This window comes from Chelon labrosus (assembly GCF_963514085.1).
Source record: "Chelon labrosus genome assembly, chromosome: 4".
In the NCBI taxonomy this organism is placed as follows: domain Eukaryota; kingdom Metazoa; phylum Chordata; class Actinopteri; order Mugiliformes; family Mugilidae; genus Chelon; species Chelon labrosus.
In genome coordinates, this window is record NC_140340.1 from 23,065,085 (window position 1) to 23,137,173 (window position 72,089).

Below are 72,089 nucleotides of genomic sequence, written 5' to 3' on the forward strand. Positions count from 1 at the left end.
TAACCCAGAAGTCTTGGTTTCAGGAACCTTTGTCGCTCTTTCTTCTGTCACTCTCCGCTGAATAACCATCAAAAAACTATTAAATAGATGAGCTACACTGAAGCACATCTGATGTGAAAAGAGGTAAAACGCACAAGATGAGAGGGAAAAAGAGAAGGACGCGCAGCAGCTCAGATGAAATCCAGGGATTAAAGATGACATTGTGAGTCAGATAAGCAGATGACCCTTGTGATATAGTGAAGGAGAACCTCCACGAGCTTCAGTCTGCACCCTCAACAAATTGGCATGACAAAACCAGGCTCCTCGATGAGCAGTCATTTCTTTGTGAAATAATGCTTTCCACCAGTTTTAAAATGCGCCACCTGGGTCATGCAGTGACAATAATTTCATTCTGAGGCACAGAAATCTCTCATCCGTGGGGATAGGGCTAATCTCAGTTTGGCAAAAGAAACCACATACCTCTGCAGGAAATACTCGTGGCAATAAAGACGAGAAAAACTTGTCGGCACAAATGTGTTTGAGATTCAAAAATATGACTCGAAAGGGTTGAAAAGGGCCATGGATCGTGAAACAAATCAACAAAATGGTACTTGCTCTTTCTACAAGACGTTCTGATGCGGGCAGCTCAGTCAGAGGAGAGCCTCAGAAAGCAATCAGTGCTGAACAAGCACAACAGACTTTAATCAAGAATGAGGCAGGAAGACAGACAGGAGGTCAGTAGTACAGTTACATCAACTGAGCAGGAATGTGTAGGACTGCAAGGTGAAAAACAAGGATTCTAAGTCACGCCAACAGATGCTGTGAGACACTGCAAGAAAAGCTCTGTTAGCATCACAGAGCAGCATCAGAATTCAGGCATGTTTAAACAGGTAATTGACTCATCTTTATATAACCGTCCCTGATGGTACCAGAGGAAGAAGAAGTAATTGTTTGTGACTGAGTCGGTTAAAATGTGATTTAACCAATGCAGTGTTCTGTTTGGTAAGAATAGAAGACGCAATGGCTGACCTACGACCTACAGGCTGGTTTACGGCCTCTCAAACAACAGACACATTTCGGATTTGCTCACCAACATCTCTTTGGAAACCAGGTTGAACTCAACGAGAAGTGTTCTTTTTATTGTTGTGCACAAGTTTCACTGCAGAATTTGCCACATGGCTAAGAATATTCTTGCGGATGGCGCAGCGTGTCTCCGAAGTGCCTGCAAAGATGCAGTAAGAGGGATAAGCCAATGTTCGCTAAACGTGTCACGGGTAGGCTATTAGCGGACGTTTCCCATACAAAGTCAATAATATGGCAGCCCACCAGGGTCTAATTCACTCCGCCGTGGTCTCATAACAAATCGGAAATATTCTTGCATGTTTCAAACGACATTGTGCTTGCGTTGTTTTTCCTATTGCTCCCACCCCCCACACCCTCCACAAACACCGTTCGCTCACCTGCCCTGTACTCAATGTAACCTGACGGAGAAAAGGGGACTAGTAGCATGTGAAGCTATTTTCGTTGTTCACCGCCACTTTTTAAAACCCAGTGTTTGTGCTCTTGATTTTTTAGACAACGGCGAGATAATTTAAAAAGACTTGTTCAAAACCCGGAGACGTAACATGAACTAGCTTAACATTAGCGCTAGTTAGCAAAGTTAGATTGAAAGTCAACTGTTTACTATGAATTAGATTTATTTGCTGATACTTTATTTAATCTTACATACATTTGTCCATAGAATGCCACGTCTCAACAGCATTTTGTTTATAATCCAAATATATAAATCCAATATCCACGTTATTACAGTAATGACGGACTAATTAAAAAAAACACATGACCTTATTTTATGTGCATTATACTGTATAAATAGTTTTTAATAGTTGGGATAGCATCATACTTAGGGGCTTTCATTAAGACAGTAGGGAACACCCCCCCCAGTGGGAAACACTGGTAGACAGTTAACTTAGACAGACTTTATTTATTTGTCATTTAGATTTTCATCAAAATGAAATTTTGGTGCAATGGCTCAGAGTACAGCAGGAATTATTGACAGAAATGGTATATACAATTTACAGGAATGGTATTGCCAAAACAGAATAAATATATATATATATATATATATAAAAACTTAAAAACAGAGATAAATATTATTGCACATTTTTATTTGCAGGGTAATAGGAGTGGGTGGATGAGGAGGGGGAAACTATTTATAATGCGTTAAGCAGTCTTAAGGCATATGGGATGAAAGTGTTTTTGAACCTGGCTGTTCTGCTCTGTAGGCTGCGAAACCTCCTTCCAGAGGCCAGCAGTGAGAACAGTCCATGTTGGGGGTGTGAGGGGTCTGAGGTGATGTTTTTGGCCCTTGTCAGACAGCGTTTCTTTGCAATGTCCTGGATGGGAGGAAGTGAAGTCCTGATGATTTTCTCCGCTGTCCTCACCACCCTCTGTAGGGACTTCCAGTCAGAGGCACTACAAGCCCCTGACCAGACAGAGATGCAGCTGGTCACTATGCTCTCTATAGTACCTCTGTAGAAGGTGGTGAGAATGGGAGGGGGTAGGTTTACTCTCGTTATCCGACGCAGAAAGTGCATGCGCTGCTGAGCCCTCTTTACAAGGGTTCCAGTTTGTTCAGACCAGCTCAGAGAGTCTGTTATCTGCACCCCCAGGAACCTGGTGCTGCTGACGATCTCCACTGCTGAGTTGTTGACTACAGGAATGTGTAGACACACCGGCATTTAGATACTCTTCAGCAATCAACAAAGTGAAAGATTTGCACAGAAAAAAAAAATATCCTTCAAAGTAGAGGTCTACAGTCTGCACCCATAAAGAAAAAAGAATGATGAGCTGTGCTCTTGAAGATATTAAGCCCCAAGATCTGGCTCTGTTCAAAGAGCCGTAATTTATTATTTGTCAGTAATTCACGTACTTGATGTCTGTTTGTCCGAGTCGAAGAAATAAAATAACCAATGAAAACTTTGTCAGCTAGATTTACAATGGGGAGGTAATACTACAGTCCAAGATAAATAAAAACAACATAAGTCAATAGGACTGCTGTAGCTGTCATACAGAGGTTTACAATTTGAATTTTCCAGGTGAAGACCTACTATACTCTTACTGTTGATGTGCGGAATGCAGCATGCAAGCACGGGAGGGTGAATAAATAAAAAAAGTAGGCCTGTCTCAAATACATCAGCTTGCTGCAAATAAGGTTTGTGTGAGTATCTACACATTTGTTGACCAAAGTCTGTTTGGGGAGGAAAATTATTATTTGGTTGAGGTCGCAGAATAGAAGGAAAAGGGCAAAGTGGACATGAGATGACACAGGGTGAGGACGGGAAAGGAATAGAAAAGTAAAAGCAAAACAAAGGAAGCAAAAAGGGAAGAATATAACTGTAAAGGCAGGGATCAAAAGAAAGGTATATAAGAAGAAGAAGAGAGGGAGGAAAAAGAAGCTGCCACAGGAGAGGAAAGCTGCAAATATGTGGGAAGATGAGAGAAGACATGAGGAAGATGAGAAGAGAAAAGGAAGAAAAGCTAGCGTATAAGATGCAAAAGGGGAATGATGCATGATTAGATAAAAACAGAAAAAAAAACAGAGATGAGGAGGTGGAAAGATGATAGAAGAAAGAGCACAGGAAAGGGGAAGAATGAAATCTAGGGATACTGGGAAAAGAAAGGAGAAAAGAGAGACTGAAATGAGACGGTGAAGAAGAGATGAGAGGAGGGCAGAGAAGAGCGTTTGTTGTTTTTGCTGTGCATGAGTCATCGTCAGATCCTATTATGACTGAAGCAGCGTTACCGCTCTCGCCCACTGCTAACCTACGGCTACATGCCTTCTACACGCAACGCAACACACACACACACACATGCAACACACACACACGTAACACACACACACACACAGGTTGCCACTGTTATTTCAGTGACGTCGTCACAGAATGCCAAGGTAATGGCTTTTCTTTCAGGGTCCACAGCAACACATTGACAAGATTACAGTTTACACACACATTGACTACAAATAAGATTAGGCCTCAAAATACACTGCACTGGTTAACGTTTGACGCTGAAACATCCCCCCATCACTGTCTTTTGTTTGCCATTTGTTTTCTGACCTTTAAATCCCGCAATTCAACCGCCACCTTGACCTGAAGAGTGACATTCGGCAAGAAAAAAAAAAAACACTGCAAAATCCAATACAGAAATGGGAATTTTGCAGCTACAGTGCAAACTAGTGAAGGACTAGTGAAGGACTAGTGAAGGATGTCAGCATTACAGCATACTTGCGGTGTTAATACTGCACTTGCACCAATTGTACATATAAAATTGCTTTAATTATATTGTAATCTAAATGTGTTTTATGGTTTACAATTGATGATTGACTTGATTCCCAATGGTTCGGAGAAGTAATCTGCCTCCTCTACATCACTGAACAGAAACATCAGACATCCTGCCTCAAAGACCAGAAACTGGAAATTTCAAATGGAAAGCCGATCCACGACGGCTCAAGCTGCATTGTGGTAACTGTGGAATCCAAAGTTTTTGCAGGTTCAAGCTATAATAGGGCCTAAAAGTCAGGATTGCTCAGCCTCTTGTGCACTGATTTTATTTATTTATGTATTTATTTCTTCTTTATCTCTCCTTTGCAAGTCCACAAACTATACAATGCAAAATTGCTTACACGTTAAAGATGGTAATGTCTGCACTTTTATGGCTCTTTATTAAACTCGGTGGTACAAAGCGGCCTCGTTTCTCCTTCACCTTCACACACAACAATGGCGGCTGTGCTGCAATGCAAGTCTCCGCCGACCATCAGGAGCCACCTGGCTTTCAGTGTTTTGCCCAAGGACACTTCAGCCTGTGGAGGAGCCAGGGACAGAACCGCCATCTTATCTAGCATAGCTGGAATAAAAGGCTCCATCGCCTGAGTCAACGTTGTATTTTTGTTTTTGTCAAGCTGAAAACGGTCCGGTCTTTCTTCTCTGATCATGAAAGGAATAAGTAGTACAATTGTGCCAAACCCTCTTACTTACTTTCTAAGTTGAATAGTTTTAGTTGTAAAAATATAATTAGTCCTTAACCTTAGAAGTGACAGATCAGAAAAAGTCATTCTGATCACTTTAGAAGGCACTCGTAAACAACCTATTTGACAATTAGTGTGATTGATGGAGCAGTTTGTCACTGGCACAGAAAGGAGAATTTAGTCAGCATTGAGCCCATTAATAACACATTTTAGCTTATCCACTTATCGTCTGCCCTTTTACCCTTCCTTTAAATGACACTGTCTTTGTCACAGACTAATTATGCATCTGCAAAGGCCTTTCCCGTGCCGACATTCAGAAAAAGCATGGACAAAAGATGGTCTACAAATGCAGTCTCACTAAAGCAGCATGACAGGGAAAAACATGATGGTACCATGAGCCTGAGGCTACAACTACATGAGGTTCTGAACTGCGCTCTCTGTTGGTTTGGGGGCAGAGTCGGTGCAGAGAACTCAGCTCAAGGCCCATACGTCAACGTATAACCCCTAAACAAGAAGTGACACATATCTGCTAAAGAAAGGCCACTACACTATACACACTAGATCCCTATACTACTATATCCCCGGAAATCGGATTTCGTTTTTTGAGCGTCTCTACACCCTGAACACCCTGCAAAAGGTAAGCGGAGCGGTTTTAAAGGATGAGTGTTTTGCAGTATCCACGATAGTTCATCTACAAGGTTTAGGCATCATCTTCCCTCTCTACCTCGAATCACCTCTATTCATATTATGGCATCTGCATATTGGCACAAGAGTAAATACCATTTGATTCTCCTTTGTGCAAGTGTTCTAAAGAATGAAAATAAGCCATCACACAAACAAACGCCTCCGAGATAGCCTCTGTCTACTCTCGGCTGCTTGAGGATCTTCCATCACTGACAGATTCTTCAGATAAAAACTTGAAGCCTTCTGAGTATCACTGCAACACAGCGCTCTCTCAAAGTCAAGTGCTCTTCTGTCCCAATAGAATAGAACATTTTGTGTATGTTTGTACTGCAGTGTTTCAAATCCCAGTTGTCAAGCCATTCTTAGCTGCTGAAATAACTTCACTGATTGTATGTTCTGCCATTAGTTAATTTAAAGGAAAGTACATATGAGCTAGGGGTTGCACAACTTGAGATTTTATTACAGTTGACTGTTATGTGATGAAAGCCACGTCCACACAGATGTTGATGACGTCACTAATAAAAACACAGTAGAAAGTAATCCTCTGCAACAATGAAGTCTATATTCTTGACCTGAATACATACGCTGAGAACAGACAGCTCATGTGCTACATACTGTGTGCTGCAGATATGTATAGCCTGTATAAAAACAGGCTGCAGCTCAGCACCATCAATAGCATTTAATAGTACTCCACAGTGTGTTGTAAGATGGGATATTGTAGATTTAAAAAAAAAAAAAAAAAAAAATGCAGTATTTCTCTGAAGCCTTCTCCATGTACTGCAGCTAAATGTCTAATAACTTTGACAATGAAATTCACCAGCAAATTGATTTGCAGCCTCCTTCTCTCTGTCACCACGGGGCGTTTGGTGAAGTTATTTGACTGCTGTCCAGAGGATTTGGACTGTTCCTCCTCTAGCGTTAGCGGATGCCTGTTCAGATGAGTGTGCATTGCAGTAGTGCTTGTGTTGCATTTCAGGACTCATTTACATATTCTGCATGTCACGGTAGTATGGGCTTCATCTTCAGGGAAGTGATTCCACACGTTTGATGAACCGCTGTTGGTTTGCTGCAATGACCCACTGGGCTCCTCACCTGTCTTCTCGGAGGCGTCCGTGTTGTTATTGTCACTTGATCGGCAACTCGTCGACATGATGCTGAAAGTGCCATGGCGTAGCAGTGAAGTTAATAAACTGACTAGCTGACTAGTCTGTACAACCCCTACTATTAACAATCTTGCATGCATGCAAAGTGATTTCTGTCTTACTGCACAACCCAACCATCGTCAGACATACAGTGACTGCTGCAAGGATCAGTGAATGACATTTATAGTGAAAGGTGTCATTTGAATATCTGAAGGATTGTATTTACAGACTTATCTTTTGGGAAATTGGCTGACATATGCGGAGGTATGATAACTGCAAACACAGGAGATTTTGTTTAACACTTCTGGTAGAGTAGTTAATTGGGAGCGATTATATCTGCCAAACCAGGTTCCTGTTCAGTCTGATTTTAAATACGTAGGTGACAGAAGCTCAGCACTTGCGGGGCCCGAATGGGGAATTCATCTCACGCTTTCACACAACAAACTGCTGCACAGATGAAGAGTGAGAGGTCAAACACAACCTTAGGAGAGTCAACTGTGTTCCGTGTGTTAATTCGGAACTAAGAAAATCTCATCAACAAAGCACCTGCTAACCTTGATGCAAAACGCAGCTTAAAGCTCAAGGCTGACTTTTAAAACCATCAACCTTCAGATTCTGGTTGTAAACTACGACGCGCATGCTAAAACTCAAAATTCACACCGATGGAGGGCATATGCTCCTCACGAATAGCCACTGACCCAGAGGAGCACTGACATATATACTGCAGCTATTGAGACTGCTTGTTTTTGTCCAAACAATAGTTCAAACCTAAATGCATTCATCTCAAAAACTGAGGAAAGCAGCGATTACTCACACGTAAGAAATGTCAACAAGACAGTGGCATTTCTGCTTGATAAATTACTTACAGAAAATGATTAAGCAGTTATTGATGTTGATTAACTTTCTGTTCATCAAGATAAAGATTAATTGCCTGCTCAAGAGATTCAGATGAGAAAACTGAGTCCCCTGAATCCTGTTAACATTTTCATTAGTCATTTGCATTTATCCTCTGGCAAGGAAGCAGTTTCTCTACTTTGAAATTTTCCAAGCGCTCACATCCTCTCAGAGCATGGCTCAGTACAGCTACTTTTCTAAAGCTTGGCTTATACTGACACAGCAGATCTACACAGAGGCTATGTTTTAGGTAGCCTGGTGTAGCTGGACTGTTCTTATCAGAATACGAGTCTGGGATCGCACCATTTGAATTTCCTTGTGGGGCATGTTTCAACCGATATAGAGGAAATAAATACTCCTGCACACAACTGGATCGCCCTTTGACCAATCTAAATAAACTCCAATGGTGCTCAGATTGCATACCTATATCGCTGCTACTCTGCTTTCCATCGCCAGATCTGATGCCCAGCAGATCATCAGGCATAATGAATTCCAGGGTGATTCCACAATGACAATTCCCTGACAAAAATGTTACGAGCTTGGAGGATTTCAGGCTTGCTTCTGGGCTACTACGCAGGTGGCCTACGGCGCTGATAACATTTAATCCTGTGCGCTGGTGTCTTGCCATCTTTCTGTAATAACGCAGCAAATGCCTTAAAGTCCTATTTGCAGAGGATTTTTTTAACATCAAACATTTTATACCTCTACACTTTCTGACAGCTTTGGATATTTTGCAAATTCGGATTAACAATAAAACATATTTTTATATCGCCATCTTCAGCGATTTTGTTCATCTGATGGTTTTGAGCTTTTTTCTATGAATGGGTCAGCGTCACCTTGACGTTGTCTGTTTATGACTCTTAAATGAAAAGAGGCAGGAAAAAAAAGCAGCGAATCAAAAAACTAAAAACACACTCCCAAATCAAAGAGATGCTGAATCTCACTGGATTAGTTTTATCCGAGGACCTCTGCATTAGGAGAAATAAGGTAGGTAATTTGCAGTGTCATTTTTACTTTACAAATTATGGACATGGCTGATTTGGGACCATGGGACCACAGATGACCTCTGACATTATTATCAAAAATTACTAGAGGTCCCCAGGTAAAACTAGTCCATTTAGGACCAATCACAGCTGTTATGATCTTTGTCCCTGCAACATGTCGTTGCTGAGTAGCTGCACGTCAGACACCAGCGTAGGCTACGATGTAGGGAACAGAGCAGTTTGGGCTTTTCTTCCTATAGTGTTAGACTGGCAATTATATTAAAGCCTATAAATAAACACACTAAATGCGTAATGTAGCACTTTCACTGCTCTGACTCATGTCAGTCCTCTCCCTCTTCTCCATCCTCCAACCTCCTATGACCTCCTCCTCTCCTCCTTTTCCTGCCTCCTCCCTCCCCTCCCCATCCATCAGCGATAACACAACTAAGCCTTATTAAAAGAGGTTTTTGGGGTTGGAGCTCAACCACACACTCGCAGTTTATTACACTCTGGCACATCCGTACAGTCTCAGGCTTGCTCTCCGCTAACCACCACATTATTTGATCTTCTAGTCTCCTGATTAATGGGATCTCCTCCTTTAACTGATAAGGACTACAAACCAGCTTTCTATCTTTCTCCTTCACACTCTCCTCCATTTTTATCGTTTTCCCTCTTGTGACTTTGTCAGATCTCTCTCTCAGTCTCTCTTTTCATTTCCCTTTTTGCCCCTCTCATTCTCTCCCCCCCCCCCCCCCCCCATCTTTTATGCTGATCACGGAGGCCATTATTATTTGTAACCTTAAATTTCTTCCCATCCTCTGCATGATGGATGAGTGTTGCACGCGCAAACATTCTCCCTCTCTGGCGCGCACACACACACACATACTCTCGCTCTCTTTCTCTCTTACTGCGTTGCTTATCCATAATCTGTCCTTCAACAGGGGAATGAGATGTTGTGATCAAACTATTGTTAAAGGGTGCTGGCGAAGCTACTTATAAATGCATTACATACTGGTCATTTCCTTTTAATTGCACACACTTGTGCACTCATAACCTTACAAACCCACACACAGACACAGTGCAACACAGTGTTTCACGCTGGAAAAGAAGTTACCGGCTCCTTTCTATCTTAACATCAATACTTGCATTATTCCTCTCTCTGTTTACTGTATCTGCTAGCCTTTTCATGACTGACTGACTTTGCCTCAGGTGCGGCTTAGGGGTTAAGCTGGAGAACATGATTCTCTACATATCTGGTTCCTGATGTTATAGTCTTGGATCTAAACAGGGAGGCAGCAAACATAGTTTTCCAAATTTCTACTATAAACTGATGATAAACTGACTTTCCTTTTCTTTTTTTTGAAGTTGCAGTTGGAATTGCAATGAATGCATGATGGTGATTGGTTCACCAGTATTGGAAATGGTACCAGATGTGAATGAAATGAACCGAAATGTGCCAGTTAATGTGAGGAAATAGCAACCTTTAGCAATTCTGGGACCTTTTACTAATCCAGAGTCTCTGTATGCAACGTCGTCTATCGCCAATCTCAGTAAAACTCTGTTACTTGGAAATTTTGGCTGGTTTGCTTGTTTGATGTCTTAAGACTGATTTAAAGTACTGCAGGACATAGACGGTGTAACCTACGCACGTATCCTACGCTGGTGCGAGATATTTATACTGTGCGCTCGTCAGTCTGGCTCGCTCTGTAAAAACGCCACCCAAACACTAGTCAGCGCTCTGTCTTTTTTACCATTCGGGTTAATTTTTGTTTCTGCTTCCCTGCTTCACTTTCAACAATGGCGACTGAAACTTCAAATGTTTGCATCTCTGAACCCCATCAGTTAACCTTTCCTCGATGTGTTCCATGTTTATTGATCCCAAACAATTAGTTCAAAAATTGTGGAGATGGAGAGGCAGCCGGCAATACTAAAGCAGAAATACGCTACTACCAAGCGGTCCAATCACAGCTTTTGTGGTTTGCGTCGCCATGACGTGTACATACGGCGTCAAATTGACGTAGAGGTATAAACCGTGCATTACTTGTATAAGTGTAGCGCAGGGGTTGCATGCATGGTAGATATTCACAACCTTGCAAGTTGAAGTCCCAGAGTTGTGACATGTTTGCGGTTTTCAGAAATGGTGGTAATTTGGAAAAAGTTTTCTTTTTAGTATTTTTAAGTCTGACGTAATATAGATATGTTGATATATTGATATTGTCAACAGCTTCATCCTTTCTTTATGCCTTCACATTTTCTACATTAAGTTACTCAGTCATTAGCTTGCTAAACTGTTAGCCTCTGTGGTTTCTAGAGGCCAACATTTACCTAGCAATGGTGTTCTCATGCCTTATGGGCGATGTTACCACTGGAACATCAATCATGTTGTGGAATAGAGGGTGACAATTTTTCGGAACTCCGGTACGGGAGTCAATTTCACTGTTGGCAACGTGATAGGGACGGGATAGAGCACATAATCAACGGGAGCGGGCGGGAGCGGGACGGAGCTGGAGATTAAATTAAAAAATGACGCATGTATAGCCTAAGTGTAGCCTAAAGTTCCGAGGCAACCTCAGTGATTTGACCGTGATTAACCAAACATGCTACAGGGGGGCAAGTTGGGAAACAGAGTCTGATAACTTTAGACAACAACACAGGGAGCGGGACAGGATTTGGGAGTCTTTCTAGTCTTTCTCTCGGGATTTTGCGGGACAGGATTTTTTGGGGGGACAGTCACGTGATCGGGATATGACGGGAGTATTTTTGTGGGCTCGGGATGGGATGGGAGCGACAGTTGATTCCCGTGTCACCCTCTATTGTGGACACAACCAGCTCATGGGTTCTATCTGAAGGCAGGAGCAGTCTCTTACTTTGGTTTTCCATCCATTTATTCATCCATTCATGCGCTTAACTTAAGTAAGGTTGCAGTGGCAACAGCCTATGCATGGTGAGCGTTTTTTTCTGTCTTTTTTCATATATGTTTCTTATCGAACTGAATGTGAGGTTTAGTGATATATTAATAAAATATAGTAATATCTGGTGAGTTAATATTACACTGTCATGTACCAACATTGTGTACTGTCCTAACCTTGGACAAGTGTGTACTCTCCTGTTCCGCTGTTGCTTCAGTGCCTTGCTCAAGAGCAGCCACAGGGTACTTAATAAAGCAGAGGATGCACTCATCTTTTTCACACACATTTTAGGTTGCCACTATAAGAATGAAAGCCCAGAACAATATAGGGCCTCCAACAGCCATTCATGGGTCCATAAGGCAGTTATCACCAGACAGCAGGGTCACTGTGTATCCAGCATACTAATGCAAAAGCTGCATCTCTCGCTCACACACGTACACACCATGGGCAAACACCATTCTCGTGCCATCTCTCCCCATGCCTCACACCTTTCTCTCTCTTCATTTCTCACTCACACAAACGCATCACTCTTGCTCTGTGCCGCTCTCTCTCTCACACTCATCTTGAGCAAAACCCCTTTTTTAACTTAGTCACACACACATAGATATTACAGCCAACACAAACACATGCACACACACCCAAATACTCTCTGGCATTCTTCCTGCGTATCCATTCTCACTTAGCCATCCACTGCGCCTCTTTCTCGCACTCACACATATGGATTAAGTAAACAAGTGGAGGATTTTTAATCACAAGGTAAATATGTGCGCAGGGTTAGAGGGTGCATGGTCTGCTGGAACAGATGACGCACTTTCACACTTTCTGCAACAGCGATGGAATAAATTAATTCGAACATTCCAGTAAAGACGCCAGCTTCTGTCATTCACACGAATGTTACCTTGCAGGCTGTGTGTGTGTGTTTGGACATCCAGAAACAGTGGGCATCGGTGTGCGGTGGGAGGCTGTCCAGCAGATTCTGGAACCCTGGACTTGCTCTCGTTCAGCCAACAGGCTATTAGTGAGGTCAGCCGATGCAGATGGCAATTAAATTCATCCCAATGTGTTTCCATTTGTAAATGGACCTGACTGATCTCTCATGTTTGAAAAAAAGAGACACTTCTACAAACTGCTGCAAGGAAACAGCCCAGAAAAAGAGCATATCTTTGGACACCGCTGTCACATGTTACCTATTGGACAGCCCTGTCATATGTATGCATCTAATAATGTAATAATTGACGGCTTTGGTTTTGGAATGAGGCTTCGTTTTAACAGATTCTTATTCAGGCTTTCAGTCCATGTTACACACTAGATAGATAGATAGACAACTGTATTGATCCCTTTGGGAGGTTCCCGCACTCTCAGGTTATTTCCTGCAGCAGGAAGACGTTAATTAGTCCACTCTTATTAACTCAATCCAAAAAAAAAAAAAAAAAGTTTAGGCAAGTAAAAAAGGTGGAGAACGAAAAATGAATCCGTTAAAGCACAGGCTGTTTTCAATACTGATTCTTTAACTGATTTTGAACAGATATATTGGAAGATCTAATGACTACTGGGACTAACTTTAAAAACTAATAAACATGTATAAAAGTTTTAAGGTAACCTTGAGCAGATACGTCTAACTTCAACCCACTGTTCACACACGACCTTAAGATACAGAAACAAGTGCAAAACCCAAGGTATTGATGCAGAAAGAAACCCCCACTGTATCATGCCACCGTCAACACCATTTTGTCTCAGTGTCACATGCCACATAGGCTACTCTCTCATCTGCACACATTCAGATTATGCGCACTATCACGCACGCACGCACACACTGTAGCTGACCATCATCATCACTGTCTGCTTCCTCCTGTGTTCATGCTGCAGGACCAACACGCAGCCTCTCTCTCTCTCACACACACACACACACACACACACACACACACACACACACACACACACAAATACGCACCCTGACCTGCCAGCATCAGTAGCCTCGCGCAATCTCTGCTGAAACGGCGGAACAAACCCGTGGTGACACGTGTGCGCACAGCGCGCCGCTCCAACAGACCAAGCGTGTCCATGTGCGCGCACGCACACACAAACGCGCAATTACCAAAGCTGCAGGTGTTTCTCAATCAGCCCACAAAACGCACGCGCAAACAACGGCAGCGCGCGCGCACACACACACACACAACCACACACGCGCGCGGACTCGTACACTTCCAGTGATCCAGAAAACTCTAAAACAGGCGAAGCGGAAAGCGCAAACAGTCAAAGTGTCTCCGGAAACAAGCTGCTCACATTTCAGCCCGCATTTAACAAGCAAAAGAATCCACGTTGCCCTCGCGCGCACAGACACACACACACGCGCGCGCGCGCGCAAACACAAGCGCACGTTCATTTGTTTTGCCTTCCTACCTTCCTCGTGCATCCGCTGCAGACAGAAAGTGAGGTTCCGCCGCCAACCCGGCATGGTGATGGGGAAGAGGGGGAGAGGTCTTGGTAATGATGAGGGTGGTGGTGGCGATGAAGAGGAGTAATGAAGATGAGGGGCAGTAGATCCTGTCCGGTGGATGTGATGGCTCGAGGCTAGAGAGCAGCCACTGCAAATACAACGATTCCTTATGTTAGTTCTCCTCTTTCTTCCTCTGCTACTTTCTGGTTTGTCAATCGGAAATCGGCGAGTAGCTGCTGCTCTCTCCGGCTACGACCCCGCTGACAGTCCGTGTGACAGTCGGTCCCGCTGCGGCACCAATGCTCCCTCTCTCACTCTCTCTCTCTCTCTCCCTCCGACTCTCACTGTTAACAGAGTCCAGACACTTCTCCGTCGCTTTCTCTCTTATATTATTTCTGTGTGTGTGTGTTACCCCTGCTGTCCCTCCTCCCCTCGCTTCCTTCTAATTTACTCAGTCTCTACTTGTCTCTTAGTATTTGGTCCCCCTGGCTGCCCTCGCACCACCCAGCCATGTTCCGTCCACTGGGTTCGTTTTCAGTTCAAATGTTCCGCGTATAGTTATCCGGACAGAACATTTTATTTCCACAGCAGACTACATAAAACGCACTCTGGCGGCTTTTAACAATGTTTATCATGTGGTTCTGAATCTATGAGCGCGCAGACAGTGGTGATTTGATCCTGCATTAAGTCTGTTGTGAACGACTCACATATCTAGTCTTCTATTAACCCTTTAAAAAACAGCAGCTGCCGGTGAACCGTTCATTAACTCCATCTGTGCTGTCACATTTTAAACCCACAGATCAGCTATCTCTATTTCTAGAGGAGGTTCCGCGTGAAATGTGCGCAAACCTTCTAACATATTGCTCCGGTGAAAGCTGTAACAAAGTGATATAATTAAGGGCCATAATCCACTATATTTTAAGAATTTGCTGCGGGCCAATTAAAAATGAACCACTGGCAGCAGTTACCCCCCACTTCTAATTAGAAGTTGGAGAGGGGGTGGAGCCACGCAGGTAAATATGTGAGGTGACCAGACTTAACGCTATAGTAATAAAGCAAGTCCAAACAGATCTGACAGTGGGTCAGCTATCTTTCAGCACCTCTTTCTTTAGACACGCAAACCTTTCTCGGAATTACTCAGGCAAAAACAAGAACACACCTGCGTGGCTCACGTGACTGTGCATTAGCCCAGTGGTTCCTGGTCTTGTTTATTTTTTACTCTTAATTAGAACCCGCTTTACTTGTAGACCTATCCATGAAAACTCCCCCTCACCTCGCTCTCAAACAAACCTGCACTCAGATTGTGCTCAAACCAGATTACGCACAAATACTATAGAGAGGGTCTTTGCATCAGGCTGCTTCTCTCCACAAAAAGCACCTTCTATGCTAGTCGGGTGCTTCCTTCAATAAAACTAAAACTTAGGGTAACTCTTGAGATGCAACCTTACTTTCTCTTGTGACGCCGATGAGCAATGCGCATCTTTCTCGGCCATGTTTCATCCATGAAACGAGGAAGGGAAAGAGAGGGTGACACGGGACGAGCTTGTCAACTGATTTGACGGAACAGATTGACAGCCGGGTCACACAGGTTGAGAGTTTTTTTTAAATTTTTAAATTTAAATTTTTTATTTTTGGTAATTCAGTTACAATTTAAATTCATTCAATAATAATAATAATAATAATAATAATAATAATAATAGCTGAAAAATACAAAAAAAAAAAAACTCTGAAGGGTCCGATGATTTCAGATGCACATTCTTGAAAAGGAAGCCCGAAATGTATATAATAATCTGATTTATATGAATTTAAACACAAAATAGTCTTTGATCAATTTATCAGTTTTGTATGAAAAATTGAATGGGCGGCAGTTCTGGACTTTCAAAGAACGTATGGCACTTTAAAAGTACTGAATCCAAAACTAGATTTAGACAATACCTTGCAGTTACCCTGACATGAAGAGAGAATAAACATCAGTGGTCAGATTTTCTGATATCTAAAGCAAAGAACATCTGAAAGTAATTCAAAAGTAAGTTTAAGATAGGATAAAATAAGATAATCCTATCACACCACCCAACATTAACATGTAGGCTGACTACCAGAGGTGTCAGGTGGTGTCAGTATTCTTCAAACTAAGTTGAACAGCATTTGAAACTTCCATACCTTCTCAACATCAGAAGAAGAGGCGAAGTGTCTTAGTTTTCTGAACTTTCTGAGACTGACAGAAAGATAAGCACATCGACTTCATGCAGCGCCTGGCCAGGAATACAGGGGTCACTACATAGGCTGGATTTGATCATTTCTTTTCTTAACTACTTTCCCAGATCTTATTCTGTCACTTTTGTGAAATAGGGACAGGACCAAAATACCATGTGAAATACCACATATCCCTAAGAGAAGAAGCTTCTCATCCCTTTAAGACAAAATGCAAGAAGCATTTCGGTCAGGGCCTGATGTACCGGACAGAGACATCCAGAAACAAAACAAGACACCATCTGGCAAGACTCCAATCTATGCAGTGCACATACACCGATCAGCAATAGCATTATGACAACCTGTCTAATATTGTGTAGGTCCCCACTTTTGACACACGGGCTCTGAAGGTGTGCTGTGGTATCACTGGAACCAAGACATTTGTAGCAGATCTGCCGAGTCCTGCAAGTTGCGCTTTGGGACCTCCTCAATCAGACTTGTTTGTCCGGCAAATGCTCGAGTGGATTGAGATCTGGAGGATCTGGAGGCCAAGTCAACACCTTGAACTCCTCGTTGATAGACGTCATTGCCATCAGGTAATAAATACAATGTCCACGAAAAGCCCGGAACTGGTCTTCGGTTCCACAGCCCCATACCAAAGTGAGTTGTAACACATTTCATCAGAATCAGCATTAGTTTTATTAAAAGATATTTCTTGAGCTGCAGTGGCTCATCCGTTGTGTCAGACCACATGGGCCAGCCTTCACTCCATCACAAAATATTCACCTGCTGCCAGATGTATCCCACCCTCTGTTTGGGGATATAATAGCAAGGTAGACAGTGTTATTAACGCCACTTGTCCGTGGTCAACAGTGTCAACACTCCAAGTTACTCTTTTCACTTTACGTTTGGTCATATGCTCTGGGGTCCAATCTGATTTGGTTCGCGATGTGTAATCTTTCCACTGCCGCTCATTTTTCACACCAGAAATGTGATCTCTGTGGCCCTTCAGAGTGACATCACTCATGAGGGGGTGGAACATATGCATCACCTTTGTTTGGCGATAGAGAGCGTTCACAGGAACAAACTGAACTGCCTTGAGGTGCAAGGAGAGCAAATCTGAATGCATACTTTCCTTCCAGCTTCTTCATCTGTGGCACACACTTGCAAACACACACACAATCCCACATATTGTGGATGTCCTTGAACATATTGCATCTCTCTCTCGCTCGCTCTCTCAAATTCAAATTCAAATTCAAATTCAAATTCAAAATGGGCTTTATTGGCTAGAAAGTTTCTTAAAAAACAATATTGCCAAAGCAAAGCATCAAAGTACAATACAATAAATCAAAGCTATATACATTATGAACATTATATTAGTTATATACAGTGTGTGTGTGTGTGTGTGTGTGTGCCTCGATCACTCACTGTCCCTCAGGGTGTGGCATGTTAACACATACTGGGCAGCAATTACTTCTCCGAGGAGTATTTTTAATTTGGAGAGGTCGTCCAGCTCTTTGAAACCTGGTACCAAAGAGCTGAAATTGTTCCAATAAATTTTTCTCGTATCATTTAATTTTGTACATTGTAGGAGAAAGTGCATCTCCGTCTCAACCTCACCTGTCGAACAGTGACCACATTTTCTGTTTTCTTTTGGTTGCCATGATTTTTTGTGTCTTCCTGTTTGGATTGCCAGTTTGTGGTCACTGAGCCTGTACTTGGTTAGGATCTGTCTCTGCTTTCTATCTCTGACAGTAGAGAGATATTCTGCTCATTCATAATCTCTTTTAAGGGCAAGATAACATTCCAATCTACAATGTGACATCAATAAAGCAACCAGCAAATATATACAGACAGGGGGTGTGTCTGTCTCACTGTAACTGACATCATTCAATTTACCTTCCTGCCATGAACATGAAGCATCCAATTCACTAACCACTCTACTTGTGATCTTTTGTTGTTGTTGACAGAGCTCACATCCTCTGCGCTGAGGCCATTACTTATCACACTTGAAACAGAAAGAGTATCCAATTGCAAAAAAAACAAACAGGGATAAATGCTTCTACAGTTATAGTCCCTTAAAAAAGGAAGTGATTTTAACTGTCACACACATACACACACACACCGTTTGCACAATATCTGCACAATCCGCAACATCACTCAGTGTGTGAAACTGATTGTCGTTTAGCAGAGGAGTGTGACCTCTTGTGGTTAGTCAGTGGAGGTGCAGTGACATCAGTGCAAGTTGCCCTCCTCTGCAATATACTGGAACTACGTTCACTGATCCACGGACTACCTGCATTACAAAGTGCTGACTTAATCAAATGAACACACATATATTTGTGCACCTTCTCCATGCTGCATTGATGCAGTGTTGTCACAGTCCACGTCTCTATATTTGTGAGGACCTTCCATTCACAGAGCACATTCCCTAGCCCCTTACCCAAAACCTAACCTGGACCACAACCACAACTGTGCATTTTAACCTTAACATGTTTTAAACCGCAAAAACTTGTGCGACCCAGCAAAAAGGGCAGTGTTAGTGTTCTATGAACAACTGGGTCCCACAACTTGATGAAAATAACACACACACACACACACACACACACACACACACACACACACACACACACACACACACTTCAGCTCTCTCTGTCCTAGCGCTGCAATGACCCGATGTTCCCCAAAGTACAAATTGAAAGTACACGAGCTCTTTGCTGTGTCACACACATTCAGAGCAGTGGTGTTTACACCAGCAGGACGTTATCTCAGTGTTCTCACAGAGAACGGAAAAACAGCGGGCATAGTTAGAGATGTTAGCACAATACCTCTAATAAATGACATAAGCAGGGTGCTTTTGTTGGCCAGATTTGCAGTTCAGCAGAAGTTGACTGCAGAAATGCAGTGTTGGTAATAAGAATCACAAAGAAGTAATAAGTAGTGAACAGAATGTAGGTTTCGGAGTTTGGTTCTGCCGCTCACAGATCCAGGGCTGTGGTGAGATGGAGCAGAGCAGAATGATTTTATGTGGTGAAGGTTTTCGTAAGGAGTGTACATTCTCATGTGTGATGTGCCCTCCACATTAGTGAATGTCTGGGTGGTTCATGAATACACCTATCTACTCCCACTTGTCAGTTCATTAGGTACACTAGAGGAAAAAAAAACACACTCTCATGTAACAGTCCTGCATTATATCATCCTTCATGACTCAGTGAGAAGGGTGCTAATTCAACTGGATGATCGTTTTGGAGGATGTGGTTTGCGGTGCTGTTAAACTAGATTGAATTAAACTCTGAAGTGTTTCTGTTGTTTAGCCTAGTCCACTGACTAAGATGGGGTTGTTACCATGGGCAACGTGAGATCGCTGCCATATAAGACGTTCGAACTGACTCTGCAGGTTCTGTGGTGGCGTCAGCCATCCTGTGTGGAGTGGTCTGCTGGAGCAGTGGCATAGCAGAGAGGGAGAGGAAGAAGTTGGATAAGATCATCAGGAAGTCCAGCTCTGTCCTGGGCTGCCCCTTGGGCTCGGTGGGTGACGGGGGAGTTCTGGCTGAACTGTCCTCCATGCTGGACGATGAGTCCAGCCCCCCTCCATGGTGACCTGACGGGACTGAGGAGCAGCTTCAGTGACAGACTGCTTCACCCTCAATGTGTGAAGGAAAGATACAGAAGGTTTTTCCTTCCTGCTGCTGTTAGGCTCCACAACGAGCACTCCTAATATGTGCACTATTGTTACACCTTATGGTGTAATAACACCAGTCTGTGCAATATGTCTATTATCTGTTCTATCTCTTTCTGCATGCTGTTGCAAACTGCAATTTCCCCATTGTGGGACAATTAAAGGTTTTCTTATTCTTGTTCTTATTCTTATAATAGTACGACATAATATCTGTCAGTACAGCAGTTCAAAAACTCTACAAAACAAAGCCTCCAAAATGACAACATAGTATATTCATCAGCTCCCTAAGTTATTTTAAACTAATGCTGAATAGCATAACCTTCGTGGAGCTTGGATTTAGTACAGAACACTGGAGTGCATTTGTTTACACTACTGTTAAAACAATCAGACAGTCATTATTTCTGTGCAGTTAAGACTACTTCCGCTTCAGTTGTTATTTCACAGCAGGATAACAGGAGAAGGACACGCCCAGTAGTGATAATCTAGGGATCTGGAAAATTCTACCAGAGCTGTACCTGTGTCGCCAGGAAGGAGTCTGATCTGCTGTGGATCTGGCTGATCTACTTTACACGATATTGTACATCTTATATTACCACATAACTTCATATCCATATTTATTGCATTATACACACCGATCAGGTATAATATTATGACCACCGTCCTAATATTGTGTAGGTCTCCCTTGTGCCTTCAAAACAGTTGTGACTCATCAGAGAACGGACATGGGCCTTCTGAGGGTGTCCTGTGGTGTCTGGCAACAGAATGTTGTTAGTGGGGGGCCTTTGGGTCCTATGGGTTGAGGGGAGGGTCCTCTGTGGATCATCCCACAGATACTTGATCAGTTTGGGATCTGGTGAATTTGGAGGCCAGGTCAACACCTTGTGCTGTTTTTCATGTTTTTTCGAGTTGTTCCTACAATGTTTTTGGGTGTGTGCCTGTGTCAGGCTGCATCCTGCAAGGTGGAGTGTCATTGCTATGGGGTGGGGGTGCCTGGTCTGGTCTAGGTGGGTGGTACATGTCTAAATAACATCCACACGAATGCCAGGTCCAAAAGTTTCCCAGCAGAACATTGAATTGTCACAAGATGGTCAATGTTATTCACTTTTCCTGTCAGTGGTTTTAATGCTGTGGCTGATCAGTGTATACAGTATATTGTACAGTTATATATATTATATTATTATATTTTATATATTTTGTTAATATTTTACCTCATTATATTCTTATTTTTTACTTGGACTCTTTTTTGATGACTGTAATTCATCTTGTCTCTGGGATAGATAAAGCATCTATCTATCTACCTGATGTATTTCTATGAAGTGAAAAGGAGGAGGCTTCTCTAGCTGATCTGGATCTGAGGAAGGGGAGTTCCACACGTGACTGAGTCGACGCTCTTATACAGAAGCCTGGACGGAGGTAGAACAAGAGCTCAGCCAGAGAGGACTCAGAGCATCACCACCCGGCGGACTGCGATAACGACCCTGTCCTTCTCCCTTGGCGTTTCACTTTTTATTTTACAGACAAATCTGAGTGATTGTCGCAACTCTTCCTCCTCGACCCGCGCACCCAGCCGTCGTCCCTCGTCTCCAGCGGTCCTGCGTCTGTCATCCCGGTGCTTTGAATGTCTCGCCCGGCCGCAGCGGTGTTCGCGGTGCTGACCGCCTGCCTCTGGTGCGCACTGCCTCTGTGCGCGGCGGCGGCGGTGGTGAGGAGCCAGCAGCTCAATGACCGTCCGATCATCGGTAAGAATCGGCCGCATACACCCCACGCCTCAGTGTCTCCCATGTGCAGACGCCGGCTGTAGGCTTCCCTTGGGATTATGATAGCTCTTATGTAATTCCCATCCAGAATGTTCGAGAGAAGGTGTGTGCGTGTGTTTTGTGTGGTTTGTGCGGACATGTATTATTTGCCAGCAGTGGTTATAATAAACCTACAGCCTACAGAATATTTTAGCTGTCTTCTCAAGATACCTCCTTTATGGTTAGAGTGTCTCCGGTTCTTTTAAAGATAATCAGTTTCGCCCAAGTCATCAGTAGGCTACCTATTTCCATCAATTTCTACCTGTAATTTTTAAGTGTTACTCTATCAATTCAAGGAAGCACACTTCACATATGTGTATAAAGGGTGCGTATGCTGTTGATTAACATCCAGTTACAGTACTTTCTGTTTATGTTGACATACCTGTCATCTGCACCGGTGTTATTTGTTTGTCTGCAGATGGCAGAGGGAAACCACCCTTTACTCACATATCTATTATTTAAACAGCCTTCCTTTTTTTGTTTGTCCCTAATAGGTGGCGACTCAGAGATGAATTGTGACAGTGCACTCGGTTGTCCTGAAAGAAACTGCAGTCTTTGTGGTCGGTCATCTGTGACCATGACTCATGATGTGCGGTTTTGAGTAAAGAAGGAAGTGCGGTACTGCTCCTTCAAGAGCCTTAGCAGCTCGTTCTTTAGTTCTAACCACATAGCGTGAGTTATAGCAAGGATACACACAGTGTGTCACCTCATCCAGGTGTGTGCCTGCTCGATTGGTGTCAGATTTTAAGTTTCTGAACTTCTTCCCTGATAATTCTACTCAGCGTTTTATGCAATTCTCTGGTGAATGGAAACTGTTATGTACTTTCAGTTTTAAAGGTTAACCATGAGGATGAGAGACAAAACTTGGGTAATGTCTCGTACAAGGAAGTTTAATCCCAGCCTACATTCCCGTCCTACGTGTGCTGTGTGCTTTTTCTTTCGTTTTCACCAGCAGAATTAAACATCCCCTCGTTTTTGTATCTTTGGATTCAGGAGTAGACTGCTGATGACAACACCTGATCCCATTGCTTTGCCGCGTGATACATCATCAGGACATAGCCAAAGATTGATGTAACATGATGTGAGGCACCGCGGGTGGTTTCTTGAACTACTTTAGATTAAACTTGGTATTGCACATGTTTAAGTGACGAAATGCAGTTAGTATCCAAGTGCAGAAGGAGTAAGTGCAGAGTATGTACATATGTAGAGATATACATGTGGATTTAAATTAAAACAGACAGTGTTCCAGTGTACACAATGACTGTTGACAGCAGGACATGTACAGATATTGCAGCAGGATATTTATGATATAAAACTGGCGATTACAGCAGGATATATACAAAATGTGTGGCTAATATTGGGGCTGTGGCTCTCTAGCATATGACTAGCTTGACTGTCATTCGTGGGGGTTTGAGTCTCAGCTGTGTTCTCACAGGTTTGGGTGTGTCAGAGAACCTCATCTTGAGGTCACACAAGGAGTGCACACACACTGCTGTGAGTATGCTGTGGCAGAGTTACCATTGTATCAACGTTGTCGCACTGTTACTGGTGTGATTGTGACCTTGTGCACCGACTCGATATGACTGAAGGGTGACACGGGGAGTTATATTTTGCCCATGATTATATCTTCCTTGATAGAGGTCTTATGACTCTTTGCAGGGTGGATAATGAATTTAGTTCCAGTGAATCACTTTAAGTTCCCTGGACTGGGCCTTTGCAATCTTGTGATAAGACCAAATAGTTCAACGTCATGCAAAGTCGCAAATGTCGCAATTGCGCATTTGTGCTGCGCCTTCATGCGAGGAAATGACTTTCCTCAACAGAAGGTGGAAGTACTCTATATATGTTATTCAAAAGTGGAGAGCAGAATAGTTAGGACTAGCTTGGTAGCTCGAAAGAGCTACAAACTCTACTGAATGATATGATTTGTATCAGTTTGTCCTGAACTGAGATAAAATCTACAGGTTTCTATAAGACAATGCAACACAACAGGTTCAGGTGCATTGCATTTGCTGGTGGAGTTTGTGAGGCAGTGTTGTTGGTAAAAAGCCAAAAGGAACCATAATTTGAGTTTCACAAAAATAGCAAAAATTTACTAAAAGTTAAAATTTTAGTTCCCTGTTGCTTAACTTTACATCTATGTACTAGCAGCGCAATGTAATCAATCTTCTGTCATGCCAGGTGTGTTGGCGCAGGAAAACCTTCCTGATGATGCCTTTGCTCGTGGCTCCTCTTACATCGCCGCCTCCTACGTCAAGTATTTGGAGGAAGCTGGCGCCAGGGTTGTACCAATCAGGTAAGACATTTAGAGGGGTGAGGTGTAAGCTCCGAGTCATACATGATTGCAAAGACCTAGAATGGATGAACCCGTTGTCACGGTTATGTAGCAGCAGGACCCAAATGCAAGACACTAAGGGGAGACAGGAGCTGGCAACAAAAGGAATTTAATGAAAACTTACAAAACATTAACAAGAGGTGCTGCAGTTGAGAAGCATGGTAATTCAAGAACTTAAATCCAGCAAAACAGGACGGGACCAAAAAAAGAACTTGGGAACACAAGAAACAAACATGGGTAACATAGCAGATGGCCCAACAGAGAACAAAGGAAAAGGCAGGGCTATATATACACACATGGGCAGAGGGGCTAATGAGACACAGGTGAAACTAGTGAGCACACAAGGAGAAACCAATCCAACGATCAAAGGGGGGAAAACACAGGAAGTAAAACAAGACAAGGAACACCAAGGAAGAACTTAACAAAGCAAAAACAAGGAAACCAAATAGGGTCACAGGAAATACTAAAAACTCAGAATCATGATACCTGTTATAGGTGGTATAGATGAAGTAATGTTTTGCCCCGGAGTTCCTGTTGATCCACAAACCCCCGCATCTCCATTGGCTTATCTTTAATGTGTCATATTTATTCATACTGAAGATTTAGAATTGTTATCTGTGAAACTGCAGATGCAGTTGCTTATAATGATAACATGAACTGTTAATACTATTCTCATTCTTAGCTGATAAAGCTCTGATACAGCATGCAGCAATGGAATTCCATTGGAGATATCATTTCTTGTGGATCTAATTCTTAGCTAGTTTTAATAAACCATGACCTGAAAGACTGTCAATTCATACTGATGGTGTACTTGATGAAAGCTGTTGAAGATAGAGGTGATCGACAAATTAAAATAATTGCAGCAAAAACGCAGATCAGAAATAGTGTGAGAACTGGATGTCACACAGTGCTCCTCTGACTGAAACTCCCCCTTCAACCACATTCTTGAGGAAATTAGCAAACCTTTGTGCCTCGGTTTCAATAGCCTACTTGATTTGACAACAACGTGTGACCGACAACAATGAAACTCGAGTGGTTGTCAGGAATAATTGAAAGCTTCAGATTACAGAGTGAGAAGGTTCACTCTAAATAACAAATGGGAATTGAGAAGAAAGAAGGAAGAAGAAAACTAAATTTCATCAAATTTAATTTTCTGCAACTTCATGGAGAAGGGTTTTTATGAACCATTACGAACATTTCATGGATTTTTTTGTACCAATCATCCAAGGAGGGCTAACCTACGCTGGTGCGAGCCATTTAGACTTGTGCGCTCGTCAGTCTGGCTCGCTCCGTAAAAATGCCACCCAAACACTAGTAGGCGCTGTATCTTTTTTGCCAGTCTGGTTAATTTTTGTTTCTATTGCCTGCTTCGCTTTCAACAATGGTGTCTGAATCTTTTGCTGAACTTTCGCCAAACTTTTGTCAAAGACGAGTCATGCAAATGTTTGTTTCTCCGAACCTCCTCAGTTAACCTTTCCACGATGTGTTCCATTTTTATTGATCCAAAACAGTTAATTCACAAATTAAGCCGTAAATACTAAAGCAGAAACGCTACCAAGCAGACCGATCACAGCTTCGCAGTCTGTGTCGCAGCAGCGCGTAGTTACATTTCTGGGGATGTGCACATCAGACTACGGCGTTAGGGTAAGATAAATTAGTGATGGCTTTTCTAGTGGCTACCGTAAAAACGGTTCAGTTATACAGTTTCTGTGTCATACTCTGTGTTCAAACGATAATTCACAGTTAAAACTGGCAGTATAATTGGTTGCAAATCAGAGTGTTTCCCTTCTTTTCCCCTACTGCAATGTGCAGTCTTGTCTTTTGTTATCAAATCACATACGTATATATCACACGTACACGTGATATTGTGGGTTGTGCGACCTATGTTAGAGCACAGACTGGTGCAGTTTTGATGGAAAATGAAAGAATTATCATCTGCTACAATTGTTCCCTACACACAGGCCTCACACACAGACTATCGGGGGACTAGCAACAAGGTGGCATTAGCCAAACTCAGAAACGCAGCAGCATTTGCATAGCCTGGTCGTTACCATCCTACGTTTCCGCCCAAAATTTGATTTCGGTCTCGCACGGAGTCTGGCCCAATTGCACTTCCACGGTTCGCGTGTAACCGCGCCAATCAGCGAACAGTTGAGTGATGACGCGGAACTCGCCCGCCGAGTTGCTTGTAGTCCAGCGAAGCTTGTAGTTCGACAGTATAGCAACAATGGCGACGGAGGAAGAGACGCTAGAAGCCATCCGCGAAGTTGTCTCAACTCTCGAGAGCATCACGGAATTAAAACCAGAACAAGAGGCGTCTTGTCAATTTTATAAATGATAAATTTTATAAATTTATTTAACTGGAAGCGGAAGTGGTAAGCGTAAGAGCCTGAACTCCGGCGCACAATATACGTCATTACCAAACGTTGCTGATTGGTTAAGGGAACTCCAATGATTTTAAACCTCAAAATAAGCATCCGCCCATTACGGAGACAGATTCCTATTACATTGTGCCAGACTACGTGCGAGACCGAAATCAAATTTTGGGCGGAAGTACGTAGGATGGTAACGACCAGGCTAGCATTTGCATGCACTTCCCTAAAAATACTCCACAGAGCAGAGTATTTGCATATGGATAATATGATTCAGATCAGGGTCAGCAAACAAACTTATATAAGATCAAGTCATACATACTGTCAACAGCATATGGTATGTATATACATTGTTTGAACAGCAGTATCAATCAGTTTACTTTTCACACTTATAGGGGGACTCCTTTTATAGGAGTCCAGCTGGAAAATTACTAAAGAGCTATCATTCCTGTCAGCTGTATGTCTCAGTCTGTGATCCCTGTCCGACTCCCAGCCATCTCAGTCATGGTGCCCAGTGCGAGTTGAAGTGGGCGGGGCCTAAGCAAACAACAGTGACTGTTTTCTGATGTTTCTGTTGTTTGAAATGGTTTCTTGGCTTGTAACATCTTAGCAAGTTTCTACTGTGATCAGTATTACATTTGACTTTTTTGGATAATTGATAGACTTGAACTATTTTTAATGTTTTGTGTGTGTGTCATGTGTTCACCAGAATAAACCGCACTGTAGAGGAATATGGCAAGCTATTCTCCTCGATAAATGGGTGAGTTGACTGCATGTGCTTGCTTCTTAATATTGACATAAGACTTTTACTGCCATAGCACTGTATTTCCCTGGAATTCTTGCTGCATAATCTGATTGAGACCTCCAAGACTTGTCATAGCCGGACTCAGAGCTTATCAATATCGATATTTGTAACACGCAATTTGGATTTCATCATGGTGTGTGTCTCAAGTCATGTATAGAGGAAAAAACAAACATCGGCAAGCAATTAGGTAATAATTGGCAGACTATCTGCTTCATGCCTTTGACCTTTTCAAGTTCTCACTGTTGCTTATCATCACACATCATTTTTATACTCAAGGAAATCTTCAAGCACCATGTGGCTTAAATGTCTAACGTGGAATGGTGTCTCTTTAGGTTGTTGCTGCCAGGAGGAGATGTGGATATTAAGACATCACAGTTCAGTCGAGCCGCCAGGATCTTTTACAACTTGGCTCTGAAGGTACGGCACCTGATGCGGGCTGCCAAGATCAAGTGACAGCTCAGGGTGTTACTTGAACATTTCAGATCACCCCATAGTAATCTCCTCATTCCTCATTGTCTTTTCATCCGCAGGCCAATGACGCCGGAGACTACTTCCCTATCTGGGGAACTTGCCAAGGCTTCCAGCAGCTGTCCGTCCTCACAGCCAACAAAAACCTGCTCACGCTCACTGATACCAAGGCCGTGGCTCTACCTCTCACTCTCACACCAGGTATTCACATAGGTTCCTCTCTTTTGTTTTACTGTCTGTCTGCTCTGTGAGTTGAATTAGATTCAAAGATACACTAAAAAAACTACAGCAGCCTCTGTGTTATGTGCTTGTGGTGAGATACTCGCTATTTCTCCAGTGTATGGTGCTCTAACGACCCATTATCAGCCAGAGGCTTCAGTCTCAAGGTATGAATGGGGAGGAAACTTCTTGGGGACACATGTTGAGGCTGTGTTGTAAATTGATGGCAGGATATATGTCAGTCCACCTCGTCTGTTCAGAGAGGGGTTTTCCAATTTGACAGAGATTGCTAAAATGTGGACATTCAGGTGTAGACGGACGTCTTGTTCTCCTGTGGTGAGCCATGCATTCATGAAGGGGTTGGACTGAGATATAATCTGCTATCAATTTACAACACTTAACATCTGCCCCCAAGATGTTTCACCCCCATTCACACCTTGGGGCTGGAGTATGTGACTGATAATGGGTCATTAGAGCACCATTTATTGGAGAAAGCAAACGGGATCATACACTTTCCTCCCACTACAAAGTATCTGATCATTAACAGACACCAATCGAGTGATTTTCTGAAGAGCAACATTCACAGATGTTCCTGTTTAAACTCCAACTCCTCACCAGTCTGTTAGAACTGGAGAAGCTCATCGAAAGAAACACCTTCAAAAAATGTCCAGATGCCCTTGTTTTCTTCTTTTTTTTTTTTTTTGGAGCACAAAAAGAGAATAAGCATATTTTCAACAAAGACCTGAGAAGACATTTACTAATAGAGCAACAACTGCTTCTCCTTAACTATGATTGTGCAAAGGATGTTCCTCATTCCATGGCAGCATATTGTCTTTATTCCACCATCTTCATATTTAATGATTAACACTCTTACCATTAAATATCCAGTTGGACTTGTTTCAAGGAACATTTACAGTATAGAAACCGCCCTGTTTTTGTTTGAAATGATTGGATGAAATGGCCCTCATGTGGTTCCCATTTTTTATTTATTGTATTATTTTTTTTTTTTTGTGGTTCCCATTTTCACTACAGTGTTGGAAGTAAGGTTCTTTTGTATTGTTGTGGATATTGTACCATGAATTCAGTTTAGTCTGGACGTTAGGGTTATCTGGGCTCACTCCTCCTCTGCCACCTTGCATGACCAGTCGATGGTTATCATCTTGCTTTGTTGCTCTGGGTAAGGCCGCACATTCAAAGGGGCTGGAGTTATCAATTAGAAGTGACCTTACGAAACCAATGACAAAGTACTTTACAGGATATGAGCTGAAATGGCATGACATGTATCTTTTACCAGCAGTGTAAATTGATGCTCCAGTAGCTGTAACTGAAGCACGATAAGAGGAAGCAACTACTATTTCCATAAGTTGTTAAGAATGTAAGGAGGTGTATTCAATGTTTTTAGTCTATTGATATATTTGTTGTTAACTCCAGCAGTCCTGTCAACTCACAAATCATATTTTGCTGTACCACTTGTTGATACTATAAAGTACTGCCCTTATCCTCTGTCTTAACATCAGTTGCAAACTTTTACTTGTATGGTACACCATGTTTCTCAAGTGTGTCGCCTTTTTTGTTCTGCAGAACTCATACAAGAAAATAAACTTCTCCTTTTTGTGGCATCCCTCACAATGCACATTGTGAAATAGCATTTTAGTCTGTGGTGTTCTCTTGCATTTAACTTTGTCATTGTACCTTTTTAATGAAATGTAGTTCCTCTGTTGTGTTCTTTGTCTCCTTGTAACACAAACTTGTCCGTCCTCCAGCGGCCCAGTCCAGCCGTTTGTTCCAGAGTTTTCCCAAAGATCTGCTGCAGTCTCTGGTTAATGAGAACATCACCTCCAACTTCCACAGCTGGAGTTTGTCACTGCAGGTATTTTCTGTTCTCCATCTGTTTCTTTTTCTTTTCCCCTCTTTTCTTCTGAAAGCTTGATCATTTCCAGTTTACCGTAAACAGTATGCAAAACCTACCTTCAATACAGATACAGGGATGTACACTACTTTATTCTTTTGCTGGTCACAATGAAGTATAGAGGAAATATAATTTTAAGTAATCATTTCTGATTAAACAATTAAAAACTTTCTGCTCAAGTACTTGCAATTCAATGAAAATTAAAGATAAAAAGAGATCAGTATTTTAGTTTTTGCATACACATATTACAGACAACAACGTTAGACCACAAATGTATCTTTATCGCTTTTACGACTAGGCATGGATGGGGATTGAACCCATGAGCTTTGGTTTACAAGACCAACGCCTTACCACTTGGCCACCACACCCTGTAGGAAGCATAAGAAACCACCTGAAACTTTGCGTGAATGAGACTGAGGTCACATTTATGTAGACGCAATTGCATTATGTATGCTTTTGTTTTCTGTCTGCAGCAGCTTGCTGCAGGCTTAAATGTCCTCGATAATATGCATCATACCACTGGTCCTGCTGTAGAAGTTTCACTTTCAACTACAGATTAGATCAACCACAATGGCACTGTCAGTGCTAAACGCTGACTTGTGCGTGCAAGTATTCATGCCAACTATTCATTCATTCATCCATCTTCTATACCCGTTTAGTCCTGTTAAGGGTCACGGGGGTCTGCTGGAGCCTATCCCAGCTGTCATCGGGCGAGAGGCAGGGGTACACCCTGGACAGGTCGCCAGTCCATCGCAGGGCCAATTCATTCATTCATTCATCTTCTATACCCGTTTAGTCCTGTTAAGGGTTCATGCCAACTATCCCCTCCTGAAAACATGTCCCTGCTCGCATGCTTGCCTTGCCTCACATACATTAGAGAATGGGTATGTTTTTTCATGGTTGTGCATTGGTGCTGTGCAGAGCTTTGCCGATGAACAGCTACTTGTTGCAGAGGCAGCAGTGTGCCTATCTTGTATGCCTCTATGTTCTTTGTTTTTATGGTGAGCTCTGCTGTGGTGATTTCCTTACCAGTTAAGATCAACCATTTAAAGTAATCAAACATTCACATTTAATTACTTTGATTAATTTAAAAAATTCAACCCAGTTATATTTTACTCTGCATAGACTGGAAAGGTACATGAACCTCTATAGCAGGGGGCATCCAAAACCCAGGGGCCACACCTTTCTCAGATGGTGACTTCATACAAGAGTGGCTCACTCATGTCAGAGGATTAATGTTCCTGGGGAAAAAGGCAGCATTCAACAACATTAGCATGTCTAGAAACACAGTGGTTTGGCGAATTGAACACTTGTAGATTGCATGTAACACCACACAGCCTTTTTACCGGGGAAATTGATGTTAACTGACTTTGCATTCCAGAAAAGCAGACTGAAAACTAAAATGGCCGACAGCTATCTCTGTGATGCTCTTCACACCTCAACCATCAGACTTCCTCCTGCCCTGCTAACCATCCTTCAGTCCAAAGAATATATACTTAGTACAGAGCTGTACTCAAGTGTTAATGAGTTCAGTTACTTATTTGCATAGCAATCTTAAATATGTGGTATGTCATTGATGCTAAAGAAATCAGATTCTTAAGGTATGAATGGGGATCGAACCCATGATCTTTGGTTTACAAGACCAACGCCTTACCGCTTGGCCACCACACCCTCTTGAAGAAATATTAAATGAGTTATGATTTCAGTTGTGTATGATATCCACCATATGATAGGAAAAAAGTTTCCCGTAAACGGTATGCAAAACCTACCTTCAATACAGATACAGGAATGTACACTACTTAAGACTGCTTAGACTTTTTTTTTGCTAAATTAGTCTTGGTCAATAGGTAATATCTTGACAATGATTGTGATGATCTTGCTATATTGTTTTCACTACGCAGAAGATAGCAATCTGATACGTGTCATCATCATAAGTATCTAGCTAAACCTTCCTTTGGTTTAACTCCCAATAGTCTTTGGAAAGCTACCTTCATTAATTTAAAGGCTAGGCACGGATGGGGATTGAACCCATGATTTTTGGTTTACGAGACCAACGCCTTACCACTTGGCCACCATGCCCTTCAGAAACCTGGAGAAGACGATGCAATCTCAGCTTTTTTTTTGACTACAACTAATTTAAAGTAAAATGTGGTTTTTTAATCAACAGAACTACAGCAAAAATGCCAAGCTGAAGAGGTTTTACAAGGTCCTGTCCACCAACAGTGATGGAAAGAAAGAATTCATTTCCACCATGGAAGGTACTACTTTTTCATGCCTGTCACTAGACAGTAAACAAAAAAAGTTTGTAAAAAAAATGCTTAACACTTTGAAATACTTAGAATTTAGCATTTGGATAACTGTCCACCAGATGGTGCCACAACTTTATAACTTGAAACATTCATCCTTCTTCAGAAGAACAGTGAGTGATGTTGGTAATTATGTTAGTGGTTCTATTTGACATTGGGGAACTTTATAGGTGTTGATAAGAGTTTTTCTCAGTATAGGATTTTTTTTTTTGTCTGCTGACACTGTTTCTGGTTTTCCCCAGCCAACCGCTACCCATTTTACGCCGTGCAGTGGCATCCGGAGAAAAGTTCCTTTGAGTGGATAGAGAAGCCGGGCATGGTCCACTCCAGCTCTGCTATAAGAGCGTGCTTCTACACTGCCAGCTTCTTTGTCTCTGAAGGTAACGCGTGAATTTGTTCTACATTTAATTTTGGCACTTTTCCTCAAAATGGTGAGATCACAGATTTTATCGGCTCTTGTTGCAAAGTTAGGTCATAAGTCAACAAACATCTCACCTCCGTTTGGCAGTTGACTCTATAGGACATCTCATTATAGGCCCAAAAAGATGATGCAAAATCAAGAAATCTCATTGGAAGTCTTTCCATTTCCTTGAAAGAGTGTTTAACTCTTTTGGCTTTAAAAATGTTTTCATTCTTTCACTCAGGTTCATTCTTTGCACTTTCAGTCACACACTATAATCTTCATCCAATCAGCAGAACATGTTTGCCTAGATGCCATGGCATTGCAAAAGTGCAAATTTCTATTTTTATTTCCCTTTCTGAAAACTTTAAAGACTTGTAACACATATTTTTGCTTCAAATAGAGATATCAATTTCATCATTTAATTTACTATTTTATTAGCACGTTACCAATTTTTTTTGTAAATGTGACCCATTTGATCTCAACTGCCGTATCCCTTGAACTGGGTCGTTGAAGCAACACCAACTCATTCAGCTTTATCTCTCTCCCTTCCCTGCATTCCTCTCCTCCAGCCATGAAGAGCAACCACCATTTCTCCAGTCCTGATGAGGAAGAGAGAGCTCTCATTTACAACTTCTCTCCAGTCTACAGAGGCAAGGACGCAATCTTTGTGCAGAACTATTACTTTGATTGATGAACATCTTGTCCCAAACCAAACCGGGAGGAGACGTGACATACAGTAGCCTCGAACGTCAAGTCCCTAACGCAACACAACAGCGATGAAAATGTTGTAAAATGATAGAAGAATAAAATGCCAAAATGCAATCCACACAAAAACACAAAAAATACCAAAAACAAAACGCAAATGGAAAGAAATTGTGCCAAAACATATACATGGAAATCATAAATGGTTTAATGTTAAATAGAATTTTAGATTTTGCAACATCAAAATGTATCAGAATTATCCAGATTTGAGTTTGATTTCACTTCCATGTAGCCTGTCTTCCATTAAACTGCCACCAAACTGTTCATATTCTTCCTGTGTTTACTCATAGTCATATATGCACATACTTGCACACTAGCATTCCATTATGAATTCATGTATTTTTGGATCAATAAAGAATCGGTAAGGTTAACTGAGGAGGTTTGGACATACAGTACCATATAAGCACCTTTATATGGTACTGCGGGACCTAAACGCAAGGACCTACGCACGTAGCCTACACCGGTGCGAGCCATTTATATTGCTCCGTCTGTAACAACACCACCCAAATTTCCTCTCAAAGTTAAGAGTAGATCCTAGTAAAGATAAAAGGTATTCCTAAAGAATCTTAGCTCTTAAGAGTGCTCCTAAGGTGAGATATGTTAAGAGCAGGGAGGAGGACTTTTAGGAGCCTTAGGAGTTTCTTAAGCAGAGGAGAAAATGGCTGAAAGAAGAGGCAGGAGAGATATTCTCGTAACACTGAATGACAATCAAGCTTGTTACAATCACAATATCACCGGAAATGAAAGTCATCACAACACTGAGGTATTTAGCAACAGGAAAAATGCAAAAATGCAACAATGCAGCAGTGATGACTTGGGGCCAAATCTACACCTCAAAACACTTTTATTCTCATTGACCAGTTCAGTCAGAAGCAAACACTGTTCCTCTGTCCAGTTGGGTTTCCTACTTCATTTCTTCTCCATTGCTGTTCGTCTTGTGGAAGATTTGAACACCAACCAACACTGCTTCTTCTAGGCCGGTTAGCAATCACAGAAATTGATGAAAGCTGAGCCATTTTACCCTCGTTAACATCAAATGGATGAAGGGCAAAAATGACCAGCATGGCAAATGAATGGAAGCAAATAAATAGAACTATCAGCATGTGAACACTGTGGTTGTGGGCCTGAGTTTAATCACACATTTTTTAGGATCATTTTTAAAGTATAGCTTACTATTTATTTATTTTGATGTAAAGTATTATTTATAATTACACAGTCTTCATAGAGATTAGATTCTGTTATCAAGTCTATTAATTTGACGGTCCATTCTAGGCCAATTATCACCAAAACTTGCTTTTAGGATCAACCAATCACACCTTCTGAAATGATGACTCATACCTAGCAACAGGGTCAACCACACCTCCTCACTAAGATAAGAGTTTCTGTCCATTCCTTGCTCAGAGTTCTCTGAGAATTTTCTGGAATCACTCCTAAGCTAAGACTCCTAGCTAGGAATTTTTAGGCTAAGTTAGGAGCTCTCTGAGAGGATTCTCAGAATCTTTAGGAATACGGGCCCAGGAGGTTAGAAAGAAATGGAAAGTGTCGGCAGTCACATTACATTCAGTTAAACCTGGGATTAAACGTGGATAATCAGAGAACACCAACTCATCCAATGTTACATGTTGAGTCCAATCATCTGCGAGAGATTACTCAAAATCATCATCAACTAACTGCTGTTTCAGTATCAGCGTGAAATAATGAATGTGACTCTTTAACATTCCGACCTTGCTGCCCGCATTCTGTCTTAATATTTTTGTGTAGTGGCTTCATTTTCAGCACAACAACTTCCTCATCCTGCAACACATGTCAGGCACACATCATTAACATGAAGTAACTGCTCTCATCATGGATTAAAAATGAAATGAATCTTACAGTAACAACCACCATCTGATTATTCTCTACCAATGTCTTCGTCTTCCAAAAACAGATGTCTATTATCCTACTATAAAATACTATCTGATATAGTCTTATGACAGAGTTCATCTATACATGCTGTACATGATTGTATTACCGTGTGTCTCTGTCTTTATTTAAATATTTTATTCTATCAAGAAATATCACATATTTTTATAGCATTTTGTCAGAAAAAAATACATATTTCTATATTTATTTAAATTATTTTCAATTTTACATCACTTCATCAGCCTAATGATACCACTTTGAATAAAAGGAGATGGAAACCTGGAAATGTTGGACGTATGTTCCTCATGCAAAATGTGGCTGAAATGGATTAGTTTACCAGGTTTTAAAATGCAGCTTTGCAGATTGTTTAATGGTTTGTAGTGATTTCATTATTCTTTATGTAATGACATTATCGATTTTTCTTCATTAGCAAACCTTCCAAGACAATTGTACCAAACCTAGGAGGGTCAGCATTTTATTTTGTTCAAGTTTTTTTTTAGTTTTTTTTTTTTTTTAGGCATAAAATAAAAATAATTAATGAATCAGTCATTTTGCTTCCCCTTTGTTAATGACACCAAATCATAATGGGCCTTATTCTTGTTCAAATCTTACTTTGGAACATTCTGTCTTCTATTTATCAGTTCATCTCAGTGGCTTTGGACACACCCACTGAACAAGTGATTGTACAAGTTGCTGTCTTGTTTGTATGACCATGTGTCAAACAATTAGACAATAAAGAGATATGCATTAACCGCACTGAAGCCGGCATCCTTTTTTTTTTTTCTTGCGAAAGAAGGAAGGTCCCAGCAGCCACCTTCACGACAGAAGTGTGGCTGCTACTACTCAGCTGCCACTCACAGTGGTTAACAAAAAATGAATGCAAAATCTGGAACGTAGGCCGATGTCTTGGTACATATTGTGGTTGGGGATTAACACTTTAAGTCCCTAAAAATACATTTAGTTTTAATTAGTTTAAAACTCAAAATTGCCACCCCCTAAAATGCAACATGTTCAAACGTGGGTAAATTTTCTATTTATGCAAAATTGCAGTGAAAAGACAGTTGAAAAAATCTGATCTCAGGGTCTTTCAATCATTTAGAAGTTGTTGCCAGTCCTTTTTTTGGATTTGGCACAAATGTGCAAAGGGTGTAGGCATACAGGTCTCCACTAGATGGCACCATAATACTAATAAATGCAATCGGACTGGCCTGAGCAATGACAATGGAGAGACTGCAGCATATGTACTGTACTGTTTCAGATTCAGATTCAGAAAACTTTTTTTGTCCCCGTTTGCAATTTAAGACACATATGAGTAGAATGACATGTAGAACAAGACACTTTAAAAGAATAAAATATAGAAACCATCTCAGGGTCTTTCAATCATTTATGATTTCCATCTATGATGGATGTAAACATGAATGAAGTGCATAAAGTGTAGACAAGGTAAGCGTAAACAGGAGTGACAGGGATTATATGTTTACATGTATGTGTGCAAACTTGAATCCCAGAATGAGGAGCTGTGGAGTAGTGGTTAGAGAAGCAGCTTTGGGACCAAAGGGTCACTGATTTGCATCCATGGCTGAGGTACCTTAAGCAAGCACCTAACCCCTGAACTGCAAATTCATACGCTTAAGATGTAAACTAGTAAAAGTTCTTATAACGATGAAATGGAAATACATCAATGACATCTGGTTAAAGTCCATCTGCTGAAGAAGCCGGGTGATACGGGTGATTTTGTCAGCATCTGTTTTCAAGTTAAACTTTGAACTTTAGTCTTAACCTTGAAGGCAACCTGTATAGTCGTAAAATATCATAAAACTCTCCACAACAACACCCTTCTTTAGCCAAACACAAAGCGCTTCATCCACTTCAGCTGTGGTTTAACCACATGCAGCAAACAGATCAAATACACTGAATGTCATTTGCATCCAAAAATATGCATTGGTTTAATATTAGTTCCCTGCACTCACAATGAACCGTGAGTGCACCACTTCAAACACCAGTGTGAGAGACTGCCTTATTCTGCTGAGTTGAATTTTGAAACTTTTGTTTTTTGTTCACTGAGACATGGATTGCGAATGAAATATTTATTCGGCCATAAACTGTTCTTTGTTCACTGCTGTTTTATAAATTATACATACAGCAGCCATTGATCATTAGATGCAGTGTGAGTGTAAGTCTGTATGGATACGAAAAACTAACTCGTCAGTTTTGCCCAGTGCGAGAATAAAGCTGATCTACTGTCTAGACTCTAGACCAAGTCCTTTTACTTTCGTCTCATGGACTCCAAAGGTATTCACTCAAATAAACACTTTCTTTGTAAGATGTCTTGCGCAGCAAAGGGAGGAGAGATGGAGGACGAGGTGAGGGGAGTTCATAGAGAGGCAACAAAACGAGGAGGAGAGAAAATGATGTAGGACGCAAGAGGAGAGTGAAGCAAGGCAACCGGCCAACATGCAGATGTGGGACAAACAAAGAGTTTGATTGACGGCATTTGGCTCCATACCGGAGCCATTGTATGTCTTCCCATACGAGGGTTAATAAGGGCAAGCTTAGTTCCAACCGAGGCCTGTGCGAGAAATAGTCTTCAGACCCCACATGGACCTGTTTGTGTTCGCTGTACAATATACACTAATTAATTGTAGGAGGGAAAACTGCACGTGCCTGTCAACAGTTCTACGATATTTCACTTTCTTTGTATAGTTTTCCTACTTAAACACACTAAAAGTAAACCTTTTGCGCGGAAAGCCACTGATATTGGTATTATTTAGTTCTGAGTTTGTCCTGGAAAAATACTGAATCAAACATTCAAATAAAGTTTCTTTGAATAGCACATTTGATATGGCTAGTGTGAGTCAAAGCACTTTACAGATGACAGCCTGTTCAAATCATGAAAAGAAATCAAAGTTCAACTGAAAAAAAAAAACATTCATAAGATTTAAATTAAATTAAACCTTTTAACAAATAATAATAATAAAAGGTGGTTACACCTAAATTTCATGATGCAATGTCAGAGCAGTGTCTTTGTGTCATTCACAGGGAATGTACTCCTGAGTGTAGAGGAGTAACAGGGGTGTAGATCATCTAAACTGAAGACGAGAGTGTGTCTTGTTGCAGATATATATATATATATATATATATTACCTAAGTGCACTTCATTCTGTCTGCAGTATGTCAATATGACAATAACGCTTGATGATGATGATGATGATCTTGGACTTTTTAATCAGGAAATTGCCTGATTTCTTGAATCCCAATGCCCACATGTCACTTTTAGTTTTAGATGTCCTCATTTCTTTGAACCGGTTGATCTAATCATGTATAACTGCAATCCATGATATCCAGATAACTTTTCCAGAGAAGGTGTAAATGCAGAGAGAAAACATTTGGGCCAGAATATAATCGGATATGAGCCAGGATCCATCAGAGATGGTCGGGCGCACGCTGTGATCAGATCTCCTAATGAAAGAAGCAGACAGTCTTGAACTGGGATATGCCATGGTTGTTGACGAGTCAGCCAGAACATCAAACATCTACAGTCTGATCTGATCTCTGATATTGTCAGAACCCTATAGATAATTACTTTAATACCGAAAGTAAATTAAAACACCCAAGGACTGGATTTCACTATTCCAAAACACATATTTATTAAAGTGGAAAACTGTCCTTCTGCCCTGCTTGTTAACTCTGTGTCTTGTCCGCGTGTCGGTTGTCCACTTTAAGCCTGAAACACCATAAATTAAAGCACCCTGAGATGATGCAGTAATAACAGACACGTTCTCTGACCCACTACACCCACGGCACTGTTGATTCCAATATCAAGCTGTACTGCTCTGGTTAACCACTTACAGGTCAGTCTGAGCTCCAAGAACCTCTCGGAACATCCGATAACAAATGTGTCATGAGCTCTTCCATCCCCAGTTACATGATTAAATTTGCGCATGTGATCGTGTCCATCTGGAGCTTCATTCATAACTTCAAAAAAATGTTACCAGAGTGCATTTCCACATTCTGATGATCCCTTTGAGGTAAACATATATTTCAGTTAAAGCAAAAATAAACTTCAGACATGGAAAAAAGACTTAATCCTCTCTAATGACGCAAAGTCTAATTTTTGACTGAGTGCTTTCTACCTCCCTGCCTGTTTTATCTATTAAACGTGCTTTCCACACAAATGCAGTACTATTGTATTTGATGAATGATGCTCAGTGTTTTTAATTAAATAGTGGATCAGGGTAAGGACTGCAACCATTTTCATATTTGTTCCCTGAGACCCATTAATTACAGAGTTCTTTAATCTCATTGATTCATGAAATAACTCAATTCCCTTCTGCATTACTGAAGGACACATGGGATCCAGCAGAAATATTTGGGGTTTATGAAATGACTGCGTGTGGCGGGGCTGTGATGCTACTATGAGTGGGGTAATCTTCATCAGACATGCTTTATGAATTACTGCGGATCTTCACTCAGCCCAAACCTTTAACTCGTAAATCTGCAGCGCGTACGCACGCAAAGATACCGCCAGCCCTCCCTATACGTGGCTCATACACACTGCCACCCAAAAAAGAGTAATTCCTATCATCATCATCTTCTCCGTGGCTCTATTTCAACAGCGGCAACATTCATCTTCACACCTCATTAACCACGAGACAAGGATGCCAGGACCATCTCAATGCACACAAGCTCACGCCGTATACACATGCACACATTTATGCACAAGAAATCAAGCCAACATACACACGCGGCCTCCTGCACAGAGACATCTGCAGATTTTTTTTTTTCCCAATAATGTGCAATCCCCTCCAATAATTATGATGTAACACATCATCTGTAGAAGTCTGCCTGATTAATAAACAATCCCAAAAACATCCCAAATTATAGAGTTTTGCTCCTTGAAATGATAGTAATTAACTTAAATGTTTTGAGTACTAAGAAAAGCTGCACAATCAAGTTCAACTTTTATACAAGGGGAACATGGTGTTTTTTAATTATTTATTTTTTTACTCTGAGGCTTTTTGCCTATGTTTAATGCACTTTAATATACTGCAGTACAAAATAATAACTTGCCTCAATTGTAATTTTTTTAGTCCATGCCAAAAGATTGGTGAAGTTATCATAACTTCTACTAAAAAGTTCAGGAACTAGACCACCACATAATTTTATTTCCCGTGCTTATAAAGGTGTTTCCTATCCCCCTCTCTCTCTGTGTTTCTATGAGTTCTCAACCCCCATCCTCTCCATCCCTCTCTTTTCTTGTCTTCCTCTTCCACCTTTCCTCACAGGAACCTTGGGACAAGGATCTAAAGCTTCCTGTGCCACCACCCTGGTTTCCTCTACCGTCATCTGTCTACTCATTCTGCCACGTTCACGTCTTCCCTTCGATCTCGTTTCATCCCATCTCCTTGACCCCTTTTCGACCCATCCCCTCTGACCCTATCTATCTATCTTTTAATTCCTTCCCCTTCTCCCTTTTCATCCCATCCCCTTGACCATTTTCATCCCTTTTCATCCCATCCCTTCGACCCCTTTTCATCCCATACCACTCCAACCCTTTTCATTCTTTCCCTTCAACCCCTTTGATCAACCCCTTGATCCCTTTCACCCCTTTTTACCCCATCCACTCAACTTCTTTTCATCCCTCCATCCATTTTTCTCACAACCTGTCTGCTAGGGGTTGTACCAACTGGTCGACTTTGCTGCTGTGCCATGTGGCTTTAAGCAGGAAATCAACTAGCTGCCGATCACGTGACAATAACAACACGGACCCCTATGAGAACACAGGTGAGGAGCCCAGTGGGTCATTGCAACAAACTAGCAGCGGTTCACTTAAGATGAAAGCCATTCTGCCGTGACATTCAAAATATCTGAAAAGGCATCCGATAACACTAGCAGAGGAATGGTCCAAATCCTCTCAGTGGCAGTCAATTAACAACTTCACTAAACCTCCTGCAGTAACAGAGAGAAGGAGGCTGCAAATCAACAACTTGCTGGTAAATTTCATTGCCTAAAGTTATTAGACCTTTAACTGGTATACTGGGAAAAGGATTCGGTGATATATATCCTGCTACGTTATCCTATCTTACAACACACTGTGAAGTACTATTAAATGCTATTGACGGTGCTGATTTATATTAGCTAAACATATCTGCAGCACACAGTATTAATAAGTGCTTATGTGCAGTTCTTTTGTGTTGTTAGTTGACATTGTTGCCGGGGTTGTAGAGCATGTTTTTTTCTGTTGTTGTTGTTTTGCCGAACGAGAGCCGCATATAGATCTAATATGCGGCTCTCAGCTCTGTTCATACAGTGATTTCTGACATTTCTCTGAATTACTTCATCCACAAAATGTAACGTGTAGAGGGACTCCTGCACCTCCTGCTTCATAAAAAATAGGGATGCCTGAATGCCTTAGATATTAAGAGCAAGTGAATCAAACGACTGCAATGTAAAAAAACAAAACAAAACAGAAGAGGTCAGCTGATGAACACAAGTTTGCTTGCATTATTGAAGTGGCAAATGAGCACGACAAAAACTAATTATAAATCAAAAGTCCAGGACAAAGCGAAGTCATTACAATTTCAGATAAAAGACCAGGCCTCAAGCAATTCTATTTCCTGCACCTACTTTTAAAAGTGCAACTAAACCCCTCTCTCTGTTGGTCGTAGCTCTCAACCTCCCTCCCCATCTCTCTATTTCCTGGAGGTGAGTTTAATGGATCTTCCAACATTTAGATCTCAAAATAATGGAGGTATAAAAACAGAAGGTTGATATTCCTGCTGTGTCTCAGAGGTGCACTTGTGACATTTGCAGGTGTATTTGTCTGTTTTTGGTGGAATGTCAACCTGACATTTTGACAGCTAACAGGTAACAGCGTTAACTGGTCTTACTGCCTGCGCAGGGAGCAGCTGAGCACACCGCCCTTGAGCTTTGCCAGGCTGCGGCGACAGATGGGTTGAAGCTGTGTGAGTCTTGTGTGTCACTGACCTGGCAACTTGGGTAATGTCAGACAAACATATAAAACTCATGGATCTGTTTATGTTGAATATTTATCATAAAGTTTGAGGGTCATACTACTAATAACAGTTAATGGGGAAATCTGGACTTTTGGCAGGTATGGCGAATTTGTTAGTGAGTGTTTGTGATTTATATCTTAACAGTGCAGGGTTGTTTTATGCTGCAGGGCTGTGAACAAACAATCTATAGTCAGTGTTTAGATTTTGATTTACTGGAGCAAGCGCCCACTGGACACCCTGAAAGAATTTTAGTGATGTTCATTTGAACATCATTTGAAATTCAATTTGTAGTAAGTTAAAGATTTTAGTCATTTTTTTTCTTAACGTAGCCTGAAAATTGGCTCACTTTGAAATATTTCCCTCCAGTTTGTGTTCTGTTCAGCGGTGCATTTGTCCTCATAAGTATAACTGTAAACAACAACATAAACCCATACACCCAGGCTGGTGATGCTGTCACACACACATACACACAAAGGGTCCTGTTCATCCAGGCTCTAAGTCTGGACGAGACGAGTTAGTTTGGTGGGTAACTGCTGCTCGTCTCGCCTGTGAAGTGGGGTGAAACACAGGTCACCTGAAGTTGGAAACACATAAGATGGTGGATGCAGTAAGTAGGCATGCGTGAGTGTTTGTGTGTTAGACTGAGAGGAAAAAGCCAAACTGTAAATCTGTTTAATTTAACCACACTGAAAATGAAGATATAATGCGCCAGCTGGAGAAAAGAGACACATCTAGAGAGATAGTTGTGGGGGAAATAAAGGAAAAACAAAGTGAGGAAAAAGAGGATAAAAAGGGAAACAGAAAAGAGACAACAGACTTAGACAAGAAGAAAATAAAAGTGGGGAGAGGAAACACCACATGGAAGCACAGACAGACCGGGAGATTAAAAGATTGAGACAAATAGCAGGACTAGAGCATGAAATAAATGCAAAGTCGAGTAAATGTCATCCCTTCAATTTCATTAATGCATCTACTTTCTTCCAAACTTTCCCTTATGCAGCTGTTGGACTACAGGAGCTTCGGGATGATTTAAATCCCATCGATCACGTGCAAACCTCGTTCAGTACCGAGGTTGGGCCCAGATAATCTCATGATGTGAGGTGTTTTCCAGATCCAGTTGTGGAAAACAATGTCAAACATGTCTCATATTTAGGATTTCAAATCTGGATGATTACATCTATAGCATTTTATTACTAATAAGAGCGCGTGGGCACATTACCGCTGCTTTCTGGACCGGATTGGATGAGTATCAAGTTGTTGATCACCTAAGGAGGTGGTGCATTGAGTGCTCCCTTATCTGGCACAATAATCTAAATGCCTGTAGTGTGTGCTGCGATTCTGTTTGCATGTTTGAGATGAGAGAGTCAAGCATCTGTGTTAAGTTTCTCCATAAATGTGTGATGTAAACTGATTTCAGAATCAAGCCAGATTCTAAAATTCCCGTAGTCTGAGCCCAGCCTTAGCCAAATAAATAGCACATTTGAGCCAATCCTAGCTGAGATTTTCAAAAAAATCTGTCTTTGCTCCTGAAGAATATTTTCAATAGTTAAATCATCAGAATTTGATAAAGGAAAAGAGTTTGAGCTGATGTTGAACAGACCTGCCGTTTAAGGTGGAGATGGTTTACAGTAACATGCCTCATGTTTGTTGAAAATAAAAGCAACTTCGAGCTGCAGCACACTTGATCAAACCAGTATTTCTTACCTCTCTCTCACTGACTGCATCTATTGTATGAGTGGCTGCACTGAAAAGAAATAAGCCATCGCAGATGGGCTTCAGCTTTACACAGTGTTATTTCTTGCAAATCGATGACATGATTAGATTTTCTCTTTTCAAGTGAAAATATATGCCTTTCCCAAATATTTAGCACGAATGTCTTGTTGCTCTGATAACAGCATCTGCCAAATGTTCTATAAAATGCAATGAACCACTTATATTAGCTCAGCGTGAAGTGATGGGGTGGTTGAAAGAAAAAATAAATAGGTTAGATAAGCAATGCTGCACCTGTTCTATTTTTGATTACACCCATTCAAAGCTTCCCGGTTATCTGGAGTTTAATTGGAAAAGCTACAGGAACAAACATCCCCAATATGATACTTTCAGAATCGTTGCATGCATCACTGGGGTGGATGGTGCGTTCTCAAGTCATTTATTTTGTTTTGTGTCCAAAAGCAGTACCACAACAGTAAAAAAAAAAATAAATACATCATTCACAGGTTTGTGATGTTTACGTGGCAGGCCGCTGTGAAATCGGGGAAAACAGGTTGACCCATAAACCGAACTGTGTTGGATGTGAGCAAGGAGTTACAGGTGGAGCTTATAAAACAGCTTGGTCATTTGCAGTTTCTTCACGTAATATCCTGCATTCTGAGGCCAAGAAGTCCGAGTTGTTGCGACAAAAACTGAGACGCACCGAGGAGACGGGTGGGAGGTTTATGTTATAGATGCATAAGTAGTAGAAGAAGACAAAGAGAGGAGATGATCTGGTTCTGTCTGTTCTCAATCTAGACTTTGACCTTTGACCTGAACTAAATCTGGTTGAAAGTTAGATTACACTCTTCAGTATTTTCCACAAGATTTTGTGAGGAGTGATTCTACGTTCTTAATAAAAGAAAATACTTATGATGTTTTCTCAACTATTCAAAATAATTTATATAGTATATAAAATGTCTGCAAATAAAATAAGATTGTGTGTTTTATCACTCTGTTTAAATTAGAAGCAGCCTGTGTAGTTCATATCCACGAATACTACACATAAGACATGTTGAGACCTGGCATTTTTCGTACATATGTGTGCAAGATTAAATAAAGTACCAGCGAATAAATCTAATTTAGAGTAAACAGTAGACTTTCAATCTAACTTTGGTAGCTAGCGCTTAGCCTATGAAGTTATGTTAGTTCACGTTACGTCTGGAGCCTTTTCCTCCGGGTTTTGACCAACTCTCTTTAAATAACTGTAAATACCCATAGTCTAAAAAATCAAGAGCACATACATCGGGTTTTAAAAAGTGGTGGTAACGTATTAGTGAACAACACAAATGGCTTCGCAAGCTGCGTGAGTTGTCCGTGCCGTTTTCTCCGTCAGGTTAAATTCAGTACAGAGCAGGTGAGAGATGCTTTCGAGAGCAATAGGAAAAACAACGCGAGCACAACGTTGTTTGAAACTCTCTTCGACTCTTTTGTGCCATATTTTCGGGTGCATTATTCAGGTTCAGCACCCAAGGACACATCGGCACGTGAAAGCACCAGAGACTGCCCCGCTATCAACCTGCTCTACCACTTGAACCACATCCTTTATGTGTCAATGGGTTTTCTACTTACTGATGTCTTAATGTGTTAGCAACATTAAAGGTAGAGATGCTGACACTCCTTGTGCTTTATTACATTACATTGTATAGGATGATCATATGTCATATGAATCTGCACAAAAGAAACAGAGAAGAAAAACTAAATAGATTCACTGGGAGAAACTATTTCTTTGTCATTTCGATAAATGGAAGTTAACATAATAAAAAACACTGTAATGCCCAGAAGTGAACTCACCAAAGATCTGAGAAAGATGGAGGGAATATAGGAAAAAAAAAAGAGGGAGGTAAGAGAGGAGACATATTATTGGTAATTGAAAGATAAAACGGTAATCATCCAGAAGGGAAGAGAGATTAGAGCGCTCCTTTTTCATTTAGGTGGTAGGCACATGGGAGCGATGGAGACCGTGAGAGAGGAAAAGAGAGAACTTAGTCAAAGGAGGGAAGGACTGAGAGAAATAGAGGGAGAGAAAGAACAGAGAGAAATGTGCGAGAGACAACTGGAAAGACTGATCTGCTCAAATTCCACTTTTCCACCTCTCATTTTTCTTCATAATAGAACTGTCAAATCAATGTGGAGCTTAACGACAAGCTGCTCTCCTACCTCTCGCTCTCTCGCTTTTACTCTCCATTTATTTATCCCTATTTTTCCCCCTCTTCTGATTTCTCTTATTCTCATACCGTAGTCATTTTGTCTTCTCTATAATTTTGATAGCATTTATTTAACCGGGTACATCTTACTTTGAAGAAAATAAATATACTGTGTATAGGCCTAGTAGTCTTTTGTGTCTAAACTTTACTTTGCTGTATATTTCCCACCCTGTTTTGCCCTTCCTGAGAAGCATTACTGCTTTTCTTTTTTCCTCCTGTGCTGATGGACTTTTCTCTCCTCCCCATCCCCTCACTCTGTGATCCTGCTCAATTTTTCTCTCTTTACTGTATGTAAATGTAGCTAACCCCCCCCCCCCCCCCCCCCCCACACACACACACACACACACACACACACTTAGACAGCACTAGCTGCCAGGGCTCTGAATATGAGATAGAGATAGATATATTCCACTTTGCCCCATATGGAAAAAACACTCTTACTGAAACAGTATTGTTATGAGGGAAATAAGTGACATCAAAAAGGAACAGCCTTATGGACCGTGCTCATCGAACATCTTTGAAGGTTCTCAGTCATCCAGGTCATGGTATATCCAACAAAACAAAGCTGAAACAAAGGCAAGCAGACTTTTGGGATTTCCGGAAGACATTTCACCGCTCATCCCAGTAGCTTTTTCAGTTCTAAATGACTGGTGGGTAGGGTGGTACAGACTAGTTGACTAGTCAGTTGTGCCATGACGCTTTAAGCAGTAAGTCGACTAGTCACTGATCACATGACAATAAAAACACGGACGCCTCAGAGAAGACAGCCTGTCATTGCAGCAAACTAACAGCGGGTCATCAAGTGTGTGGAAATCCTTCACTCAATACTCCATATTTCTTTGCCTAGTATTGTCAGGAATACAACAAAAGTACTAGTGCAATGCACATTCATATGTAAAGGCATCTGCTAACGCTAGCAGAGGAACGGTCCGAATCCTCTTGACAGCAGTCAATTAACAACTTCCCCAAACGATCAAGGAGGCTGCAAATCAACAATTTGTTGGTGAATTTCATTGTATAAAATTATTAGACCCGCAGTACACAGAGAAGACTTCAGAGAAATAATGCATTTTTTTAACCTGACTATTCCATCCCATCTTCCAACACACTGTGGAGTACTATGAAATGCTACTGATGGTACTGAGTTGCAGCCTGTTTTTATACAGGCTATACATATCTGCAGCACACAGTATGTAGCACATGAGATTTTCAGCATATGTATTCAGGTCAAGAATGTATATTTAATTATTACAAACCCTTACTTTCTACTGTGTTTTTATTAGTGACATCATCAGTAACTACTCACCTCAGTTCCCACCTTGAGTCTGGAGTCTCTGGTCATTAATGGGTCATTCACCGGGGGAAGAAAACTTGATCAAAACAAATTCCTTCAGTTGCAAGTGTTTAATGGGTTGTCACAGGTTGTCATGCGGCTTTCAGGTGGACACCACACCAGTTAATGTACCAAGCATGTCTTTGGACTGTGGGAGGAAGCCAGAGCACCCGATAAAAACCCACACAGGCAGAGGGAGAATGTTCAAAAACCCGCAAAGAATAGTGATCAACACCACTGCAACAAAGTGTCTGATAACACTGACCATTCTCCAAAATTGCTAAATGCAAATCCAGAACCTTACCTTGTACTTGTAGAAAACTCTAACAACTGAAAACACACTCAGGCACATCATTAGTAAGCTACTGATTTGTTTTTGGGACACTTTTACAGGACAAGAATTTATGCACATACAAACACACTTGCAATCCAATGGACTTAACCCCTGAGCTCTCAGCTGCGGAACAATTTTTCCAAACGACCCCGCCAAGATGATGAGAGGAGGAGGAATGAGATCCTCCCATCACAGCTCCCTCCTCCTGCTTTTCAATTCCTCTCTCTGTGGGTTTGAGCGGCAAAAACACTGTGAAGAATATTCTCTCTCTCCGAGTCCTTCTCTCTGTTGCCTGCTCCCTCTAGTACACTTCGCTGCAGGTTCACACAGGGAGAATGATTCTTCTCTCTTTCTTCCTCCATTTGTCTTCACCGCGGGTTGGCAAAAGAAAAATGCCATAGAGGAATGTTCTCAATTTTTCTCCTCATGCTGTCTTGCCACTTGTCCTTTCTTTCTTTTTTTTATCATTTTGTATGTCTTCAAAAATCCTTTAGAAGACAAATAGTGCTTGATGGTGGCATGATTTTCATCCAAGTACTACACACTTTGTACATCATGTTTGTTGGTAAGGTGATGATCATTAAGGCTTGAAATAGAAACATTAAAAATGGAAAAAAACCAGCACCCAGACAAATGGGAATAAAATAGGAACTGTAGTCCATGCTAATGTTACTTTCTACCTATACTAAATGTGAAAGGGGCCTTATGTGCTCTGTGTGCTTCCCACTGATGTTTTGGGACACACAGTGTAGAGACAATTTATCACTGACACTGATAAACTGTCAGTTTCACTGGAGTTTCACTCTGAACAGATGTCATATTAGCCGGCCAGAGCTGACGAGCTGTTTTCATCTAATACCTTGTCTATTCAGAAAGCACTGGATGAGCAGGCCCTTAACTCCAGTGCTTCATCTGTGTGACAGGAGGCGTTCATGCAAAGTATTGCGCTGGTGGTTGCAAAAGCTTTCAGAGTCCAATACGCAACACATAATCACTCATATTAAATAAAGAGGTTAAAAATGCCTGAATCATAAAAATAGAATTTGTATCACATATCTTAAAATCTCATATTGTAAAAGATGTTTAGGTTAATACTAATAAAACCATATCTGGTCCGTCAGATGTGAATGAAATGGAAAAATGCAGCTCAAGGTAAAGCTCTACTGGACTCAAATTACAGGAGTCCGCAATGGTTTTGGCTGATTTTAAATTCTCTAATTTTTGTTAAAAAAAAACAAAAAAAAACAGACATTACAGACATTACATGTTGCATGTAATGCATTGCATGCCTGCTTCTCCCACTTCTCTTGTATATGATGTACCATTTTCTTTTTAAGTCTTCCAATTCTGATGTCCTCATCTTCTTATTGATGCAGACATATGTCTCTATAAGCAAGCAGATTTATTAAGTGTTGTGCTCATGTTGAGCTGAGGCAAATCCAATCAGTTCAGGAACAAAACCATGCCACATGCCATTATATTTCCTGCGCTTAGCTATAAAAGGTGTGTCTTAACCTCTCTTTTCTTTTCTTCCACTTACATCAGAAGAACCAGGGGAACAAGGAGCCAAAGCTTTGGGAGACATGGCCACACCCTGAGTCTCTTCCTTCACCATCACCCATCTACATATTCCAACCCCTCTGATTCCTTCCCTTCTACTTCCTTGTATCAATTAAGGCGTGGTCTTTGTAAAAAAAAAAAAGAAAAAAAAAAGTTCTTCATTCAAAATGTTACTTGAAGTATAAAAAGTAAAAGTATTTAATGCAGAAACTGCAACTAATGATTAGTTAGTTAATATCTTGATATTTTTGTCCATTAATTGATTATTTGATTTGTGAAAATAGTAAAAAAATAAATAAAAAAAAACTCCATCTCAAGAGAGAACATCACAGTGCATATTAAATATATATTCACAATTATTGATTGTATTTGTAGATCTGAAATGTTTTACGTGAAGAAACCCCAATTAATGACTTGGCTTATTGCCTCACTTGGAATTAAGGGGTAAGCTTTGACTCTTACTTGTGACTTGCAAACCAGTGACTTGGTCCCGTTCCTTCACCATTCACTGATAAATGGAAATTACAAACACAACAATTATAATATTAAAACTGTATTGTCTTCATGCTTTCAACATATAAATGACTAAAAAGGACTGTATTGGTTAAAGAGTTTTGATGTTAAAATCCTCATCTGTAATCATCATCAGAGACATCATTCAAGCTATCATATATAATGTGGAAAAATCATTCTGTTTTTTCTGTGTGTGTGCCTAGTATACTTAATACAGCTTAATTTTTGATTGTTTCGGATGCTTTGTTGGAGTTATCCTTTGTATTCTCCCCTCTGTTCTGTGCCTGTTACCTTTGTTTAAACTCTTTTCTAGTTCTTGTCCTTTGCAGGGCATGTGATCTGTTGGACATACTTTCTCTCTCTCGCCGTTTCCTTTCCCAGTTAGATTGCACAGGAAAATCCGCTAAAGGGATAGTCTCGGTTCTTGTGCATGTGTGGTACGTCTCTGTGTGTGATACTGTGTAGTCGACAATCAAAAGCTGCTGTCTGCATGCTCAGCAGGTGCATGTTCCCATTTTGACATTTAAATATCATCCCAGAGAGGGGCCTGAGGATGAAAACCAAAACCAGGTTACTCATTCTTATCGCAGAACTGGGATTGCGGGGAAGAAAAAAGGGAGAGGAGGGAGAAATGTGCTGAAAAAGGGAGAAGATGGAGGGGAGGAAATGGAGCGTGCACCGAGGATAAGTCAGGAAGCGGTTTAGAGGAAAACAAGGCAAAGCGGAGGGAAGAAAGGAAATTGGATACGGGAAGATGGAGTGAAAATCAAAAGTAAAGATAGGGGCGAGGTGGAGGAAAAGTATAGGATATGCAGTTATGGTAAATGCATAAAGGAATGAGCAGGAGTGAAAAGTGACAAGCTGGGAAATAAGTAGTGCATTTATCTAGAATGCATAAAACATTTCCTTTACTTTCACATCCCATTATCAATTACCTCAAGATACGGGGTTTCAGGATTTTATAGCTGACTGTAGGATATATTCTTTTATTTCATTTCACGATTCCAGCAGGCCACATCTGGCCCGCCAGAATATCACTGAATTCAAGAGTATGTTCCTATATTCATTTAATTTTTAAACCAAATGAAACACTCCCTGAAAAGTAGCTTGTGCCTTCAGTCAAAGGTGAGGATAAACTCGTTGCTCTCAATTAACTTTTCTTTTATTGTTTCGCATGCTCATTTTATCATTTTATGCTTGGGCTTTTTTCCCCATACAACAACGCATTGCGGTGTCTCATTAACAACCATCAACTTACCATAGAAGAGCATGGTAAGTGCAAGAGTGGCGCGTCAGCAAATAGATACAAATGACAAATAAAAGCGACAGGCCTTAGTTACTAGAAATGTTACAGTGAAGTAGCCTGTGGACATTCGTTCATTCATTTTCTGTAACTGCTTCTCGTCTGGACAGTCGAGGGAGGGCATCCCAGCTGTCACTGGGCAAGAGGCAGAGTAGCCTGTGATGAGTCGCCTAGGTTAATGGGAGAACTTACATTTCCCCTCCAACACAATTTTTCAACATCAGGATGGACAGGTGTCAGGCAAAGACTGGTTTAACAATCGAGATCATGTATGAGAACGTTGCTTTACAGGTGTATGTTGATCTAAACATGGTGAGCTCATACTTGGCCCCGGCAGTACAAATCATGAGTCTATTAACAATGACAAAGGCTAAAAAATAACAAATTTAGAGGGAAAAAAAGGAGAGCATCTGGCCCTCACAGTGTGTGCCAAGAATAATTCTGGTGATTGGACAAATATACAGTTGATGACCCCTGATCTACAGGGTATATGCGTATGCTTATATTATTATGATCACACACGATCAGAACGTTGAAGTTTGAAATTGGGAAACAAATAGTAGTCCCCATTGTAAAAGTCAAAACCTTTGTTGAAACTTCTGTCTAACATGACCTCCTCCTAATGTTGCTTGTCTTCTTGTTTGGTCCCCATTTTACTTCTGCAGTAGAAGGGGACCAAATGTAGAATCAGGACTTACTTTCGGCCTATTAAGCTCCTTAAAAGCTGCATGTGTTGTGTTTTCACTTGTGATGTTGTGACAGGACCCAAATGCAGGACACAGGGGGAGGCAGGAGCACTAAACAAAAGAACTTTAATGTAAACGCACAAGATCTGGAACAAAAAGCACTGCATGGTAAGCAAATAAAATCCCAAACACAAACCTCAAAACAGGTGAAATCCAATAAAAAGAGAAAGAAAAAAAAAAAGCAAGGTCCAAGGAACTAGGGAAAAGAAGCTTGGACGTTAGGAAGCAGGTTACTAGAGACATCTTGACAAAGGGACAAAGAGAAAGACAGGACTATATAAATACATTCATGGGCTGAGGGGCAAATGAGACACAGGTGAAACTAATGATAGAGGAACACAAGGAGGAACCAATCCTACAATCGGATGGAAAGCACGGACAGGAAGTGAAGCAGGATAAGAAACGCCAATGAAGAAGCTTACAAAATAAAACCAGGAAACACAAGATAAACCAAAAAATGTTACAGAAAACATTCAGAAGTCCATACCATGTCGCATGCAGCTGCAGGAAATGGCAACCCATGGATCTGAAGAGACATGTAGAATTGGGTGATAATTCTCTGTGGCTTGTCACTATGGGATGTCCCTTTGACTCTACAAATAGAGTCCATGTAGATTGAAAAATAGAAGCCAAACCCATATTTCTTTCCAAACCTAATAAAAATGCAAGCAAAGGGGAATCACACAACACCAGTGTCATTTTCTTATGCTAATGTCTGACTATTGCCTACAGATGTCAGTGACAGATCTCAATCAGAATCTAAGTAAAAGGACACTGAGTAAACGTGACAAAACAGTGCAATGGTCTAAAAGGAACCCACATATGCACATAAAATCCAATCCTTTCCAATATCTCAGGAACACAGCAAGTAATCACTTCCACCAACACTCTTTATTTCCCCTGCTGTCTAAACTGATTCCACAGCTCCGTTATTTGTCAGCCATTTAACGGCCGCGCGGCATTCGCCCTGTGCTGGCAGGAAATAGAGATGGACAGAACTACAAATTATACAAGGGGCACACTCAGCCAAGCTGTCTGATAGTTAGACACATGAATATTGACTTGAAGACTTGCTCATTTTGCCTTAACTAAAGAGTTGACTCATCCACTGCACTGTCATTGTACCTATACTCACTTCATCTACTGTAGATTATAGAAATTTTGGAAAATGCACGGTATGATTATTGTGCCTTTAGCTTGTTTTACATGCAGCATAATTCGTTTTACACTTATAACTGTTCATGTTCACCACATCCTTACAAATTTATTGCACACTTTGTTTCTTTGAAAACTCATCATAGAGGTTAGATACTGGTATATTGCCAGGATAGAGATCACATCAAGACAAAGAATGTGCTTTTACAAACATTTCATTTGAGAGCTGTGGAGAAGCGTTAATGTCATCCATCAGCCTTCCCACTGGACCTGCCTGTCTGTACGCTTCCCCACAACTGTCTGTTAATGACACCGCTCTGTGTCTGTCTTCCATTGTTCTTTCTTCTTATGTCATCAGCCACCATCATGATTAACTTCAAAGTACATCGGGTAAAAATAAAAAATATAACAATAAAAACACCAACAATAAAAATAATAATCAGTTGTGGTGGAACTTTTAGTGTATGTTGGAATTTGCTGCGACACTAACATTTTAAAGACAGGGACACTGTCGCATGTGCATATTTTACAAAAAAGACAGAGGCTGAAATACTATGAGGGGCCGTCTGGGACATTATTCAGAATTAGCTTGCATATACACAAGTGAAACCAAAGTCATTCACGGACTATAGTGAAACCTCGCACATACACATATGAAACCATTCACGCACTATAGTGAAACTTCGCACATACACATACACATATGAAATGCTCTCACGCACTATAGTAAAACCTCGCACATACACATACACATATGAAATGCTCTCGCACATACACATATGAAATGCTCTCACACACTATAGTGAAACCTCACACATACACATATGAAACCATTCACGCACTATAGTGAAACCTCGCACATACACATATGAAATGCTCTCACACACTATAGTGAAACCTCGCACATACACATATGAAATGCTCTCACACACTATAGTGAAACCTCGCACATACACATATGAAACCATTCACACACTATAGTGAAACCTCGCACATACACATATGAAACCATTCACGCACTATAGTGAAACCTCGCACATACACATATGAAATGCTCTCACACACTATAGTGAAACCTCGCACATACACATATGAAACAATTCACGCACTATAGTGAAACCTCGCACATACACATATGAAATGTTCTCACACACTATAGTGAAACCTCGCACATACACATATGAAACCATTCACACACTATAGTGAAACCTCACACATACACATATGTAACCAGTGACCAATCTGCTGAAAAGGATCTAACGTACATTGCTGAAAAGTTGTCAAGGAAACCAATTACACAGAAATGTTGTTTTAAGAAGAATGTTGTTGTGTTCATAATATGCAGTATGGTGTTACGAATTATAACATCCAGCCATTAGAGGCGCTAGAGGGGAGGTGAAGGAAAAGAGGAGGGAGGAGAAGGAGATGTAAACAGATGCTGATGAGTGAAAAGTAAATACTGCGATCCCCTAACGTATCCGTGTGATTATTTGACTTAGTAGTAGCTAACGCAACAAGTGGCGACGAGGATAAAAATAAAGCAAACGAAGATGGCTCTGCTCGGACTACAACCCCCTCCTGCGTTCCTGGAGTGCCCGGGAGAACCGAAAGTAGCGTTTGACGCTTGGAAGAAGTTGTTTGACAACTACCTGCTCGCTATCGGTGGATCTAACTTTTGTGCAGAGAGGAAGAGAGCACTTCTAATTCACTGCTTGGGAACGGAGGGACAAAGACTTTATAATACATTGCCGCTTACTGCTGATACTTACGATGGATCCGTGCTGGCTTTGCAGACGTTTTTTACTCCAAAAGTCAACGTCGTTGCTGAGAGGTATCGTTTTAGGCAGCGTGCTCAAGCTGTGGGTGAGTCAATTGATCACTATTTGGCAGCACTGCGTGAGCTCGCCAAAACATACAATTTTGGCGCTATGGAAGGTGAAATGCTGCGTGATCAAATAGTTGAGAAAACATGCATACCTCGCATACGTGAAAGACTGTTAATAGAACCTGAATTAACACTTGACAAAACCGTTACCTTAGCCAGAATAATGGAAACTGCCCTGACTGATGCCAAGACATTCATGGAGGCTGAAACGAAGGATGTTAATGCAATGTACAGAGAAGGAGATAAGATGCTTGGAAAACAAAAGCAGGAAAAACGACGTGAGAACAGTCAGTGTTACAGATGTGGTTCACCAAGTCACTTTGCTAATGACCGGTCTTGCCCTGCAAGGAATGCCAAATGCAAAAAGTGTGGAATAACAGGCCATTTTGCTCGGGTTTGCAAATCATCGACTACATCAGTAAATGAAGTGGATTTGCCTGAGGTGACTGTACAATATGTCAACAGGAAGACAGTTAAAGGGAAACTGACTGGAAATTTCACTGTAGCCACATCACAGTCTCAAAGCTATACCAGTAATATGTTAGTTGACACTGGATCTGGTGCTTCAATAATTCCCAAACATATATACATGGCGCATTTCAAGAAAAGCAAACTCAGCCCACCCACAGTACAACTGCAGACATACTCAAAACACAAGCTGCGAGTACTTGGACGCCTTGAAGCTACAGTCACTTACCACAATAGGAGTGTCACTGGATTTTTCAATGTTGTAAAGTCCGGCATACCCCTGATTGGGCTGGATTTATGTGAAGCCCTTGACATTGTGATAAAGGGAGGACGCTTGGTGGAACCTCCACCTGAACCCATAATGAACTGTGCAATGATTTCCAAACTAGATCCACTGCTCTCATCCACTGGTCACAGAGTGGAGATGGAAATTGGACACGCCAAGAACTTTGTGCATAAAGTGCAAATCCGTCCAGAGGTGAAACCTGTACAGCAAAAGCTTCGCCGCTTGCCACTTTCAGTGAGGGAGGCTGTCACCAAAGAACTGAATGAACTAGAAGAGCAAGGAATTATTGAGAAAGTTGACTCTTCTGAATGGGTGTCCCCCATTGTTGTCACCAGTAGGAGAAACGGAAAGATCCGCATGTGCGTGGATATGAGGGAACCTAACAAAGCAGTGGTGCCTGACAGCCACCCCCTACCACTGATTGAGGACTTGCTGCCAGAACTGCGTGGATCTAAAATGTTCTCTACTTTGAACCTGAAAAGTGCTTATCATCAACTGGAATTGCACAAGGAGAGTAGAGGGCTTACAGCTTTTATTACACATGAAGGTCTATATCAGTACAGCAGAGTGCCTTATGGACTAAGCTCCGCCCCTGCCGCATTCCAAAAAATGATGACAAAGATTCTCAGTGGATTTCAGGGCGTACAGTGCTACTTGGACGACGTCATCGTCTATGGCTCCTCACAGGCAGATCATGACACTAATCTGGAAACTGTCCTGCACCGCATTCAGGATGCTGGTCTGAAATTAAACATGGAAAAATGCCTCTTCCGCCAGACCACACTGGACTTCTTGGGTTATAGACTCTCACCTGAAGGCCTGGAGCCTAATGATTCCCATGTCAAAGCAATCCTGGATGCCCCTGCACCTGTTGATGCACCTTCGCTGCGTTCGTTCCTGGGTCTAAGTGCATGGTACAGCAAGTTTATACCTAACTATGCCAGCATTGTGGAACCTATGAGGGCCCTGCTGCGAAAGAACTGTGCATTCACCTGGCATGATGAAGCACAAGCAAGCTTTGAACTAGTTAAGAGCATAATTGTCAATGGACCAGCACTGAAACTGTTTGACCCACATAAGCTCACAGTGGTCTCAACCGATGCTTCTGATTATGGGCTGGGAGCCGTCCTAACACAAGTTAATGGTGCTGGAGAAGAAGAAACAGTTGCTTTTGCCTCTCGCAGCCTATCAGATGCTGAAAGGAAATACTCCATTGTGGAAAAGGAGGCTCTGGCATGTGTATGGGCTGCTGAAAAGTGGCGTGTGTGGCTCTGGGGAAGGAAATTCCTGCTACGCACGGATCACCAAGCACTGACTACACTCCTGACCACAAAAGGGAATAACCGGGCTGGTCTCCGCATAGCCAGGTGGTCTTCTCGTCTCATGCAGTTCAATTATGATGTCCAATACAGGTCTGGATCACAAAATAGTGTTGCTGACTGCTTATCCAGACTACCACTCCCTGGAACTGGCATGGATTACACAGACACTGTGGAGTCAGTTGCAGCAATAATGACGGACACCAATGCAATTTCTATGGAACGTTTTAAAGCTGAATGCCACTCCTGCCCTGTTCTTACCAAGCTCCGTGAACAAATTTCAAAAGCATGGCCGGGGAAAAAGACTGCCGTAGACCCTGACTTACAGCCTTACTAGATGATACGTGATGAACTGTCAATTGTGGATGACTGTATTGTCAGAGGCACTTACCGCCTTGTTGTACCAAAGTCCCTGCAGAAACACCTGATTGACATTGCTCATGAGACCCATCAGGGAATTGCTCGCACAAAGCAGTGCCTAAGAGCACTGTACTGGTGGCCAGGGATGGATGGTCAGGTGGAAGGTCTCATCAAGGCATGTGCTACATGTAGACAGAATGATAAGTCAGCTGTAACCCACAATGCGCCACTACACCCTATTCCATTACCTGTAGCTGGTTGGGAGAAGGTTGGCATTGACATCGTTGGTCCTTTTGACACTGCACCGAGACACTGCAGGTTTGCGGTCACGCTGGTGGATTACTACAGCAAATGGCCAGAAGTCGCTTTTGTCACACACATTGATACAGCAAAAATTATCCAGTTTCTAACAACGATCTTTTCACGTGAAGGGAACCCAAGGGAGCTAGTGAGTAACAATGGTACACAGTTCACTTCTGCTGAATTCAAGGAATTTCTCAAGCAAAGAGAAATTGTGCACTTGAGAACATCTGTGTACTATCCTCGTGCTAATGGAGAAGTAGAACGGTTCAACAGGGTGCTGAAAGACTGTCCGCAGACTGCTTCAATACAAGGTACACCTTGGAAATCGTTCATACAATCCTTCCTCATGGATTACAGAGCAACCCCTCATGCAACCACAGGAGTCAGCCCAGCATGTCTGCTCCATGGAAGGCAATTGAGAACAAAACTTCAGATCCTGGATTTCGTTCCTACCCCGATAAACGAAGGTGATGTGAGAGGAAGAGTGAAAGACAAACAGGACAAATCGAAACAGTACACAGATGTGAAGAGAAGTGCAAAATACCAGCACTTTTACCCTGGTGATCAGGTTCGGGTCAGAAAACCATGGAAAGTTAAGAAAGGAGAGCAGAAGTTCACAGAACCAAGGACGGTGGTGAGACAGAAAAGCCCTCACACATACCTGCTGGATGATGGGAGGACGTGGAATGCGTCACATCTTTCTGTTCTACCAGCGTTAGGTGCTGCAGTGAACTTGGACAGAGACCGAGGAAATTCCCAACCCGCGAACCATACTCATCTACAGACTAATGAACAATGCAGACCTGAAAGGGACAGAAATACCCCTGCTTGGACCAAAGACTATGTTCTGGGTTAGACCTAACAGGGGTCAACCGCCTACATAGGGTGGAAACTGTTTTTCAGTTGATTAAAGAAAAAAAACACAAAAAAACAAACAAAAAAAAACAATTGTACTCACATTGGTACTGTTGGTTGCTAATATTGCTATTATTTATGCATTAGCCTTGTTCAGTTGTTGCCAGCTAGTACATAGCACCTTATTTCTGATGCATATTCATGTATGCTGTGATCCCAATAGGCTGGTTAAGCTATCTACTGTAAACGGTGTTAAGCTTAGTACGGTGTTGAGAATGTTGTTATTTTGAAGAAAGGAGGTTTGAAATATTTTGTTACAGAAGAAGTTAGTTTTATTGAAAGGGGGTGATGTTGTGTTCATAATATGCAGTATGGTGTTACGAATTATAACATCCAGCCATTAGAGGCGCTAGAGGGGAGGTGAAGGAAAAGAGGAGGGAGGAGAAGGAGATGTAAACAGATGCTGATGAGTGAAAAGTAAATACTGCGATCCCCTAACGTATCCGTGTGATTATTTGACTTAGTAGTAGCTAACGCAACAAATGTTTATAGTTAGAAGACTTTCACGTCAACAGGAAGGCATTTCAGTTGAAAAGGAAGTCATTTCACACATGGCTTAGTGTTCTGGAAAAGTGAGGAGCGATTAAGATCAGGTAGGAGAGGAGAATGTGGTGCGGTGTTCAAAAATGATGTATGCACATTTCTTGCTTTTTTGGCTACAAATCCAAAATTCATTCTTTTATGTGAGGGGAAATGAAGAGGAGGTGGCAAGATTTTTTACTGGTGCTTTGGAGTGCATTCAGTTGTTACAAAGAGAAGATGCTAATCAAGAGAGGCTTTATGGCATTCTTGAAGACAATACAAGAACTCTAGCTGCATTTCTGGCCATGTTGTCAAGAGATGACGCTAATAGGGATGTCAGCATGACATTAGGATCTTTATACAGATGCTTCCAGAACCTGCTCCATGAACATGACAGACAAAGATCCGCTGATGTTTGAGGCCTCCCACAACAGCAACTGGGCATCCAGGTCGACCACGATATGCCATAACAACTGAACAAATTTCACACTGTGTATCCTTTGGTATGACATGGCAGAGAATTGCAACCTGCTTTGGCATAAACCGACGGATCCTCTACAGACACAGACAGAGCCTAGGAGTACAGTCAAGCTATTCTGTGTTGTCCCCTGAAGATCTTAACAGCCTGGTGACTGGTATACTGCAGACAACACCAAATGTAGGTGAAACCTATGTCCATGCAAGCCTGCGACAGAGCTTACAGGAAGTTGATCCCATTGGCAGATCATTTAGACGCTGCTATGCGAAGAGTGTACAATATTCAGATCCCTAATCAATTGTGGTAAGTTGACATTGGTAAAAAAAATGATGTTTTACATGAGTAAGAGTGGGGCCTATTAATACCACACTCAAAAGGATACTATACTGTACTTTACTATGCTATAATGTAAATACAAACACACTTTCAATTATTAAAAAAAGTACATGTGACTGACTGCAATTTAGAAAACAGAAGTTAGATATTACTTGTGTATGTTCATGTGCACTTGAACAATAACACAAGAAATTGTTGTCTCTTAACAGGCATTTTGACGGCAACCATAAGCTTGTGAGGTGGCGGATGGTTTTTCATGGCTGCGTGGACGGCTTCAGCAGGACAATTATATACCTGCGGTGTTTATCTAATAATAGGGCATCAAGTGTCTTGTCACTGTTTCTTCAGGGTATCCACAATTTTGGTTTACCATTAAGAGTAAGATGTGATCATGGAATGGAAAATGTATTGGTGGCTCGATTTATGCTAGAAAGAAGAGGGTTACACAGCGTTATTACTGGGGTTTCAGTCCACAACCAAAGAATCGAGAGATTATGGGCAGAACTTAACAGAGTGGTTTCAAGACATTTTATCAATATATTTAATTTCATGGAGGAAGAAGGTATTTTGGATTCTCTTAACGAACTACACCTTTTCTGTTTGCATTTTATATATTTACCCAGAATTGAACATGCAGTAAATTAATTTATAAACCAATGGAATCACCACAGACTTTCCACACAAGGGGGCGAACACCCTTAGAGCTCTGGCACGCAGGTGTCATAAGGAGGATAGGGATCCATCCTGTTGTGGATGATATATTTCTGGACAACAACCATTATGTCAGAGAAGAAGGGCCTTTGCCTGCATTTCAAACAGGCAACAATATAGTGGTTCCTGATATTAATGTTCAGTTAAGCAATGTCACAATGAACACTATTCAAGAAATAAATCCTCTTGAAAATGATGGCAACCATGGCATAGATCTTTTTTGTTCAGTGTTGAATCATCTTACAACAGTTGCCACACAAATTAATTGAAAACAGGAACAATTAGAAAACTTGTTTATTGCTGGAAATGTTGCCAATGTGCAACAGCTAAAATGGTTATTTTTGGTTGTTACTGAAAATAGGCATTACCTTAAAAGAAAATATTTGTTTTACTCTTTCAATGCATACAGTATATGTAATGTATAACAACATTCAAGACAATGTTCAGACAATGTTCAATGTCCATGGAAATTCCACAATGAATGAATATTCGTTAACAAATAATAATAAAGCAAAAATAATGACTTAAAAAAAAAGAAAAAGTTTGTATTTCTTTTGTGCACTCCTGAACAAAACAACTGAGCGCTCACATGGTATGGGCAAAAAGTTTTAAAACTTAACCATCACAGAAACAACAGGCTATAAGAACTTACAGTGTACAGTACACTTCATCTGAATTGGTCCTAGTCTATCTACACCACCAACAAGTGACAAAATTGGCCAAATCTAAACTCACAGAAAATTCATGGCTGACCAAATCCATAAGTATTTGCGAGAGCGAAGTCAAATTTTTCTGTGAACTGTTTATATGAATCATGTAGGGGTAAGCGAATGGTGTTTATGCAAGTGTTTGCCGTAGGGAACATGGGCGTGGAAGTACAGTCTGCTCCTTTGTGTATGAATTCGACAGAGGGGCATGGGGAGAAGCCCACTGGTGGCACCATGGTTGCTCCTGTTGCAAAAGCCAAAATCTTTTGAAGCTTTTTTGGCCCATCTTCTTCTGAAAAACATAACAGTGTGACAGTGTTTAAGTCATTCTATAGAACTGTACAAAATAGAATAAACTTGTGTGGTTGTTTATAAGAACATTTAACAAATATTTACCGTACGAGTCCAGGAGATATTCTCGCCAAAACGATACAACAGGGTCCTCTGCAGTCCATTTGTTGCTGCCTTCAGTTGAACGGCGGATTTCAAACAGGTCCTCCATGAATTCCCACGTCATTGGGCATGGCTGAAAGGAGAACAGCGGGCGGAAACTGTCTGGATATTGCTGTACTAGGTTGGGAACACCTAGTGTTTTCAAACAATCGCGGAATCTGCAAAATTACACAGAACAGGCAAGATTAAGTAATTAATTAAGTAATTTCTTCATGATTCCTTATTCACTTTTGTGCTGTGCATTTGTATCTTTGTTTAGACATAAAAAATGTTTTAGCACTGATTAGTGAACGCCCCTAGCGGAACTGCAACAGATTGCAGGTACAATGGAGTTAATAGGGAGTGATCCGGCTCACCGTAAATGGGCTCTGATAAAAACAATCCGCTGCCCTGTTTACCGAACACCGGCAATGCTACAGCGGACTTAAACTGCCACCTCGTGGCGATAAGTTGTAATACATTTCACACAGCTGCGTGAATCACGGAAAGCGCGAATAAGGTGGCCACTTCTAAATGGGACCCACTGTATGTGGTAACACAGCCAATAGATTTTTTCAAATGCGCTTCTAACCTGTTGTTAACATAGGAGCCGCAATAAAAACGGACACGCCACGCAGCTGACACGCTCACGCCCCTACCCTGTGTAAAACGGGCCTAAGTAGCCTGTTTAATATCCAAAGACAGCCATTGTACTTCTCAAGAGTTAATAACACAGAGTTAATAACATTACAGTGAACTGTTTGAGATGGGAGACCAAAAATAAATAGGCGGTCAATAGTAAAACGATTTCCTACGGTTATACAGTATTTCTTATGATGCCTACACAGCATTTCGCACGATAGTTTTTCTAGTAGGCCTATATAATGCTTTCGTTTAATGTGCACACGCGCATGATAAGACACAATTGATTGTGGCCATTCTGGAGATTTTTTTTATCTGTTGTTAAGAGCTAGGCCGCTAGTCTGATAGGTGATTTTGGCTAGCTTCAGTAGCCTAAAGCAACGGTCCTTAAGTTGCTCAAAATATTCAACATGTAATCGATATTTGTATAGCCAATGACATTTTAATACAAAATTAAAGAATTTGAAATGCCAAAATGCTTACCTTTTTTTCCTTGTGCCCGATTTCCATGCCCGAAACACTGTTGCGCTTGATAGCGTGACGGTGGAGCCTGTGCTCCAGAAATGGCTGTCGTTGGCGTTGGCATCAAGGGCAAGTTAACGTTACGTGGGCGGGATGGAAAAAGTGACGCTAGGCGACTGTCAACCGCACTTTCGCTTGGGGGTTGTTGCTGCTGGCTTGTTGCATGACTTAGGGTCGTAATTCGCCTTTGGCTAAGCCCCGCCCCCCTTAGTTACTGTTGCTACATCCGACATTCTCTTCTGGGCTGTGGTTTTCTGGTTATCTATAAGGCTCTGGTATCAACATGGCTTATGCTGTGACAGCTCTTCCTGCTGAACTTTTGTCAAACTTTTATAAAGCAGCAAATAAAGTGTCCGATAGAAGTAGGCAAAAGGGGCTGCAATATGCGTTCGAAGGCTATATTCAGGACATACAAGTGAAACGCGACGAACAACAAGGCATCCAAATAGAGGCAAAAGCATACCGGTCACAGTCAAAAAATGAACCACCGCATATCATATTAATCGAGACGGAGGCTGGGACTGACAATATCAAGGAGCAACACTGTTCATGCAAAGCTGGGTACGTCTCTATTCACTTCTATAATCGTTATTACGAACGTTAACGAACGTTAATGTTACGCACGTATAACGTTGTATTTCTTCAGCGTGTGCTAGCGTATCAACAACTACGCAACTTAAGCTGTAACGGTGATGTTTTGGTTAGCTCCACAGGGTTTTGCGCGCACATCTTTGGGGTTTTGAGGGGTTGAGCTGACTGTGAGGACGTCCACACAGTTTAATCCAAATACGACACTTGTCAGGATTTGACTTCTTTTTTGGGAAGGGGAAAAAATGGACACCCCCTTCCAACCTTTCTGGGAAACACGTATCTGTGTTACAAATGCCCCAGGCACAACGTTTAACCATATTTTTGATAAACTACGACAGTATAGCCTGCCGAGACCGAAAATATGAGACGCCTGCGTTAAAGTCAATGGAGTGCTGTGAAAAAGTGTCGGACCCCTGTGGGAGCTCTCTTGGCTGTGATTGGTCAATCTACATTCTAGGGTGTGGCTTAGCCAAAGGCGAATTGTCGCAGCTGAGGCCAATATATTATTAAGGAGGGCAGCTGCTTCAGAGAGGTTGGTTGTATGTTGATCAGACATCATGCGTGCTTGCTCTAGTGATATAGAGCATCACAGTCCCGCCCACAGCCGATGCCGGAAGTTCCTCGTTCAACTTCCTTCCGGTTCAACTGAAATACCTTCCGTTTACACTGAAATTGTCATGCATACACACTAGCGAAATGCTCACACACATACAACTGAAAATGTTGAACTCGCTAGAGTTTTTCAGATGTGTATTCGCATTTCACTAGTATGGGTGAGAGCATTTCAATATTCGAAAAGGTTTCAGTAGTGACTATGAATGGTTTCATATGTGTATGTGCAAGGTTTCACTATAGTGTGTGAATGGTTTCATATGTGTATGTGTGAGGTTTCACTATAGTGTGTGAATGGTTTCATATGTGTATGTGCGAGGTTTTACTATAGTGTGTGAGAGCATTTCATATGTGTATGTGCGAGGTTTCACTATAGTGTGTGAGAGCATTTCATATGTGTATGTGCGAGGTTTCACTATAGTGCGTGAGAGCATTTCATATGTGTATGTGCGAGGTTTCACTATAGTGTGTGAATGGTTTCATATGTGTATGTGCGAGGTTTCACTATAGTGTGTGAGAGCATTTCATATGTGTATGTGCGAGGTTTCACTATAGTGTGTGAGAGCATTTCATATGTGTATGTGCGAGGTTTCACTATAGTGCGTGAATGGTTTCATATGTGTATGTGCGAGGTTTCACTATAGTGTGTGAATGGTTTCATATGTGTATGTGCGAGGTTTCACTATAGTGTGTGAGAGCATTTCATATGTGTATGTGCGAGAGCATTTCATATGTGTATGTGCGAGGTTTCACTATAGTGCGTGAGAGCATTTCATATGTGTATGTGCGAGGTTTCACTATAGTGCGTGAATGGTTTCATATGTGTATGTGCAAGGTTTCACTATAGTGCGTGAATGACTTTGGTTTCACTTGTGTATATGCAAGCTAATTCTGAATAATGTCCCAGACGGCCCCTCATAAAATACAGTTTGTCTTCTCTTTGTCCACTTGCACTATTTATGTTTTATGTGAAATCTGAATTATTTTGGAGATCCTAATACCACAGAGTATTTTTAATCATTAAACATGCAATATTTCAATGCTGTAAGGAATAAGCTCCTTATTTACCCTTTTGAACCTCCTCCCTCCTCTCCGCCTCCTCTTGGCAATCCCTTTTTTCACAGATCATTAAGGGGAAGGATGGATTAAAGGATGTACAGACAGGTAGATGAACAGGCAGAAGGATGAGGAAAGACAAACATAATCACACCCCAGTGAACACGCCTCCTGTGTCATTTGTCTGACAGCGGGTGGAATCTAAATCTTTTTAGAAAAAAATAAATAAATGAGAATGAACGTTGTCATGGTTAGAGGAAAGTAATGTTGCAAGATGCAAACAGTTTCTGATCCAAACGTAGTCATGCACATCTGGCTGCGGTGTCACGTGGTCCTAAAGTGGTTCAAGTTTCTTCTCAAGCATGATAACTAATTTCTTTTCAAATGCAAGACTTCTCATTCGAGTCAATGTGTGGAGGACCCCAACAATCAATCGTCCAAACTCTTGTGTTTAACCCTTCCATTGCTTTAATAAGACACTTCAACTAACAACCCTCATGCATCATTAGGGATATTTTTGTCCATTTGGGCAAAATTTTCCTCAATATATGGCCATCATTTTGGCTGTGTTGGTGCATATGACACAATTATTTGTAACAAAGTCTCTCTCTACGCAAAGTTTGAAATAAAAAAAAAATAGAATGTAATGGGTCAGCAGAACTCTATGAAAAAGATTGCCCTCTTGAGTCATTAAGAACAAAAATGTCCACTTCCAAAAAACTGTTAGTTATAAAATAGTTATTTTCCATAAGACTAATGTTGGGGGACTGGAGCATTTTTTTCAAATCAGTCTTGGATATGACCAAGATTATCTAAAATATTGTCTTGAATGCATTATTAGGTTTTGTGTAGCATCAGATTTAAAATGTACTATCCTCTTGAGACTTTAGCGGACAAAAATGTCCCATTGACTGCCATTATAACCACATTTTTTAATCTCATAGCCATGACCCATTTTAGGGTGTGTGCGTGTGTGTTTACAGCCATACAGCACTCTTTCAAGAAAACAAAATGGGCCCCTTCTCTTACTACACTTTACTTTTTTTCCTGCTGCTGTAAGGCTCCACAACGAACACTCTTAATATGTGCAATATTACACTCAAGGTTCAACACTTTTACTATTTACTTTATACTTTGTACAACTTCATAATCCATTTACACCTGGTCCATAATATCTGACAATCTGTGCAATTCAATACTTTTTGTTAATATGCCAGTCATTTTTTTATTCTATTGTCTTCGTCTTCTCCCGCTTATTCTATTGTATTTTATTATTTATATTTTATACCCTACACTTTTTACTCTTGGTATTTGTTTCTGCCCTTTTGTATGCTGTTGTAAACTGCAATTTCCCCATTGCGGGACAAATAAAGGCTTTTCTTAATTCTTAATTCTTTAATTCTTTTAATTCTCTTATTTTTAAGTCTTATAGTGGAGAAAACAAAAACAGTGGTTAATGCACCTGGCTGAAGTCCTGTCACAAACAGTTTGAAGCTTGGCTGTTTGCTTATTTGAAGTCAAAATCATTCTCTGCTAAAGAAGAACGTTTGAGAGTAGGTGCTAATCTCAGGCTCTTTGACTAACTAAGCTATCTGGTAATAGGTAATATGGGAATGGAAATTAAAATGCCACACAAAATCTGTGTAGAAAAAAAGGTCTGGATTCTATCATCTTAAAAAAACACGAATCAAGATGTTCAAGTATGACTTTAAGTAATCTGCATATCCACCAAGTGGTATCAGGGTCCGTTCTCAGGTATCCTTAAAAAACTCTTCGGAACCTTACGTCCATTCAGAAAGGTAACTCTGGCCCCATTCGGACCTTGGATTATTTAGACTTATTTAACTTCATAGTTAGCTTACTGACCGTGATGGAGGCTGCATAAATATCAGGGTCATGCGTCTTTGAATTCTTCCACCTAATTTGTAGCCACAGGGCTTGTGCCAGCTTGCTAGTTTTGGTAGGCTACCGTCAACTGCCTGAGATTAGATAGGAAAATGCTCCTTATCCAATCCAGTGACAGGGACGCACATACTGAAAGACTGTCAGTCCATACCAAGAGATCATGTACTTTGAATGTCCAACACACACACACACACACACCATAGTTGATATCTTAAATTGGAAAAACATAGCCTCAAGATACCATACACTCTTCCGATAAAGACAGTGTGCTTCAGTAAATGGTGGCTTTATCTACCTAGGTGCAGGTGTAAGCATGTTTTGAAGTCACAGTCCTGTAACCAAAGAGCACTGATGCTTCTGGTCCGATCTCTACAAATCTTCTGTCGCAGATTTCAAATTCGAACGGCCATATAGGTATTTCTGCCAGGTAGGTTTACTGCTGTGACTGGCAGGTGGGTATCTGATAATCTGGGAATAACACACATTTGTCATTTTTGGAGCCGTGTGCCTACAAGGTTGTCTAAACTTCCTTATTAAACTCTGAATTCTGTTTGATAGTGACAACAGTCATATTTGTATGACTAGTGACAAGATGGTGCTGATAATGCCCAGAACTTGTGACTGTGGAATAAGATAAGAATTTATCTCTTTTTGCCTTTGTGTTTCTACTATCTACTCTTTCTACACTCTTTTTGGTTCTTCTACTATTTTGCTCTTAAATTCGTATATACAGTGGCTGTGGCATTTATGTACCTGAGCTGGAGAGAGAACCAGACATTGATTTAATATTAATCTCTTTCAGGAGTTTGGATGGGGTGATAAAACTGATGATAAGGTGAGAATAGGACAGGAATAATTGGAGCTCAATTCAGTTATTTCTGTGTGCTTACAACAGTTAGCTTAACTAGTCGCAGCATGTTCTTCATGGACATGCCTCCCAGAGATTGCCCTCTGTTACAGGTTGTGGGGCGTTTGTGCATTCTGAATTGAGGAACTCAAAAAAACATGAAAAACAGCACAAGGTGTTGACCTGGCTTACAAATTCACTAGAATCCAAACTGATGAAGTATCTGTGGGTTGCAGTGGACCCATTTTCATTCTCTGATGAGTCAGAACTGTTTTGGAGGCACAATATTAGGAACGTGGTCATAATGTTATACCTGATCGGTGTACATTTATGTATGCCAACTTATTATTTTTTTTTTTAGTGATGTTGTAAATAGGTTTGTTTTTCTTTACTTTTGTTGAATATTCTGTGTATTTGTGGCTTTTGTGCTATATTTTCTATGCACACTTTAGCACATGTGGCACATTACTTATGAAATTCATCATCTCTCGCCTTGATTTTTATTTTGTATTTGATTTTTTGTCAGGGTAAACTCCATAGCCAAAATTTACCTACTGTATGCTCAAAAAAGTTAAGGTATCATCCCACCTCTGTGGGGTATCTGAGTCTATCTATAACTAAAATACAGGTTCTAGATAGACAGGTGCTTTATTTATGTATCCCATGACAAATTCGGTAAATACCTTTGCGCGGACCAGGAATCGAACACAGGTCCACTGCTATCATCACCACTATACCACCTCCATCCTCAATACAAACTCAAAGCAAAGCAGAAAAAAAAGTAAAAGAAGAAACTGAGATGAGAAGAAGAGCCTGTCAATAGATTCGGTTCGTTTGCTAGCGTCACATCTCTAATTTCTATGCCCTCTTTTGAAAACTTCTCCCTACTCACTAACAATCCCCTCTCAGGTCTCTTTGTTCTGAGAAGAAAACACCAACTAGACAAGTCTGCCCGCAGGGTGGCAACATATAACTGTATTCATCAAGGCTCTGAGTGTGTGTGTGTGGGCCTTGGTGATAATAAGAGACACACAGCATCTATTATTGTAGTATGAAACCTTTTGATACACGGGGAGTGGAAACACGCACGTGCTGGCTTCATGTCGGGCTGTACACACACAATCATGCTCTAAAAAAAGTTATTCCCTTTCTGACACAGCCGGTTCCGTTTACACAGGCACACGCATTCCCACACATTTGCATCACGCTGTGCTTTTGTATAAAACATAAACACGCAATTACCGACAGGGCCTCCTGCGGTTGCTTGCAGTCGTTCCGTTACCTCGTGGAGCCACAGAGTGCTGCCGTGCAAGGTCTAACATCTAATAAACATATGAGCACACAGCAGTAGGGATCGTCTTTCATATTTGTTGACAGTTATTACTGCACAATTAGTTGAAACCGAAGCTGAGTTAAATTGGGTTTTAACGCAACACAAACAGGATGTTTGGGATAGGATGTCATTTTGGACACGGAGTGTAATCCCACATTAAACTGAATGTCAAGAAACACAGCATTACAACCCTGCCTGAAATAACTAACAAAGAGACCACACCTTAATTGATGCAAGGTGATTTATTGGTGTTCAGGACTTGGGGGAAATAGATGAAGGTAGGAGAGGGGCCAAGAGGATATTTGATAGGGCTTGAAGGGAAGGGATGAGTGGGGTCGAAGAGAAGGGTTGAGAGGGGAGATGGATGATGGTCTTTCAGATGCGTAGGACCCCAGGAAATGTGAGACTCAGGGTTGGGGCTTCTCAGGAACCTTTGGCGTGGAAATACAATGGCATGCGGCGTGGTCTTGTGATATATATATATATTACGATTAATTTATTACAAAAAAATTAACGTGTTAAAAAAATGAATGCATTTAATCGTAGTTGGCATTCCAAACAAGGCGGAACCTTTGTCAGTGCACGATTTCCTGGTACAGCGATTACACTGATGCACACGTCAGAGCTCAGCTAACGGATACCAAAATGGAGGAATTGGATGAAAGCACGTTGCTAGGACTGATGGAAGGCAAATTTTATTTTAAAAAAACTACCTAATGGAAGCCCTGATAAAAGCAGTTTTGTGAAAATTGTGCAAAAAAAAAAAAAAAAGAAAAGAAAAGAGCTTGCATACCACCGAAACACTTCAACCCTACGGTGCCATCTAAATGCAAAGCATGTTGCAGTGAGCTGTTAGCGCTAGCAGTCCCAGTCCAAGTACAGACAAGACAGGTCGGCAGCCCAAACTTTGTTATGCGAATTTAATTTATTTAAACATAAATTTTTTAATTTAAACATAAAAGTTAGCTTCTGTGTCATAAACTTAATTGAAGGAGGATTTGAAGAAAATGATTTGAATGAAATTTTTACCATTTGCTCATAAAACTCATTATGATGTAGTAATTAAAAAAAAATAAAGACGTTGGCTCAAGCATTTTCACAAACTGATCAGATAAAATCTTACATTAGTTTTTTCTGGACATCTTCAATGTCATCTGCTAAACCCAACTGGTATGTATGTATCTTGTATAGTTCATACATATACTCACATACTGTCTATAAACTGTTCTAATGTACATATATGTGTATTATTCTATTGTATATCTTTCTACATCTTATATAATTAGATATTTTAATATATACTTTTAATATATATTTATATACCTCTATACATTGTACCTCACTATAATTTTGTTTCTGTATACCAAATATCCCTGGGGATAAATAAAAGGTCTATCTATCCATCTATGTAGTATGACAAATGTCATAATGTCTTTATAGTGTGTAACTAAATTAAACTGAGTGACGTTACACGATGTTCATCATATGACTAACCGCCACGATTGTCACTGTTGACAGTCCTTGCACTTAAGCAGCTTAAGCTAATGTTCCTTTTTTGTTGTTTCTCACCTCTGACACTTATGACGCTGTTAATTGTGCAATTAAAACAACAGCTCCTGTGATTCGGAAAAAGCAGTCTGTTTGATTCTACAGCATCCCAAACAGCCTCATTCGTCTGGCAGACACTGAACACGTACCTGCTCAGTCACTTTGAAACGACACAGCAGCTACAAACATTCAAGGAATGACTCGGCCTCATATCGGTACTGTGACCATGCCTTAAGGGAAATGTTCGCGTACCCTCCAGATGGACCTGGACGCAGTGTGGCAGGTGTTGCTGCCAGAGGCACTGGATAAGAAGGACGGATCATAACAGATTTCACACAAACACCCTGAAACCTGCTCGGATAATACAAGGCCATGTAAGGTTTCCAGGCATCTGCTGCCTTTGTGCATTTGTGTGTGCGTGTTATCTGTTTGTGTGTGACAAGTTTTTGACAGATTACTCAGAAAACCAAGTCCTATACAATCTCTGTGTGTTTGCATGCATGAAACAAAGGAAAAGAGTAACAAGTTCATGTGCTTTTACAATAAATGATTGTTGATTATCTAAGCGTCACATATCATCTGGTCTGCCGTAGTCCATTTGTGTGTGTTTCAGTTTGCTGACAAACAATGACAATGAGACTGAATTTCTGGCATTCCACTTTCATTTGAGTTTATTCACAGTCCTGGTATTATGATTGCAGTATATGACTTGGCAATCAATGAGCTTTTCAAGTCCACATTTTCTGAAATGTTATTTAGGGCCTTGTGTGTTTTCAAATGCTTATGACTTCTCATCATAGTCCAGTTGGCAAAATATTCATCTCACATGTTATTTTCTTTATACTGAAATATGATTTCTTCACTAAGAAAGAGGACGCCTTAATTGATGCAAAGAAGTTTAGGGGTAGACAGGATGTGAGGGAAATGGATGGAGGGACGATAAGGGCTGAAGGGTATGGATGAAAAGGGGCAAAAGGGCTGAGATGAGAGAGGTCGAACGGAAAGCATAAAGGGGGCGAATTGTGCAGATAAACCTTGGTAGAGGAACAATGGGAGTGAGACTCAGGGTGGGGGAATATCTCAGGAAGCTTCAGCTCCTTGTCCTGTGGTTCCTGTAATGAAAGGTCGAAGAAGAAAAAGAGAAAACAGAGATGGGGAGAGTGGGGGTTTAGAAGTGAGAACACAGAGGGAGACAGTT

At 41.1% G+C, this 72,089-nt stretch overlaps 1 protein-coding gene across 1 annotated transcript; it reads left to right on the plus strand.

The window, feature by feature from the left end:
- Positions 1–21,211: 21,211 nt before the first annotated feature.
- Positions 21,212–34,393, plus strand: LOC311487333 (gamma-glutamyl hydrolase). Its single transcript, XM_084543581.1, has 9 exons — positions 21,212–21,659; positions 23,898–24,012; positions 27,133–27,183; positions 27,561–27,645; positions 27,759–27,897; positions 29,679–29,785; positions 31,992–32,082; positions 32,373–32,510; positions 33,103–34,393. The coding sequence occupies exons 1-9, from the start codon at positions 21,539–21,541 to the stop codon at positions 33,222–33,224; spliced, it is 969 nt and encodes a 322-aa protein (XP_084399707.1). The 5' UTR covers positions 21,212–21,538; the 3' UTR covers positions 33,225–34,393.
- Positions 34,394–72,089: the final 37,696 nt, after the last annotated feature.

Excerpts from the sequence above, each read along its gene's own strand:
- LOC311487333 (XM_084543581.1), top strand. The coding sequence starts at position 21,539 with ATGTCTCGCCCGGCCGCAGCGGTGTTCGCGGTGCTGACCGCCTGCCTC. Across the intron at positions 27,646-27,758 it reads TTTACAACTTGGCTCTGAAG|GCCAATGACGCCGGAGACTA; the intron begins GTACGGCACCTG and ends TTTCATCCGCAG. Across the intron at positions 29,786-31,991 it reads GCTGGAGTTTGTCACTGCAG|AACTACAGCAAAAATGCCAA; the intron begins GTATTTTCTGTT and ends TTTAATCAACAG.